The 72,089-nt window shown below is 45.7% G+C and overlaps 1 gene segment (V, D, J or C); it reads left to right on the forward strand.

Annotated features, from left to right (window-relative positions):
* The first annotated feature begins 16,469 nt into the window (after positions 1–16,469).
* Positions 16,470–42,657, forward strand: LOC144699736 (Ig kappa chain V-V region T1-like). The segment is given in 4 exon segments: positions 16,470–16,572; positions 22,834–23,172; positions 37,597–37,739; positions 38,894–42,657. Coding segments are annotated over 4 exon segments (651 nt in total).
* Positions 42,658–72,089: the final 29,432 nt, after the last annotated feature.

Here is a 72,089-nt window from a genome sequence, read left to right on the forward strand (position 1 = left end):
CCCCACCCCCCCCCACTTTGTCCCTTGATTATTTAGTATTTTTGGAATGCTATTAGTGTCTTCTACCATGAAGACTGAAGCAAAGTATATATTCAACTCCTCTGCCATTTCCTGGTTCCCCATTATTACTTCCCTGGCCTCATTCTCTAAGGGGCCTATGTTCACTTTGACCTCTCTCTTCCTTTTTAACTATTTAAAGAAGCTCTTACTGTCCATTTTTATATTACTTCTTAGTTTACCCTCAAAGTTTATTTTCTCCCTCTGTATTTCTTTTGGTCATCTTTTGTTGGTTTTTAAAACTTTCCCAATCCCCAGGCTTACCACTAATCTTTGCCACATTGTATGTTTTTTCTTTCAGTTTGATACTGTCCTTAACTTCCTTGGTTAACCATGGTTGGTTTATCCCCTTCACAGAATCTCAGAATCACACAGTGCAGAAGAGGCCCTTCAGCCCATCGAGTCTGCACCGACACATGAGAAACACCTGACCTACCTACCTAATCCCATTTACCAGCACTTGGCCCATAGCCTTGAATATTATGACGTGCCAAGTGCTCATCCAGATACTTTTTAAAGGATGTGAGGCAACCCGCCTCCACCACCCTCCCAGACAGTGCATTCCAGACAGTCACCACCCTCTGGGTAAAAATGTTTTTCCTCACATCCCCCCTAAACCTCCTGCCCCTCACCTTAAACTTATGCCTCCTTGTGACTGACCCTTCAACTAAGGGGAACAGCTGCTCCCTATCCACCCTGTCCATGCCCCTCATAATCTTGTACACCTCGATCAGGTCGCCCCTCAGTCTTCTCTGCTCCAACGAAAACAACCCAAGTCTATCCAACCTCCCTTCATAACTTAAATGTTTCATCCCAGGCAACATCCTGGTGAATCTCCTCTGCACCCCCTCCAGTGCAATCACATCCTTCCTATAATGTGACGACCAGAACTGCACACTGTACTCCAGCTGTGGCCTCACCAAGGTTCTATACAACTCCAACATGACCTCCCTACTATTGTAATCTATGCCTTGATTGATAAAGGCATGTGTCCCATATGACTTTTTCACTACCCCACTAACATGCCTCACGGCCTTCAGAGATCTTCCTTCTTAAATGTCTGCTATTGGTTGTCAACCATTTTTTCTGCTAAACTGCTTTCACAGTCCATCCAGCCAACTCTGCCTCTATTCCTTATTTAAGTTTAGCACAGTTGTTTCCGACCCAAGTTTCTTACTCTCAAACTGAGCAGGTGGGTGTGTGGATGAGCAGGTGGGGGTGAGTGGATGAGCGGCTGGGTGAATGAGTGTGTGAGAGTGGTAGGTAGTCCACTGGGGGGGTATAGTTGAGTTGGTGTGGTGTGATAGTCGGGGGTGGGGTAGAAAATGCGAAACAGACTGGTTAAAATATTTTTTAAAAAAACAAAAAGAAATCAGGTAAAATAAATGCTTAAATAATTAAGAACTAACACAAGTTAAAATGAGAAGTGCCTGAGAAGCATTCTGGAAGAAGTCAGCGCTGTCACTGCAACTCAGAAGGGGATCGAGGAGAAGGACCCCTGCCCTCAACAGGAGGAAGAGCAACCAACAGAGGGCGGTAGTGAGAAGTGCCTGAGAAGTATTCTGGGAGAAGTCAGCGTTGTCACCGCAACTCAGAAGGGGATCGAGGAGAAGGACCCCTGCCCTCAACAGGAGGAAGAGCATCCAACAGAGGGCGGTAGTGAGAAGCGACTGAGAAGCATTCTGGGAGAAGTCAGCGCTGTCACTGCAACTCAGAAGGGGATCAAGGAGGAGCCATTGTCAAAGAATGAAATAGCCCCAAACATTACATTGCTATAGTGTTTCCATCCCTCCCTCCCCCTCAAACCAAAAAAAAGAGAGAGAGAGGGAGAGGCAGTACCTTTAGGAGTGCACCAGACATGTGAGGGACACTCTTCTGAAAGTAGATTTTTAAAAAAGCAGCTGATTGGTGAGTAAATCCTGGTGAGTTTCTTTTTCAATCTATTAAAGTAATTCACTACTTAATACTGAGATAGGAGCTAAAAAAAAATTTTTTAAAGTTTAGAGTAGTGCTGTACAAGTATAATTAGTCAAGAAACAAGGTTCCTAGCTAACATAAATAAGGCCCCAATAGCGTATTTTTTTTAAGGGATTAACTAGCTTAATTGAGAGGGATGTCATGGCAGGAGAACTTAGACCCGTGACATGTCCTCCTGCAGGATGTGGGAAATGAGGGATGCTTCCAGCGTCCCTGGTGACCATGTGTGCAGAAGGTGTGTCCAAATGCAGCTTCTAGCTAACCGGATTTCGGAGCTGGAGCTGCAGGTGGACTCATTGTAGAGCATCCGTGATGCTGAGCAAGTCGTGGATAGCACGTTTAGCGAGGTGGTCACACCGCAGGTGAAGATTACACAGGCAGAAAGGGAATGGGTGACCATCAGGAACAGTAAAAGACTCAGGAAGGTAGTGCAGGGGTCCCCTGTGGTCATCCCTCTCTCTAACAGATATACCGCTTTGGATACTGTTGGGGGGGATGGCCTCTCAGGGGAAAGCAGCAAATGCCAAGTTCACGGCACCGTGGGTGGCTCTGCTGCTCAGAGGGGCGGGAGGAAAACAAGTGGCAGGGCTATAGCGATAGGGGATTCAATAGTTAGGGGCACAGACAGACGCTTCTGTGGCTGCAAACATGAATCAAGGATGGTATGTTGCCTCCCTGGTGCCAGGGTCCAGGATGTCACGGAGCGGCTGCAGGACATTCTGGGGAGGGAAGGTAAACAGCCAGTGGTCGTGGGACACATTGGTACCAACGACATAGGTAAACGAAGGGATGAGGACCTGCAAGCTCAGTACAGGAAGTTAGGAGATAAATTAAAATGCAGGACCTCAAATGTAGTAATCTCAGGATTACTCCCAGTTCCACGGGCTAGTGAGAGCAGGAATAAGAGGATAGACCAAATGAACACGTGGCTGGAGAGACGGTGTAGCCGGGAGAGATTCAGATTCTTGAGGCACTGGGACCGATTCTGGGGAAGATGGGAGCTGTACAAACCGGACGGGCTGCTGGGACCAGTGTCCTTGCGGGGGCTTTTGCTACTTCTGTTGTGGAGTATTTAAACTAGTGTGGCAGGGGGATGGGATCCCAGGAGTAGGATCAGATAGGTTAGATTCAGATCAGAAAAATGGAGGTAGAACATTAGCTAGGGACGTTGTGATAGACATGGAGTTACAGGAGAAGCAAAGTTTACAAAGTGTCCAGCAAGGGAAATTGACGGGGTTAAACTGTTTATACTTCAATGCAAGGAGTATTACAAACAAGGTAGATGAGTTAAGGGCACGGGTAGACACATGGCAGCAGGATGTCACTGCTACAATGGAGACCTGGCTAAAGGAGGGACAAAACTGGCAGCTTAATATCCCTGGTAATAGAGTCTTCAGATACGATAGAGTAGGAGATAAAAAAGGAGGTAGTGGGGTAGCACTAATGGTTAAAGAATCAATTCCAGTTGTGAGAAGGGATGATATACTGAATGGGTCAATGAAAATGGGGGGCTTGTCCTGACTCTCCTACATTCAATACACTTCCCTGGGGTACCTGCACTGTTCATTACTGCTTCAGCCAGGATCAGAAGATCTCAGAAATTTTGGAGATAACTTGCTGCTGGTGACTTATTGTTACTTGTCAGCTTAACCTCTGACCGGGGCTTCATCGTTAGCATTTCCAGGCTTCATTTCAGGACTCATTGGTGTCTTCCCGGCCCACTGAGGATTTGGACCATGTGGGCCCTTCCAGGTATGAGACAGCTTTCCCTTACCCTGGTAATGGGGGTTGTGGTCTCTGTTGGAGGCACCTCCTCTGAAGAGGAAGAGAGGGTCAGAAGGGAGAGGAGGCCACGTGTCCCAATGCAGCTTCCAGGGGAGCGACCTGCGGGAGGAGAGGCACAAGGGGCGCAAGGCCAACAGGTAGTCCAAGGTGGAAGGGGCCGCAGAATTAGCCACTATCCTGCTGCCAGGGTTTACAGGCGGCGATGCAGCTACCTCAATATGTCCGAGGTGCAATGCCAAAGGAGGCTCTGCCTCTTCAGGGAGACCGTGACCTACATTTGCCAGATGATTGGGCCTGAGGTCAGCTCCAACTGTGTGGGTGGACATCCCATGCCAGTGGCTCTGAAGGTCACAGTGGCCCTCAACTTCTATGCCTCCGGCTCTTTCCAGGGGTCAGTGGGGTGGCTGTGTGGAGTCTCCCAGTCAGCTGTCCACGGTCGTGTCAAGCTGGTGACAGAAGCTCCATTCAGGCGAGCATTGATCTTTATTCACTACTGTACAGACGAAGCCAGCCAGGCAGAGCAAGCCAGAGACTTTGCAGCGATTACTGGGTTCCCCCACGTCCAGGGTGCAATAGACTGCACACATGTGGCCATCAAGGTGCCAGTGGGTGAGCCCGGTGCCTTCGTCAACAGGAAGGGCTTCCACTCCATGAACGTGCAGATAGTGTGTGACCACAAGATGCAGATTTGCTGATTCTACAAGTCTGTGCAAGGTACCCTGGCAGTTCCCATGACACTTACATCCTGAGATATTCCCAGGTGCCGAGGCTCTTCAGTGCTCCAGCCCGGCTGGATGGATGGCTGCTGGGTGACAAGGACGATCCGTTGACAATGTGGCTGTTGACAGCTCTCTGCCACCCAAGAACAGAGGCTGAGCAGCGGTACAATAGAAGCCATGCCTCCACAAGTGCCGTGGTAGAGAGAACCATAAGTCTTCTCAAGATGCGTTTCCGATGCCTGGGCCGTTCAGGGGGTGCACTATAATACCCTCCAGATCGTGTGCCACTAATAGTTGTTGCATGCTGCACTCTCCACAATCTGGCACTGGCAAGGGGGTACCCACTGGAGGAAGAGGTTGTTGACGCAGCTGCACAGGCCACAGAGGATGAGTCCAGTAGTGAGTCAGAAGATGAGCACGGTGAGCAGAATGTTGAGGGCATGCAGCCAGACCCTGGTATCCTCCAGGGAGGCAGGGATACCAAGGATGCCTTGATCCTACGCTCCTTCAGCTAGGCTGCCAAATAAGCGCTACCACCTCATGCCAGGGCTGCCGCCTCCATCCTGGGTGTCAGAAATGACCCTTTCCTTGGCCCCCAAGGTACACTCAGTGCCTGTGCAATAAGGTTTTGAACCACCTATGTCCAGCATTACGTACTGACCCACCTTGCACCTACAAAACAAATGAAGCATACTCAGGCCACTAACAAAACGCAATGTAATTTAATGTTGGAACTCACATAGTATTGAACGGAACAATATCCAGCGTTGGTAGTCACGCCATTAAAAAAAAGAAAAACAAAATGGGGGAACAAAAGATCACCTGTGACTAGTCCCTCTTGTGCTTAAGGTGCTTTAATCTGATGTTTACGGGTGCTACAGCTGGGTGCTCCCCACTCGCTGGCACCAGCATTGGAGACAGCCTGCTGGCTCTGGTGTCCTCTTGGCCTTGATGACCTTGGCAGTTGTCCTCTGGCCCCGCCTGGGAGGGAGCAGCCAGTTGCATGGCTGGCATCACCCTAGTCACTGCAGCCTCATCAGATGCCACGGTCACTGGCAGACGGATGGAGGAGCCGCTGCCATCATCCAGAGCGCACTGAGAGGAGCCCATAAAGATGACAGGCAGCTCGTGCACCAACGATAGGTCGCTGTGGACCTCCCAGCTCGCCATTGATGGATATGCATCTAGCTGGGATACCGGGTGCCCCATCCATCTTCCACACTGACACTGATCACCTGAGGTCATTGCCTGTGTGAGGGCTTGCAGGTCCAAGCGCAAACCCAGGAACCCCTAATTCAGCTCCTGGAGGTACCTCTCCATGAGAGTCGCCAGTCTCTCCGTAGAGGAGGCATTGCACTCGGCCATGAGGGTCAATGCAGTGCTCACAATCCGCAGGGACTCCTTCATAACGGAGATCATGTCTCGCAGACCCTCATGGATCTCCGCCAGATCGTCCCGCACATTTTGCTGGACATCCAGCATCTGCCACCTAACGAACAACTCCAGACGCTCATCATCTGCCTTCAACTGAGCATCGTCCTGGTCTCCAGCAGTCCTCCGACTGCCGGTGCCCTGGGTACTCTCTGCACCTCAAGCGAATGTGGTGTGCCCTCACCAATGTTCACCGAGATACTAGCCACTGAACTATTGCCCACTGAGATGTTGGTATCTGCGCTGGTGCCTGCTTCAGAGAGCGGGTGTGACACAGTTGCTTGGGGGGCATGGTGGTCCTCGGGGGGTCAGGGGTAGCTCCTGGAGGTTATGCGCTTGGCTGCTTGGTGGCAGATCTAAGGGAGAACAACGACATGTTATTAGTTAAGTCATCATACTGTCACTGTGCATGCCAATGGGGATCTGCATCATGGTGCCATTGTCTTTCAATGATCAATGGGGAATCCAGTTTTAAGGCTCCCATCAATGATGAGGCTACACAGGAAACTCTCACCTCTGTGCACTGCACTCTTACCTTCACCTGATACCCCAGCCACAATGCGGCTGGTTGATTGAAGTACATGACGTCTCTCTCGCTCCAAGGTCTCCTGCTCATACTGGGAGAGGATGAGGAGGTGTAGGGGTCCTCCGCCAGTCAGCGACCTCTCAATATTGTTCTGAGATGTCTTCTCCTGAAAGGACAGAGGGGCATTGATTAGTTGACTCGCTACCTGCAGCGCCATTGTAGCCTGGCTAATCCCACCTGAGGAATACCTTGCAGGGCACATCTGAGTCGTGGCCCTTGAGCCACAAGGCACTCAGTCCAAGTAGCCAGGCCTCAGTCCCTTGGCCAGATCTGCATCACTGATGGTTGGCACACAGACTCAAACGCCCCTGAGCTCCACGGGAGGATGGCTGGCCCAAAACAATTCAACACACTGAACCATGCTAACACGGTACTCTCCCTTCCTGAGGGTGGCAGGTCATTGAAGCGCTTCCTGTACTGCACCCAGGCGCGCTGCACCACGTCATGGCTGCTCACCCGGGCTGCCACCTCCTCCCGTGCCTTTTTTGTGATGTGCAGTGGCCTCCTCCTCCCATCTCGGGGGACAAGGGTGTCCCTCCTGGCAGCCACCTCCTCCAAGAGGGAGGTGAGGCACTCGCCGGAAAAACAAGGGGCCGAGTGCCCAGCCGACCTCACATCCCGCCTGCTCTCTGCATCCTCATTTGCAGCCAAGTCACTGCTGAAACTCCGACGCATACAGCCTCCCTGGGGCTGCCTGCAACTTGTTTGAACTAGCCACTGTGTCACCATTGGAGGATCACCAGCCAGCGTTCATGCTAGGTGGGCCTTAATTGACCCGCCAGCATGAAATCGTGGTCCGGCCCTGATCATAGTTTGTGGTCAGCTTCCTGCCCGCTCCCACCGAGCTCGTCCGACAAGGGCAAAATTCTACCCCAGGAGTCTGGCTCCGAGGACCTGTCTGCAGTGCTGCAGAAAGCTCAATGACCTCACACAAGTGGTTAAGGTCAGTGAATGCATCTTCAAATACCCCATCTTACTCAGTGCAACACCAACCTTTCATGCTGCTCATCATTCCATCAATCACTCATCAGCTATCAACATTCATGCCTAACATTCAGATCCTTCACCTTGCCCTCACAGCAATACTGCCAGCCTGACACCCAGTTCGTGCAATGCCACATTCTTCCATCTATTCAGCTATGGCAGGCACATCAGCATTCACTGTCATTTTCCTTCTGCCTTGCAAAATAAGATCACATATAACCGCAGGAAGCTGCAGAGAACTGGTGGGGAACATGCTAGGCCACGGAGAGAAATCATGGGCCCTGGTGTTTTTCATGCTTCTGGTCTCCTTATCTGACCGCCCCCTCAACCACTATCCTTCCCTCTCACATCCTTCAGGTGCCCAGAATTTGGAACCATCGTCACAATGGGGTCAAACATTTTTGTGCAGGTTTGACAAAACCTCTTGGCTTTTGTACTCTATGCCTTTATTTATGAACCCTATTGAAAGCTAAGGCTTCAGTATGATACACTTTTCAACCATGGTTTTGTTAGACAATCACATAACTTAGCCATTCATATTATACAACCAGCTCCACCCCTTGGAACCTAACCCTTTGCAATATCTGGAGAGCAACATCCAAACCCCACAAGCAATCCCATGTACAAATGAGAACATAGTCGCTTGGTAGTACAGAACTTGGGTATTGCTAAATAAACAGACATGCTGCCAAAACTTGTTGCCTTGCTTTCGTCGGGGCAAATTCACAAAAATACCGAATAAGGGAACAACAATTTATACTGCATGAGAAGAAGGTGCTGATTGGTTGGCAAGTGGGCTCTGATTAGTAGGGGTGTTGCCATGGAGAATGCACAAGAAACAGTTAACTGCCAAGCTTTTTAAAAAATTCAAATCAGGCAGGTTGACTCTGATTGGTCAAGACATTACCATGGGGAATGAACCAGGGAAGAGCTATCTCCCAAGATTTTGTTTAGCTGAAAAAGGCATGGACATGTTCTTTCTGTTTGTAAGGACAGGGCCCTGTGTGTGAATATATGTAGCTTCTAGCATGTGTAAATGAGCCCCACTGTGAGCCCAACTGATAATGTTAAATTGGTCGTTAGCATAATTCTTCACACAATCAGGATTGTTTAGTAAGTGTAATCCAATTGCGAAATCACATCTCATGTTGGACACTATGTTCTGAGTTTTACATACACAGGCTGGTTGATAGTACTTTGCTTGTGAACAGTTGAAGGGATGTGTTGTTTGATACGATCTGCCAGTCGTTGGGACGTACGGCCTATACACCTGGCATCACACCGGCACTGAAATTCATTTCCCACATGATTCATTTGTGTGGTAGGTAGAACATCTTTTGTCTCGGCAGCAGCATCCTGTTCGTGGAGAATACCACTCGCATTGCTACTGCGTAGTAACAGTATGAAACGGCTAGCTTCACCTGTTACTCAAATTTCTGATGCCCTCCAAAAAGAAATCAGACTTGTGACTCTCTCATTCCCCTTCAGCAAGAAACCCAGAGCAGCTGTCTGAGATCTAGTTTTGGCACAATATTAAATATGAATTTCAAAAAAAAAAAATTAATGTATGAAGAAAGCATAAAACCTGCTGAGCAAAAGAAAAACTTAATGGACAGGATTTTCCTTTTTACATGCATGCCCCGCACATCCGTGTGTAAAATGATGCACAGTGACATCGGGCGAGCGTCCCGACGCCACCGCGCGCCATCACGATATTTCGCTGGGTGGGTGCGCGATGAAGTCCGACACGCGCCCGCCATTAATTAACGTGCCACTTAAGGCCCTTTAGTCTTCAACTGATGCTGATTTTTTGGCGCCCGTGCGATCTTCAGGTCGGCGCATGGGAGCAACAGGCAGGCGGGCAGGAGACATTTGTATTAACCTTATCCACAGGCAGGATAAGCGGGCTCAGTGGGGTCGCGAATCTGCTCTGTGAAGTATTTATTGTTGAAAGTTTTTCAAACTTGCCTGTGTGATCTGCAGTAGTTCAGAACGAATTCCAGCTGCTTTTTTTCAGACTCTTAACCTTCAGGTCAGCGCTCTGCAGTGAGGAGTCTTTTCCAGGCCTGCAGGTTCCTGGAAGCCTTCCCTTAGCCTGGGAATGGGAGCTGATCTGTCCACAGGAGGCAACTCCTCTGAGGAGGAAGGGAGGGATAGAAGGGGGAGGAGGCCAGGAGTGCACATCCAGCCTCCGAGGAAGCCACCTTTGGGAGGGCAGGCGCAGGCACAAGGTGTGCAAGGCCAAGAGGCTGTCCAAAGCAGAAGGGGCCGCAGAAGACGCCACTATCCTGCTGCCAGGGTTTACAGGTGGTGAAGCAGCTACCTCAATATGTCTGAGGTGCAGTGCCAAAGGAGGCTCTGTCTCTCAAGGGAGACAGTCAACTATATCTGTCAGATGATTGGCCCTGAGATCTCCCCAACTGTGTGGGTGGACACCCCATGGCAGTGGCTCTGAAACTCACAGTTGCCCTCCACTTCTATGCATCTGGCTCATTCTAGGGCTCGGTGGGTGATCTTTGCAGTGTCTCCCAATCAGTTGTCCACACTTGTGTCAAGCAGGTTACAGACGCTCTGTTGAGACGGTCATTGACCTTCATCCACTTCCGCTGGGACCAGGCAAGTCAGGTACAGCGAGCCAGAGGCTTCACAGCCATTGCTGGCTTCCCCCGCATCCAGGGTGCAATAGACTGTACACATGTGGCCATCAAGGCGCCAGCAGGTGAGCCCGGTGCCTTCATCAACAGGAAGGGCTCCCACTCCATGAATGTGCAGATAGTGTGTGATCACAGGATGCAGATTCTACAAGTCTGTGCAAGGTACCCAGGCAGCTCCCACAATGCCTACATCCTCAGACACTCCCAGGTGCCGGGGCTCTTCAGTGCTCCAGCCCGGCTTGATGGTTGGCTGCTGGGTGACAAGGGCTATCCCCTCAGAAGGTGGCTCATGACGCCTCTCCGCCAACCAAGAACAGAAGCTGAGCAGCGTTACAATAGGAGGCACGCCTCCACACAGGCAAGTTTGATAAACTTTCAACAATAAATGGAGAGAGTCTTTGGTCTTCTCAAGATACGCTTCCGATGCCTAGACCGTTCAGGGGGTGCACTCCAGTAGCCTCCCAGATCGTGTCTCAGTGACAGTGGTTGCTGCTGCGCTCTGCACAATCTTGCGCTGGAAAGGGGGGACGCAGTGGACGATGAAGACGCCGACGCAGTGTCTGCAGCTGCACACGATGAGTCCAGCAGTGAGTCTGAGGATGAGCACGCACAGGGAAATGCTGAGGGGGTAGACGCTGACCCGGGACTACTCCAGGGAGGCAGGGACACCTGGGAGGCTTTAATCCAACGAGCGTTCAGCTAACACAACACAGATGGACCTCCAGGGCAACCCCAAGCTCCCGCCTCTATACCCGTCACCTAATTGCAAAATCTGCCAGGTCAGCAGCACTAACTAAGGGCCTTGTAAATAAAGCTGAATGTCCAACAAATCACTCATTACACTTTTCTCAAACATGCACATGCAGAAGAAACGAGGGCCCCTCAGCCATGGTCACACATTTGCGTCTAATGTCTGAAGCAAAATAACGTCACAAAGGGAAAACAATAGTGTTAACAATCAAAAAGAACTAATAAGGACCTCATCTTGGGCCAACACAAAAGCACCAGTGAAAAGCCCGTGGTGTGCCTAAGGTGCCTTATGTTTTCATTTATGGGTGCTACGTCTTGGTGCCGCCCCATCGCTCAGAGTGGCACCTGAGCCAGCCTGCTCACTCTGCTGTCCTGTTGGCCTTGATGACCTTGGCGATCATCCTCTGGCCCGTGGAGCCTGTGCTGGGTCCGCCTGGGAGGGAGCTGCCTGTTCCGCAGCTGGCACCTCCTCAGTCGTTGCAGCCTCACCGGATGCAACGGTCACTGGGAGAGGGGCAGAGGAGCTGCTGCCCTCATCTGGAGCGCCCTGAGAGGAGCCTGCAAAGATGACAGACAGCTGCTGCGCTGATGTGAGGTCGCTTCAGACCTCCTTGCTCACTGTGGATGGATGGGCAATGAGCTGGGAAACTTGGTGCCCACACCATCTCCCACACTGGCAGTGACAAGCTGGGGTCAATGCGGATGTGAAGGCTTGCTGATCAAAGCGCATCCCCACAAAGCCCTGGCAGGTCTCCTGGAGTAGGCTCTCCACGAGAGTCGCCACTCTCTCCATGGAGGACGCTTGGCGCTTGGACATGTGGCTCATTGCCTCGGCAAGCACCCTCGTAGACTCCTCCACCATGGACACTAAGCCAAGCATAGCCTCATGTATCTCCCCCAGATGCTCCTGCACACGCAGCCGCATTTCCTGCAGCTGCTGCGTTGCGGACGACTCCACATCATCACGCACCAACTGAGCATGTGCCTGGTCCCCTGCATCCCTCCGACTGCTGGCGCCATTGGCACACTCTGTCTCTGCCAGCTCCTCCAGCGAGTGTGAAGTACCCTCACTGCTGTGCCCCGGGACACTAGCCGTTGTTCTAATACCCACCAAGGTGCTAGTATCTGTGCTGGTGCCTGCCTCATAGAAATTGTATGACTTCAGGCCCCTCAAGTGTGAAAGGGGGCATCTGCTGCTCCTCCTCCTGGCCCTGCTCTGATGATGTTGAAAGGAAGAACAAGGACAGTGCATCAGTTAGTGCGCAGACAAAGTTCACCCCTGTCCCCTCGTCTCATTATGCGCTCAACCTTCCATAGCCAATAGTCCAGCAATTTGCAATAATAACTAATTTAACAATCATCAGTGCTATGGCTGTTGGGAGGACAATGCTGACCTCACTGTTGGGCATAAATACCTGGCTGTGGCATCTCAGCCTCACTGACACCAGTAGACCTGGGTGCATGGTGCCTCTCCAGTTCAAGGGCCTTCTGCTCAAAATGGCTTAGTGTGGAGAGCTGTGCCTGGCCGCCTCCAGTCCTCACACACTCGGACGCATTCTGAGCATTCTTCTCCTGAAAAAGAGAGAAAACCATTCATTAGGGCAAATTCCACATGGACTCTATTCGCGCACAGAACACCCCAACCAGAGTGGGACATATCAGGCCTCCAGTGCCTCCTCACCCCGTTGCAGCCGATCACTCAGACAAAGATGCTAGGCCTGCTCCCCATCCCCCCACCGCTCCCTTGGACACATGATGCCTACATCACATTAGGAACCACATGGTATTTCCTCCTATAGCAAGGAGGCGCAAGCATGTGCAGCGTAGTGGGCAGCAGATGGTTTGTTGCCACGCCTAAAGAGTAAGGAAACATTTTAAGTAATCAAGGCAACACTAGCCGTTGTCAGAGCGGTGAGTGACTTGGAGAGGAACTTCCAGGTGGTAGTGTTCCCATCTATCTGCTGCCCTTGTCCTTCTAGATGGTAGTGGTCATGGATTTGGAAGGTGCTATCGAAGGAGCCTTGGTGAATTGCTGCAGTGCATCTTGTAGATGGTACACACTGCTGCTACTCTGCATCGATGATGGAGAGAGTGAATGTTTGTGGATGTGGTGCCAATCAAGCGGGCTGCTTTGTCTTGGATGGCGTCAAGCTTCTTGAGTGTTGTGGGAGCTGGACTCATTCAGACATGTGGGGACTATTCAATCACACTCCTGACTTGTGCCTTGTAGATGGTTGGCAGGCTTTGGGGAGTCAGGAGGTGAGTTACTAGTCACACGATTCCTAGCCTCTGACCTGCTCTTGCTCACCACAGTATTTATATGGCTAGTCCAGTTTAGTTTCTTGTCAATGGTAACCCCCAGGATGTTGATAGTGGGGCATTCAGTGATGGTAATGCCATTGAACATCAAGGGGCAATGGTTGGGTTCTCTCTTGTTGGAAATGGTCATTGCCTGACACTCGTGTGGCACAAATGTTACTTGCCACTTGTCAGCTCAAGCCTGGATATTGTCCAGGTCTTGCTGCATTTGGACATGGACTGCTTTAGTATCTGAGGAATCGTGAATGGTGCTGAACATTCTGCAATCATCAGCAAACACCTCCACTTCTGACCTTATGTTGGAAGGAAGGTCTGTGTGGGATCCCTGTGCGGAACCTTGCAAGACTCCAAGCACAAGTGTATCCAGGAGGTCACGGCCATCATCTTCGCAAAGGCACAGCACTTTGTGCATTTTGCCCGGGATCAGGAAAGACAGGAATCAAGAGCACTGGGATTTGCTCAGATCTCAGGTTTTGCACAGGTGCAGGGTGCCATCGACTGCACTCACATGGCACTCAGATCTCGTGGCAACAAGCAGTCAGCTAAGTCAAATTGCTGATCCTCCTCACTATGGGTGCCTGAGGGCCCCTGGCTGACTCCTTGAGGAGAAGGGGAAGCTGGAGTGAGATCGAGCTGCCCCGCAACGTCTCGCATTGACATTGTTGGAAGCCAACTATGGCGTCAGCGAGGAGTTCAGCCCACGCAGCAGTGCAGGACCGATGTCCTGGACCAAGGTCTCCATGGCAGCTACCATCATACCAATGCGTTGGCATGCCAGCGCTATCACCTCAGAGTGAAGGTGAACTGATTCCTCCATTGTGCCTTGCAATCTGCGGAGTGCAGCGGACATCCCTTCCTGATGTTCTCGAGCTTGTCTTTGCAGCTCCCCCAACTGTGACATGACAGAGTCCAGAGGCTCATCATCTGACTCGGACTCAGCAAATTTCTGGCCTCCAGCTGCCCTCCGAGTGCTGGGGAGCTGGGAAGTCCCTGCCTCCATCTGCTGTAGATCAGACAGTGCGATGTGCTCACCAGGTTGTGATCCTGAGGCTACTCTAGAACTAGGTCCCACCAAGGTTTATGTCTCTGCGCTGGTGGAGGGTGTGAGTGAGTGCTGTGAAGGGACTTCAATTAGCATGTCATCAGATTCTTCTAGGTGCTTTCAGGCCTTGAGTCGAGGATCTGGGTGATGGACCCCCTTGGCTGCTTCCCAGATGTGTCAGTGAAAGCAAGACGAAATAATTAGTGCATGACAGAGGGCTGTGGAACAGGGGAACTGACTCACAGCATGGTTGTCTGGTGGATGTTGCACTGCTGGATCCTCACTTGGTTGAGCATCGCCAACCTCACCATCAGCACAGGAACAGTCCAGATCATCGTTGACCAGCTGGGTGGCTCTGTTGTCAAAGTCTATGAGGATCTGGATGCCAGGCATCCCTCCACCGGTCTGCGACCTCTCCCTTTTGTTGTGTGCCACCTTGTCCTGCATGAAGACAGATGGAAAGAGTGTAAACAGGACGCCTGCCAGGCCAGATGAGAAGGATGCCTGGCATGTGTGGGTGGTGAGCGGTGCCGTAGACGGGATGAGGACATGATCTGCAGGGCAGATGAAGGTGTGTGTGAGAGAGTGAGTGGTGATGTCCCTTGAACTGGCAGTGAGTGAGATCTTTGTGGATGTGTGATGGGTTTATGAGTGTGTGAGTTGAGAGTGATGAGAAGAGTGATTTACCCTGGCAGAACAGAGGAGATCATTCACCCTCTATGGGCACTGGGTGGCTGTCCGCTTTTGCAGGGCTTTGGTGCTGACCACCGCTGCCACTGCCTCGCATGCTGGATTGGTGACCTTGCTTGCTGGTCTCACCCAGAGCGGGGGTAGAGAACTTCATGGCAGACCCCCACAGCATCTAATAGGCGCCTGAGGGAGGCGTCACCAAATTTGGGGGCAGCACATTTCCTCTCTTTGGCAGCCATGACTTTCCAGCAACTTCCAATGCCTTACAGGGAGCTCGCTCTTTGCAGGGGCACCCTTTAAATATGGCGCCCGGGTTACTGAAGACCAGAGGTGAAACCAGGGCCACCCCGTCAGCGATCTGGCGTGTTTCCCAGGAATGCATTATTAATGAGGCAGGCTGTGTCGGGAATCGGGTGATACAGTGTGAAAAGCCGCCACTGCGGCCAACGTGTAAAATGTCCTTTTTCCCGCCTGCTACTGCACTTTGTGCAAATCTGGGATGGCTCTGCCCTCTCACACACGCACTCTCACACTCGCACTCACTCACTCTCACGCATGCACACACCCTCTCTCCTATGCACCCTCTCTCCTACGCATCCTCTCTCACATGCCTCTCATGCACTCTTTCTCACATGCACACACTCACTCTCAAGCAAACACACTCTCACACATTGCCTCTAACCATCTCTTTCACATGCCCTCAATCACTCAGTCTCTCACTCACATACACTCACACACTCACTCTCACACACACTCACTCACATACACATTCACTCTCTCATATTCACTTACTCACTCTCTCTCACATTCACTCATTCTCTCTCACACACTCACTCTCTCGCACACTCACTTGCTCTCTCTCACACACTCACTCAGTTACTCTCTCTCACACACACACACTTACTTACTCTCTCGTATACTCACTCACTCTCACACACTCACTTACTTTCTCTCACATACTCACTCTCTCACACATTCACCCTCTCAGACACTCACTCTCCCACACACTCACTCACTCTTTCTCACACTCACTCACTCTCTCACGCACTCACTCAGTTATGCTCTCTCACACACTCACTTACTCTCTCATACACTCACCCTCTCTCACACACTCATCCACTCACTCTCTCACATACTCACTTACTTTCTCACACATACTCACTCACTCACTCTCTCACATACCCTCTCTCACACACTCACTCAGTTACTCTCTCACGCACACACTGACTCTCACACACTCACTCTCTTTCACACACTCACTCACTTGCTCACGCCTGTAGATTAGTACCAACTCACATAATTATGAACAAGCATTGTTACCAGCAGAATGTAAATAATTTGTATTACATTTGTTTTTATTGGATTCATTGCATTGTGTTTTTCAGCAAACATCTTAAAGAAATGTGCTGTGGTTTCTCCTATGTGGGCTGGACTGACACCTAAGCGGAAATTTAGACATATACCAGTGCTTTCCAAAATGTGTTGTCAGTAGTAAATTGTGAACATTGGCAATGGCTGCACAAAGAGTCTACCTGCTTCAGATTATTTTCTTTTTAATGGTTTCAGGAGAAGAGACGGGTAGGAAAAGGCTTTTCTGTGAAATCTTTCAAATAGTTAATAATTGCATATGTCAGTTCAAACGCTCATGTTTCTCTAGCACAAAGAAAATATTCAAGGTCCGTTTTACAAATTTATGAAACTAAAGTTATTTGACTCATTTAATCTGTCTTTGAAAGTCTCCTGCAAATCTTTCTGACTCCACTTCTCACTTTAGCTTTAAAACTCTCCTTAAAACTTATCTCTTTAACTTAACTTCTTGATCATGCCTCCTAATCTCTGCTCTTTGCCATGATATTGATTGTCCTTGTACCTCTGTGGCATACCCTGGGAACATGTTTCTACGTTCGAAGGAATTTATATTTCTATATTCTATATAAAATTCCTGCAAGCAATTGTTTTATTATGCGGCAATGCGATTACTTTAATGCCAATTTGATTAAAGATAAACGTATGAAATAAAAATAGTTTAGTGCTAAAATAATTGTAATTTACATACAAAAAGTAAAATATATAATCATATGTCCTTCCAGGACAGCATTGAATAAATGACAATGTGTGTGTCTAGGAAGCTTTAGCTTATTAAATATGAAAACTTCATGCAGCATGTGTAAAACAGCCAGCTTTCATTATCTAAATCATGAAACACTTGTTCTTCATTTCAAAACTGCAATGGATAATTAACAGAAATTATTTGCATCTCAACTGAAGTGCTGCAGCTGAAACTAAGCAGCGCTTTTAATAGTCAGACTCATTTGCCCTCAATCTGGTATTTGTTGACTAAAGGTGGTCAATAAAGTTCATTCACATTTATTTTGTTTTCAAAATTTAGTTTTAAAAATGTTTTCCAAATTGTTTTGATCTCAGCTATGATGATTTTTGGAAAGTACAAATGAACATCATCTGTGTCCTCCTATAGATTTATTGATGTGTCTCTTCAAAATAATTGTGATTAGCTTCACAAATTTCTTTGACTCAATGAATATCTTCTTAAATCCTAATGTACTTTATATATCTATGACTAAATGCCTGGCCATCATTTTAGACACAATAATGGGGCTTATGGACCACATAGCTTTCAGAATTTGTCAGTAAATTGACGAATAAATCAACATCTGAATGCATCAGAAAATTCAGGAAGTATATGCAAAACAACACAACAGTCTTGTCTGCAAAAAAATCGACACAATTTTTCAAACAAATGCTAAAACATACTTACGTCTTCCTCACCTAATATCAGATTAGAATTTCAGTCCAAACACCAATTGTAGATTATACTAAAAATAATGTATAATTTGAAAAACTATAAGGGCTTTTAGTGCATCTGTGCCTTCTTGGTATTTTTCAGGATTTTGTTAACATGCAATCCTAAAGGTGAGGGAACCTGTATTTGGAACCAAAAATATTGTATTTCTCTCTCTTCAATAACTGAAGCTCCATGCAAAAGTGTTTTTGAAAATCAAAACCATCATGAGTTAGACCAATACTATATTTGTTCATGTGGAACAGAGCTCTTAAAATAACTAACATCATGTTACATTTAAAATCAGCCTCAGCACAAGGTTTTATAACCTTTCCACATACTGCAATTTAGTAGAAACTTAAGAATATTTGTTGGCTGGCTTATTTTCAAATACGACAGCCGTAACTGCTTGAGGGGCTGTGCAGGGGCTGGGAAGTAAATTGAGAAGGTAGTCATGACGAGGTTGTACTTGCGCAACTCCTTGTGGCTGCCAAGGATTTTATCATTGGTAACTGTGTGTGACTGAATGCCTGCCCTGCCATTTTAGAATAAGGAGGTACATGGGGTGAGGGTGATCAGACAACGAAAAAAAAAAGGATTTTTCAAAGTAACTTTTGCAGGGAGGGTATCACTGACAATGTTGGCAATTATTGTCCATCTCTAAGTTCCCCAAGTCAGCCATTTTAAATGTGCAAATCATGTTCTGATGTTGTAATTGGGTCCCATTCTGCCTAGACGCCTGAGCAGGGGGTGAATAATGACTGACCCAACAGGCCAAATCTGTTGGAAGATACATTGTGGGCCAGAAAATGCCGGGCAAGTAAGCTTTTGAATGTTTGTATTTAATCCACATTCCATGTAAGGCCAGGAGAAGCAGGATTGGTCTCCCATCCCCATTTCCCCAGTTGCTAGGAATCATTCCTGTGTGTCCCTGGCATAGCCTCCTGCTGCCCAAATCTCCACTCCCTCCCCATGCCACGTTGGAACTGAACTCTTCCATGCCCCTTGATAATGAGAAGAGGCCCACTGGCAGGCCTGCCAATGCACCAGGAATCTCTGTGTGTGTGTGTGCCCTATCGTATGCTGTCACATTGAAATCTCAACTGAGTCAGCTGCAGCAGAACTTGTCTGTGATATCATCCTCTGGAGAACTGGCACACGTGATCCTTTCTGCCTGGCATGGCTCCAGACCACAGAGAATAGTGATAAATGGTTGTTTATCAGATTAGAGGAAGATTTGTAGCAGAGTTCCCCGCAAGTTAATGTTGGGACCCTTGCTTTTTCTGATATATATTAATGACCTAGACTGTGGTGCTCAGGGCATGATTTCAAAATTTGCAGATGATACGAAGATTGGAAACATTGTCATCTGTGATGAGGATAGTCTTGAATTTCAAAAGGACATAGACATGTTGATGGATTGGGCAGACAAGTGGCAGATGAAGTTCAATACAGTGAAGTGTGAGGCAATTCATTTTAGTAGGAAGAATATGGAGAGACAGTATAAAATAAAGGGAAAAACTCTGAAGGAGATGCAGAAAAAGAGGGACATTAGTGTATATGTACATACGTCATTGAAGATGGTAGGGCATGCTGAGAGAGCAGTTAATAAAGCATATAGCACCTTAGGCTTTATTTACAGGGGCATTAAGTACAAGAGTAAAGAGGCCATGTTGGACTTGTATGAGACATTAGTTAGGCCTCATCTGGAGTACTGCATCCAGTTCTGGGCGCCATACTTGAGGAAGGATGTGAAGGCATTGGAGAGAGTACAGAGGAGACTCACAAGACCAACTCCAGGGATGAAGAACTGTAGCTATGAGGATAGATTGCAGAGGTTGGGACTGTTTTCACTGGAGAAAAGAAGGCTGAGAGGAGACTTGATAGAGGTATTCAAGATCCTGAGAGGTATGGACAGGGTAAATAGTGACAAACTGTTTCCACTCAAGAGAGCATCAAGAACTAGAGGGCACAGAATCAAAATAATTGGCAAAAGGAGTAAAAATGATGCGAGGAAACATTTTTTCCCCCAGAGGGTGGTTGAAGTCTGGAATGAACTTCCTGAGAGGGTAGTGGAGGCAGGTTTGATTGAGGTATCCAAAAGGGAGTTAGATTGCTACCTGAGAAGTGTGACCAGGTAGAATGTTCTTTCAGAGAGCCAGTGCAGACTCAATGGGCTGAATGGCCTCCTTCTGCACTGTAATGATACTATGATTCTGTGATTCACTTTATCACTGGTAACTTACCACAAGCTGATTCCATCTCATTCTCTAACCTACGTGCAGTGCAAATCTCTGAGCAGGTGGCTGATGGTATCAGATCAAGTGATGATGCTTCTTCAGCAGACATTTGCTCTTGTCCGCAGCCTGCACTAGTAACTAGGCAGCAGTTATTTAGTATCTGAAAGTAAAAATGCAGAAAGGAAAAATTGGGTGAGGGTAGGGGGTGGGGTGGAATGCAAAGTCATGGTCACACCATTTATAGCTTGCACTTTGTACCAGATAGCAGGATAATGAAGTGGAATTTGAGAAAGTCATACGACAGGGACATACCATCATCCTGAATGTGCTCAGTGATGATTGATGCGACGACCTGGTCGCTGCCAGTTCCATAATATATAGCACCATCTCCTCCAAAGGACTCAGGAGATGCAGGCATCTGTTCCTCACTGGTTATCTACTGCTCTCTCCTCTTATGTTGTGCAAGAGAGAGAAAATAGCGTCAGTGAGTGTCTTGCAATGGGTTTAGGTAATGTACCTGTCATAGCTGAAAAGCTGGAGCTATGAACAAGCTGCAAGATATGGGTGTGGAGTTTGCAGCTGTGGTAAATGTGTGAGAGTTTGGTGGAGCAATAAGTCCCAATTTCTCATGTTGAATGCATGAGAAGTTAGTAATGTGAAGGGTAGGAGACGTCACTGGAAGATGCTTTACTGACTTTGGCCACTTTTGAGATCAATGAAATTTTTCTGGCACTTCAGCCTGACTCCTGGAATTCAGTATTCCTGGGTTCCTGGTCCCATTCCCTTTGCACAGTTTATATGCAGTGCCTCTTGACCTCCAACAGGAATTCTCTCCTTCTTTTGACCTTCTGGACTAAGGCCTCCAGAACTGGTTCAGCAAGCCGGGAGCCCCTCTCTCTGGACTGTTGTCCATTGATGGTCTTCCTTCCTTCAAAGTTTTCACAACCCCTGCAGCCAGAATGCATTTTCCCTTTAAGAGGAACAGGCTGCCTTTAATAGTTGCAGGCTAGCTGTAAGTCGTGCTGGTCACAGATGCACCTAGGCCCTTATTAATATACAACTATGCAGCAATGCATTTTGCTCTGATCTGCACACCACTATCATTGAGGTGAGCTGGCAACATGAAATTTGTGCTGCCTGCATTGCTTTGACCAGATGTGGGGTACATGGGCATCATGATCCCTCTGCCTGCTAACAGACCTGATCAAAAATTTATCCCTTAGGCTCTCAGCTGTTGCAAGGGAGCCATCTTTCTCCAGTAACATGAAATGTTAGAGATTACACATAATGATAGCTTCTTTCTACAACTCTATTCTTCTTTAATTAATGAAATATTGTTATTGTAAAAGCTGTTAACATTTTAAGAGAAATTCAAAATTCCTGTTATTTACTGAAAGAATTAAACCACAAGATTCCATGGTTTAAAAAAAATGATTGTACTCTGCAAGATTCAAACAAAGCAAATGCTAATTAAACAATATATTAGATTATCAATTATACTTAAAAAATGATAAACATGATCACTTATATTTTGAAACTGAAATCGTCAAAGGAACCTTTCCCTTTAGACTTCCCCAGGAACATCTCTGACTACTTATCAGGCTCTTCATTTTCTGGGACCAAACCAAAGTGCCACAGCTCTCAGTAATTCACTTTGATGTTTCTGCTATCCTCCAGGGTATGAGCTTCTTTGGTGTCCTTACACGAGCCTCCAAATAAACAATCCTCCACTGCTCCTTAAGCAATTCACAATTGTGGACACTCCAGCTCAAGTGTGGTCTTCACAACACTCTAGCTCAGAAATGCCCCTGATTTCTAATAGCCATTTTCTTTCTGGTCTACAGCTGCTTTCAATTCAAGGTAGCTTCTCTGTCTGTCTGTTCCTAGCTTAACTGCTTGTCTGTTCCTAGCTTAACTGCTTGTCTCTGTGAACCAAACACACAGAAAACCCCCACAGAAAAGGACAGTTCCCTGCAAGCTATCTCCAGGGCAATGTGGCATAGCTGGGATGTTCCAAACAGAAATTTAAATTAACTTTATTTTACCTTCAAAGGCACTCCCTTGTTTCTGTGACCCAAATTAATAATTTATATCTCTAATGGAGTTAACATCCCCTCTTCAGACTAGTTTGTCCTAACAAAGATCTCCTTTGTTTATAAGCTATATATTAGATTATCAATTATACTTAAAAAATGATAAACATGATCACTTATATTTTTAAACTGAAATCGTCAAAGGAACCTTTCCCTTTAGATTTCCGCAGGAACATCTCTGACTACTTATCGGGCTCTTCATTTTCTGGGACCAAACCAAAGTGCCACAGCTCTCAGTAATTCACTTTGATGTTTCTGCTATCCTCCAGGGTATGAGCTTCTTTGGTGTCCTTACACGAGCCTCAAAATAAACAATCCTCCACTGCTCCTTAAGCAACTCACAGTTGTGGACACTCCAGCTCAAGCTGTAGAAAACTAGCCTTAAATCTATGAGACAACAGGAAGTTTGGCCATTGAACTTGTCAGTCAACAGTTTAATGTGTGGGTATGAGGCATCTTAGCAACTGCCTTAGTCATGCCACTCATGAAGTAATGGGCTAGAGTGATACCTAGACTCTCAGCTGTTGAAAGGAGTCATCTTTCTCCAGTAACCTGAAATATTAGAAATTACACAGAATGATTACTTCTTTCTACATCTCTATTGTACTTCAAAGAAATATTTACATAAAGAGGTTTTGTTTGATAATTAATCCCATTCAGAGTTTTCTGACTGCACTGACTATATTTTCAATTGTGTATTTTACAGATGTTCACATTTCCCAGTCTCCTTTTGTTAAACAAGCGAAAGAGGGAGAATCAATTTCAATTAACTGTGAATTTTCATCCACAAAAGAGTCCCTTGTGGGCATCTATTTTAAAAAAAACCTCGCAAGTCCCATTGATCTGATGTACGTCCACAAAGATGGGAATACAATACATGATAAATATCCCAGTCGCTTTGAGTTTAAAGGAGATACAAAAAACTTCACCATAACCCTCAATAATCTCCAGAAAAATGACACAGATATTTACTATTGTGTCTTTGGAATACGAAGCAGTCCAATAACAAATAAATATGGACAAGGAACAATGTTGTTCGTGTCAGGTATGTTTTTGAATTTTCAAATATTCGTCTGACATAATTTGCTGAAAAAAAGCTACTACTTAACAACAATACTTATGTAGATAGAAATTGGATATGTGATGACATGCAACATTTGCTGTTTTTCATTCACTTTGTATGTACAGGATATCCAAACAACTAGAAACTCCATCCATTCTGATCGTTTGCCCCTGAACAGCTCCATCAGTTTGCGTATTCAATGTTTAATATAACCTTTCTTCCTGAGAAATCACTGAAATAGCGCTGGGAATGCAAGTTGCATAGAGGATGACCAAGGCAGAGAGGAAGGGTTAGCAGTGGCTGTGCAAAGATGAAGGGGGTAGTGCAAGCTGTCTGAGGTGGAATCATGCAGATTGTCCAGCTGCCCTTTAAACCAGGACCTTCGGCCACATGAAGTGACCATGGGGCGGTGACTCCCTGCATGACCCATAATGAGATTCGCCATGGTCCTTGCAGATACATATTTAATTAACTGAACAGTGCATGGCCAGCCGTCCCACCACCCCCCACTGCACCCACCCCGCTACCTCCCCCCACCCGCCCCCTGTGGAAATCACTCTCACTTCTGCCCCCACCACCAAACTTAGACTCCAGAATGGAAGATTCCGGGCTGTATCTTAAGGATCTTATTAAAGATCCCTTGAATCTTATTAAAATGACAATCTTTCCAGGTCACACTATAAATCCCAAAATGCTGCCGGCATCTCCTTGTTATTGATTGCACATTGTTTGGATTACGTTGGGAAGAGAAAAGGACATTATCCTTTCTTTCTCTCTTTATTCTGACAGGATCCTAATGAAATTATACAAGATTGAATAAATTGGACACTACATGTTAAGGAAACTGGGTAATGCAGTGAATTAAAACGATAGCCTATGCAAATCTAACCCAACTGAGGGTACTTCCTTTGAGTTTATTCCACATTGTTGCAGCTTATTGTCAGGGTGCTTGATACCAACACTTACCCTGACAGTTGAAATTGGAAAAAAAAAACCTCTTGTTTCTTATGAACTTTGGAGGTCTGCACAAACCTCCCCTCTCAGTGAGATGCAAAAGATCCCTTGGTATCAGTGGAAGAAGAGCAGGGGAGTTTTCATGGATTCCTGGCTAATATTTACCCCTGAACCATCAGGAAAGGAAACCCACAAATTATCTAACTGCGTATTTTATTGCTCTATGTGGAACTTTACTCTATGCAAATTGGCTGCCACATTTCTCTACATTACTATCATCACAATAGTTCAAAAGCACTTCATTGGCTGTAAAGTGCTTTGGCACATACATGATAGGGACCATGAGTTCTTGCTTGTTTCCTATATTGTTCCTGCACCTCCCAATGCCCTGTCAATTTTCGTTCTGTGATTCTGTGCTAAATAACCAATTTGTCTTTCTTAGTTTTTTTTATGCCAACTTTGATTTTCTATTCCACCGCTCCTGCTGATAATCTGTTCTAAAATTTTAATCACCTTCTTCGTGGAAAAAGTTGCTTACATTTCCTAATTTCTTTTGCAACTTTAACTTTAAATTGTATCTCTCAGTTCTTGAATCTTATGCCTGACAGAAGAATTCCTGAATCTAAGACTTCTTCAAGGATAATTTATCAACTCTCCGCCTCAGCCTCTTTCCCAATGAAGAGAAAAGTTCTAGGGTAGCCCACCTTTCCTTTTGGTGTCAAAATTCAGGAACTTGTTATCATTCTCAAAAGATGTGAGACCAAAACTAAACATGTTACCCAGATGTGAGTGCAAGATCACACACTATTTTAACATTTCCTTAATCACAAACCGTAACCTCGGCTATATGGCCTGAATTTTGTGTTCCTTGCCCGACCTGAACGTACGTAAAGTTGTGTGAAATGAAGTCAGCCGTGTGCCCCGATGTAATTGAGCATGTGTGCAATATTGAGATCGGCGGGCGCAAGCATGAGTTGGAGCTGCCTGCCCATTTTGCCTGTGCTACGAGCCCGACCAAATCCCTGCATAATTAAAAATAGCTTTATAAAAAGAGAACAATCGCACTTCATTTGCAGCCCCCAGCACACCCTCCCTCACTTTGCCCCGCACTGCGGCCATGAGCCCTAGCTGTGCCACCTCAGCAGGGCAATCCAGAGCTGCTGCAATAGCAGGTAGACCGGAGGCACTCTTGATGGCATGGGTGTCTACCACATTTGAGCATTCTGCTCACTGGAGTTTAGTGGGTTATGGGTTCAAGTCCCAATTCAGAGAGTTGAGCACATGGGCTTATGGTCCCAGCACAGTCCTGAGAGAGTGCTGCACTGTCTGTGGTGCCAGTGTTCAGGTGAGATGTTAATCTGAGACCACATCTACCCTCTCAGATGGATGTAAAAGATAAAACTTCGGTGTCAATGGGAGCTTGCTCTGTGCAAATTGGCTGGTCGGCACATTCTCCATATGATAGCAGTGACCACATTTCAAAAAGTGACGAGGCAACTTGGGACGTCCTGAAGTCATGAAAGTTGCTGGGGAAATGATTATTTATTATTTTTCCATTCTTCACTGATGTGAACCCTCTTCACAACTCTTTCCTCCCTCCCCCCACCCACAGTTCCTCACTGCTGCCACAAAGTTTAGTTGGGTCAGTGGCAAATGCTGGGCAGGACCTGTAGATTTTCAAAGCCTATTTCAGAGCAGGTATATACAAATCCACTGAGCCAGTGAAGGTTTTAGTCAGGATCACTTCATAGACGAAAAGCCGCAGTATTAGCACCAATTTCGTTTCTGTGCTGTAGGACCTATCTGTCTTTCCACTGAAAGTTTAACTGAAGTTAACAAAGTCCCACCTCTGCCCGTACTGTCAGGCCAACCGGAAGACACATTTTACGCTGGGCAAGCCTTAATTGGCCACCCAGTTGAAAACCCAGGAACGGATTCCACATCCACTTCTGGGCTTGTCAACTTTGTGCACACACCAAGCATGAAATTCAGGCCGATATCTTAATGTTTGAGTTGATTTGTTGACCCACTGGAAGCAGTGCCTAATGACTTTAACAATTTGCTTGACAAGATCTCAAAATCTCTTTCCTGTTATTTTACTTAGAGCACACCACCATTCAGAGTCTTATTTCTTCTGCCACATCTCATAACTATACATGTTGTCATACTGAATTTCATCTGGCACATTATTATCCATTGACCTAACCTGCTCAGATTTTGTTCAATTGTTGCCTGTTGGCCAGCATCATTGGCACAGCCCCAAATTGATGTCATGCACAAGCACTGATATCTTATAAATGGTTTATCACATTTAAAACACAGCAACCCCAATCCCAACCCCTGTGGGACTTTACAAATGACCAACTTTATCACCTCCCCATCCTTTGCTGTTTACTTCTAAGCCAAGAATAAAGTCAGCCTACTATGGGCACATATCTTATCAATCAGTTGGTTCTGTGCAACAGTTCCGGAAATTCAGATAGATTAAAAAATGCAACCATTATTCATAGAAACATAGAAACTGGGAGCAGGAGTAGGCCATTCGGCCCTTCAAGCCTCCTCCACCATTCATTATGATCATGGCTGATCATCCAACTCAATAGCCTGCTCCCGCTTTCTTCCCATGTACTTTGATCCCTTTCGCCCCAAGAGCTATATCTAACTCCTTCTTGAAAACATACAATGTTTTGGTCTCAACTACTTTCTGTGGTAATGAATTCCACAGGCTCACCACTCTCTGGGTGAAGAAATTTCTCCTCATCTCAGTCCTAAATGGTCTATCCTATATCCTCAGAATGTGACCCATGGATCTGGACTCCCCCACCACCGGGAACATCCTTCCTGCAGCTACCCTGTCCAGTCCTGTTAAAATTTTATAGGCTTCTATGAGATCCCCCCCTCATTCTTCTGAACTCCAGTGAATATAATCCTAATCGACTCAATCTCTCCTCATATGTCAGTCCCGCCATCCCAGGAATCAGTCGGGTAAACCTTTGCTGCACTCCCTCTATGGCAAGTACATCCTTCCTCAGATAAGGAGACCAAAACTGCACACAGTATTCCAGATGTGGTCTCACCAAGGCCCTGTACAATTGCAGCAAGACATCCCTGTTCCTGTACTCGAATCCTCTGGCTATGAAGGCCAACATAACATTTGCCTTCTTTACCGTCTGCTGCACCTGCATGCTTACCTTCAGCGACTGGTGTACAAGGACACCCACGTCTCGTTGCACATTCCTCTCTCTCAATTTATAGCCATTCAGATAATTCACCAGATAAAACTTTCTCAAACTATTCCAGAGAATTGGTCAGCAGTGATCTGTCTCTTTTAGGCCTATGCTGATTCTCTTTGACAAAATTATACTTCCAGATGATCCCTTATGCTGTCCCTCATCAACATCTCCAATATTTACTTCACAATAAGGATACGGCCCAAAGATCATTCATTTTTAGGATTTTACTCTTGACATTTTTCCGTAGAATAAAGTCACTTTTTGTATGTTTTGATGCATTGGGACATTGTCCAATGCCAATGAACATTGAAAAATATCAATGAGAGGTTTGGAAATTCCGTCTATAAGCATTCATGGATGGAACATATCCGAGCATTGTTGAATTTTGCCTTTTAAACCTATGTAGAATATCTTCCCTTGTAAAACTGTGTCAGTCTTTCTCCTTTATACGCTGCTTCAAACCTGGGTTTAGCTGTCTTCGAAAATAATCACAAAACAGTGATGTAGTTATTAAACAAAACAGGTTTGCAAGTTTTTCTGTGACAGTTCTATAAATGTGTATCAAATATCCAGCCCTACAAAGTCAAGTGCATTTGGTCTGTGCAAAAGCATCATTTCAGCCATTGACATCCCATCTTGTTTGAAGACCATGGGTGGAATCATCCCAGGATTGCACTAAGTGCAGTAATGGGCGTGAAAAATGAAGTTTTACCTACTGGCCACAAGGGTGGGTTTTCATGTCATATCTGCCACACTGTTACCTCACCATTTCCTCACTCCGGGTGCCATATCTAAACTGCAGCCGCGTACACAGTCCTCAATGCTTGCAGCACAGGACTGCTCCAGTGAAGACATGGCCCTGAAAGCTAAGAAGAGTGCAGCGACCTGTCACTGCCGTTTGGAGGCCCGCCGTGATGTCCTCTAATCCCGCTCTGGCCGCAGGAGGTCCAGCAACCTCACCAATCTGGCTTGAGAAGGGATGGCAGTGGTGGTCAGTGCCAAGGCTGCGCAGAAGAGGTTGGCCATCCAGTGCAGAAACAAGATGAATGATCTCATCCCTGCAGCCAGGGTAACTCTAAACTCACACACTCACAAACCCATCACACGTTCACTGGCATCTCGCTCACTGGCAGCTCAAGGGACATCACCACTCACTCTTTCACACCCCCTCACATCTTGATCTGGCCTGATCTCCTCTGGAGACTGCCTCCTCAGCCCTCATCACCCTTAGGCCATTTGCACAGATCAACATGTGGCCCCACACAAACCCTGGGGTACTCCCTTTCCCTAGTACAGCCCTCGTCCTGCAGACTCTTCCCTTGCCTGAGGCCACTTCTCCCCTTCCCCAAGCATCTCTAGCCCTGAAGCCGTTGAAAAGCCTTATGGCTGGTCTGGTAGGTGGAGACCTGCCCATGAGTTCCCCTGAAAGTGATGTGGTGCTGCCTGTGAAGCCTGGCGCTGATAACCGCGAGTGCTGCTCAAAGCAAGGTAGGCAAACAAACCTCGAAGTCCCAGCTCGTCAGGTACACATCGCTTACGTAGAGTTGTGAAACACGTTGGTGTACAATTATGCCAATGGGCCCGGATGGTCCAGCGTGTGGAGGATCATTCCGGTGAACAGGGCTTATAATGAGATGCTGAACTACTGAAATTAGGTTCCTGATGTGCGGCAGTGGGACCACATCCTGCTATTGAAAGGTGGAGCGGACGATCGCAAACTGGTTTCACAACGGCATAAAACTGATCTTTGGCCTTCTCACCATACTGTCCACTCATGCCCGCCATGACACCCGCTGCCCAAAGGGACCAGACGATTCCGCCCCATGAACTCATAAGTGTACACGAGTTAAAAACAGAATGCAATGTGGCGTAAGAATAAAGACAAATGTACCACCCTGTATCAGCCTAGGCACAGGAAATGACAAATTCATACCCAGCCCAGCTGACCCTGCAAAATCCTCTTCATTAACTACTGTGGACTTATGCAAAAATTTGGAGAGCTAACACAGACTAATCAAGTAATAAAAACAGAATTACCTGGAAAAACTCAGCAAGTCTGGCAGCATCGGCGGAGAAGAAATCAGTCAACGTTTCGAGCCCTCATGGCCCTTCAGCAGAACTGAAGCATAGTTTCAACAAGGGAGAAATATAAATTGGTTTAAGGTGGGTGGGGGGGAAGAGACACATTGAGGGTGTGGTGTGAGCAGATAATCAAAAGATGTCAGAGACAAAAGGGTCAAAGAGGTGTTGAAGGTGGTGGTCTTTGTCTGAGAAAAGTGCTAATTAAGAATGCAAGACAGGATATTCAAAGTACAGCTCTAGTGGGGGTGGGGTGGAAAGACTAAAGGTTTTAGTTTTAGATTTAAAAATAATGGAAATAGGTGGGGAAAGAAGAATCTATATAAATTATTGAAAAAAAAGGCGGGTGGGGGGGGGAAAAGAAACGGGGTGGGGATGGGGGGAGGGGGAGTTTAAGATCTAAAGTTGTTGAATTCAATATTCAGCCCAGAAGGCTGTAAAGTGCCTAGTCGGAAGATGAGGTGCTGTTCCTCCAGTTTGCGTTGGGCTTCACTGGAACAATGCAGCAAGCCAAGGACAGACATGTGGGCAAGAGAACAGGGTGGAGTGTTAAAATGGCAAGCGACAGGGAGGTTTGGGTCTTTCTTGCAGACAGACCGCAGGTGTTCCGCAAAACGGTCACCCAGTTTGCGTTTGGTCTCTCCAATGTAGAGGAGACCGCATTGGGAGCAACGAATGCAGTAGACTAAGTTAGGGGAAATGCAAGTGAAATGCTGCTTCACTTGAAAGGAGTGTTTGGGCCCTTGGACGGTGAGGAGAGAGGAAGTGAAGGGGCAGGTGTTGCATCTTCTGCGTGGGCATGGGGAGGTGCCATAAGTGGGGGTTGAGGAGTAGGGGGTGATGGAGGAGTGGACCAGGGTGTCCCGGAGGGAACGATCCCTACGGAATGCCGTCAAGGGGGGTGAAGGGAAGATGTGTTTGGTGGTGGCATCATGCTGGAGTTGGCGGAAATGGCAGAGGATGATCCTTTGAATGCGGAGGCTGGTGGGGTGATCAGTGAGGACAAGGGGAACCTATCATGTTTCTGGGAAGGAGGAGAAGGCGTGAGGGAGGATGCGCGGGATATGGGCCGGACACGGTTGAGGGCCCTGTCAACGACCGTGGATGGAAAACCTCCGTTAAGGAAGAAGGAGGACATGTCCGAGGAGCTGTTTTTGAAGGTAGCGTCATCAGAACAGATGCGACGGAGGCGAAGGAACTGAGAGAATGGGATGGAGTCTTTACAGGAAGCGGGGTGTGAGGAGCTGTAGTCGAGGTAGCTGTGGGAGTCGGTAGGCTTGTAATGGATATTGGTGGACAGTCTATCATCAGAAATTGAGACAGAGAGGTCAAGGAAGGGAAGAGAAGTGTCAGAGATGGACCATGTGAAGATGATGGAGGGGTGGAGATTGGAAGCAAAATTAATAAATAATGTCCCTCCGTCCTCACCCCATCTTCCAATCCCAGCCCCAGCCGCGTATTCACTATACCCCCTGACCTTCCCCTCTCCGATGCTGAACGTTCAGTGCTCAGCAAAGGACTTAGTTTCATACCCTTACGCCCTCATCTCAATGAATTTCGGGCTCGGCATGATGCTGAACTCTTCTTCCGCCGTCTTCGTCTCCGTGCTCACTTCTTTGGGCAGGAGTCCTCTCCCCGTTCAACGGATCCTTTTACCCACCTCCAATATTCTCCCTCCACTTGGACCCCTCCCTCTGGATTCTTACCTTCTCTTGATCTTTTCATTGAGAACTGTCGGCGTGACATTAGCCGTCTCAATTTCTCTGCTCCTCTCACCCATTCTAATCTGTCTCTCTCTGAACTCACTGCACTCCGTTCCCTCAGGTCCAACCCCAACATTGTCATCAAACCCACTGACAAGGGTGGTACTGTTGTTGTCTGGCGCATTGACCTCTACCTCGCGGAGGCTGAGCGTCAACTCGCAGACGTTTCCTCCTACCTCTCCCTGGACCATGACCCCACCACAGAACATCAAGCCATTGTTTCCAGGACTGTCACTGACCTCATCTCCTCTGGAGATCTTCCTCCCACAGCTTCCAACTTGATAGTCGCCCAACCTCGGACGGCCCGCTTCTACCTCCTACCCAAAATCCACAAACAGAACTGTCCTGGCAGACCGATCGTGTCAGCCTGTTCCTGCCCCACGGAACTCATTTCTCGTTATCTTGACTCCCTTCTCTCTCCCCTTGTCCAGTCCCTTCCCACCTACATCCGTGATTCCTCTGACACCTTACGTCACATCAACAATTTCCAGTTCCCTGGCCCCAACCGCTTCCTCTTCACCATGGATGTCCAATCCCTCTACACCTCCATCCCCCACCAGGATGGTCTGAGGGCCCTTAGCTTCTTCCTTGAACAGAGGCCCGAACAATCCCCATCCACCACTACTCTCCTCCGTCTGGCTGAACTTGTTCTCACACTGAACAATTTCTCCTTTAACTCCTCTCACTTCCTCCAAATAAAAGGTGTGGCTATGGGTACCTGCATGGGCCCCAGCTATGCCTGTCTCTTTATGGGGTATGTGGAACATTCCTTGTTCCAGTCCTACTCCGGCCCCCTCCCACAACTCTTTCTCCGGTACATCGATGATTACTTCGGTGCTGCTTCATGCTCTCGTCGCGACCTGGAAAAATTTATTAATTTTGCTTCCAATCTCCACCCCTCCATCATCTTCACATGGTCCATCTCTGACACTTCTCTTCCCTTCCTTGACCTCTCTGTCTCAATTTCTGATGATAGACTGTCCACCAATATCCATTACAAGCCTACCGACTCCCACAGCTACCTCGACTACAGCTCCTCACACCCCGCTTCCTGTAAAGACTCCATCCCATTCTCTCAGTTCCTTCGCCTCCGTCGCATCTGTTCTGATGACGCTACCTTCAAAAACAGCTCCTCGGACATGTCCTCCTTCTTCCTTAACGGAGGTTTTCCATCCACGGTCGTTGACAGGGCCCTCAACCGTGTCCGGCCCATATCCCGCGCATCCTCCCTCACGCCTTCTCCTCCTTCCCAGAAACATGATAGGGTCCCCCTTGTCCTCACTGATCACCCCACCAGCCTCCGCATTCAAAGGATCATCCTCCGCCATTTCCGCCAACTCCAGCATGATGCCACCACCAAACACATCTTCCCTTCACCCCACTTGACGGCATTCCGTAGGGATCGTTCCCTCCGGGACACCCTGGTCCACTCCTCCATCACCCCCTACTCCTCAACCCCCACTTATGGCACCTCCCCATGCCCACGCAGAAGTTGCAACACCTGCCCCTTCACTTCCTCTCTCCTCACCGTCCAAGGGCCCAAACACTCCTTTCAAGTGAAGCAGCATTTCACTTGCATTTCCCCTAACTTAGTCTACTGCATTCGTTGCTCCCAATGCGGTCTCCTCTACATTGGAGAGACCAAACGCAAACTGGGTGACCGTTTTGCGGAACACCTGCGGTCTGTCTGCAAGAAAGACCCAAACCTCCCTGTCGCTTGCCATTTTAACACTCCACCCTGTTCTCTTGCCCACATGTCTGTCCTTGGCTTGCTGCATTGTTCCAGTGAAGCCCAACGCAAACTGGAGGAACAGCACCTCATCTTCCGACTAGGCACTTTACAGCCTTCTGGGCTGAATATTGAATTCAACAACTTTAGATCTTAAACTCCCCCTCCCCCCATCCCCACCCCGTTTCTTTTCCCCCCCCCACCCGCCTTTTTTTTCAATAATTTATATAGATTCTTCTTTCCCCACCTATTTCCATTATTTTTAAATCTAAAACTAAAACCTTTAGTCTTTCCACCCCACCCCCACTAGAGCTGTACTTTGAATATCCTGTCTTGCATTCTTAATTAGCACTTTTCTCAGACAAAGACCACCACCTTCAACACCTCTTTGACCCTTTTGTCTCTGACATCTTTTGATTATCTGCTCACACCACACCCTCAATGTGTCTCTTCCTCCCCACCCACCTTAAACCAATTTATATTTCTCCCTTGTTGAAACTATGCTTCAGTTCTGCTGAAGGGCCATGAGGGCTCGAAACGTTGACTGATTTCTTCTCCGCCGATGCTGCCAGACTTGCTGAGTTTTTCCAGGTAATTCTGTTTTTATTTTGTTTTGGATTTGCAGCATCCGCAGTAGCTTTTAGCTTTTTGTTTTTATCTAATCAAGTAATAGTCTGACATAGACATTCGCTGAATCATGATTACAGTCAATGTCCAAGACGCCTCCATTATCACCCCTGGTAACGTCCACAGGCACAAAAAAATGTGAAGGCAAAGGGGTATACGGTCAGGAGGGAGTGGCCCTGTGAGTACTCAATATTGATCCCTTATCCCAGGAAGTTCCATGGTGTCAGGCCAAATATGGGCAAGGAAACGTCCTGTTGATTACCAGCTATCACCTCCAACCCTGCACCCCTCTCCCTCAGGACATGAATATCTATAGAAACTCTTACTACACATCTTTATATTACTAGCTAGCCTTCTCTCATACTCTAATTTTTCCCTCCTTATTAATCTTTTTGTCTTTCTTTGCTGTTCTTTATATTCTTTCCAATCTTCTGACCTGCCACCCATCTTTGCATAACTATATAGTTTTTCTTTAAGTTTGATACTTTCTTTAACTATTTTAGTTAACCATGGATGGTGGGCCCTCCCCTTGGGATTTTTCTTTCTCATTGGAATGTATCTATTCTGTGTATTCAGTAATAATCCTTTAATTGTCTGCCACTGAACCTCTATTGACCTATCCCTTAGCCTCATTTGCCAGTTCACTTTAGTTAGCTTTACTTTCATGGCCATATAATTGCCCTTATTTAAGTTTAAAATACTAGTCTTGGATGCACTCATTTCTCTCTCAAAATGAATGTAAAATTCAATCATTATGATTGCTGCTACCTAAGGTTGCCTTCACTAGAATGTTATCAATTAATCCTATCTCATTGCTCAATACCAGGTCTAGTATAGCGTGCTGTCTGGTTGGCTCGAGAACATGCTGTTCTAAGAAACTAGATGCATTCTAGACTAGAACTAGAAGAAACCAGAAGCATTCTATAACTCCTTATCTACGCTACCTTTGCCCATCTGATTTTTCCAGTCTATATGTAGATTAAAATTCCCCATGAATATTGCTGTACCTTTCTGGCAAGCTCCCATTATCTCTTCTTTTATACTCTGTCTTACTGTGTAGTTACAATTAGGTGGCCTGTACACCACTCCCACAAGTGACTTCTTGCCTTTATTATTCCTCATCTCAACCCAAACCACTTCTACATCTTGATTTCCTGAACTTAGATCATCCCTCTCTAATGTGCTAATACCATCATTAATTAACAGAGCCACCCCTCCAACTTTTCCTAACTTCCTGTCCTTCCTAAATGTCACGTGCCCTTCAATATTCAGGTCCCAATCTATGTCATACCACAGCCATGTCTCTGTAATGGCTATCAGATCATATTTATTTATTTCTATTTGCACTATCAGTTCATCTGTTTTGTTTAGAATGCTATGTGCTTTTAGATACAGAGCCTTTGGTGTTGTCCTTTTGTATTTTAGTAGTGTATAGCCTTATCTGCTGATCTGTCCCTTCCCACCACAGTCTGTTTATCATTTCCCATATTAATACCTTTCTCTCTTGCCTTGTCTGTACTCTTTGGTTTATCACATCTTCCCAAATTTGACCCCTTGCCCCCATTATTCAGTTTAAAACCTTCTCTACTTCCCTAGTTAGGCGGCTTGTGAGCACACTAGCCCCAGCACGGTTCAGGTGTAGACTGTCCCGATGGTTCAGATCCAACTTTCCCTAATACTGGTGCCAGTGCCCCACAAATTGGAACACACTTATCCAACACCAGTCTATGAGCCACGCATTCATTCCTATAATCTTATTTGTCCTATGCTAATTTGCACGTGGCTCAGGTAATAATCCAGTAATTATTACCTTTGAGGTCCTGCTTCTTAATTTGGTGCCTAGCTCATCATACTGACTATGCAGAGCCTCATTCCTCATCCTGCCTATGTTGTTGGTACCTACAAGGACCACAACCACTGGATCCTCCCTCTCCCACTGCAAGTTCCTCTCTAGCTCTAAGCAGATGTCCTGAACCCTGGCACCGGACAGGCAACAAAGCCACCTGGACTCTCGTTCCTTGCTACAGAGAACAGTGTCAATCCCCCTTACTATACTGTCTATGTACCACTATGTTCCTTTTTGCTCCCCCCACTTGGATGGCTTACATACATATGCACAAGGAGCCGGAGGAGGCCATTCAGCCCCTCGAGCCTGCTCCGCCATTTAATAAGATCATGGCTGATCTGATAGTAACCTCAAATCTGCATCACACCTACCCCTGATAACCTATCACCCCCTTGCTTACCAAGAATCCATGCACCTCTGCCTTAAAAATATTTAAAAACTCTGCTTCCGCCACCTCTTCAGGAAGAAAGTTCCAAAGACTCATGACTCTCTGAGAGAAGAAAATTCAGCTCATTTCTGTTTTAAATGGGCGACCCCTTATTTGTAAACAGTGACCCCTAGTTCTAGATTCTCCCACAAGAGGAAACACCCTCTCCACATCCACCCTGTGAAGACCACTCAGGATCTATATGTTTCAATCAAGTCACCTCTTACTCTTCTAAACTCCTGTACCATGGTGCCATAGTCAGTTTGCTCATCCACTCTGCAGCCCCCACTCTCATCCAAACAAGCTGAGAGAACCTCACACCTGCTGGACAATTGCAGAGGCTCACACTCCTGCACTCCTGACCTCTGGGTCCCCTTACCTGCTTCACTTGCAGTCACACCCTCTTGTCCGTTGCCACTGACCAAATCAGAAGACCCTATCCTAAGTGGCGTGTCTGCCTCCTGGGTATAAAGCATCCAGGAAACGTTCCCATGCCCTGAAGTGTCGCAGAGTCTGCAGCTCAGCCTCCAGCTCAATGACTTTTTGATGAGGCATGCTTTCGATTGCTTGATTGTGCTGCATGGGCATATTTTGCAGCATTTTTCTCGTTTCTTTTCTCCTGTGGAGGTCTGCAGCTCCCTGGGGCAGCTGTCTGCCTTCAGGGAGCTCACAAGAAGCTTTCACCCGCACCCTCAGTTAGGTCAGCGCTTGCCCTCTTCCCGCCCCCACCCCGGCACCACTGAGCATTTCGCAGCGCACATTAATCAGCCAACCAGTGTGAAATCACGATCAGGGGTCGATCGTGGCTGGAGGCCCATTTCCCATTTGCTTCCGGGCCCGCCCGACAAACAAGAGTTTCAGGCCCAAGGCTTCACTCAGTTTGTCAGCTACACTCCGTTTGCCAAGGCTGCACTAAAGAACCCTGAATTTATCGCAAACAGAACTGGGGCTACAGGAACCAGATTCAAATACGTAGCTAATTTAAGTGCTCAGCTCCTACAGCTGAGAGTGAGTTCACTCTGTCTAAACTGCAAGAAAGAAAGAACCTAGCCTGCTTACACAATACTTTCCCATTACTACTAATTACAGACTAGGTTAGATTTTAAGAGCAAAATTTAAGAAGAAAATTAACACTTAAAGCTCCCCTGTCACCAAACTTCAAGTCTTCACTCAGTTAGTCAGCTGCGCTCCGTTTGTCCTCCATTTACCACCAGTGTACAATGCTAGTAGCATGTGAGATCTACAAGCAAATCACCAAGCCTCCTTTAACAGCATTATCCAAACCCACGGCCTCTATCACCTAGAAGGACAAGTGCAGCATATGCATGGGAACACCATCAATTTCAAGTCCCCCTCACTCACTATCCTGACTTGGAATTATGTCACTGTTTCTTCATTGTTGCTGGGTCAAAAACCTGGAATTCCCTTCCGAACAGCACTGTAGGTGTACCTACCCCACATGAATTGCAGGAGTTCAAGAAGTTGGCTCACCATCACCTTTAGGGTGACTAGGAATGGGCAACAAATGCTGGCCTAGCCAGAACACCCACATCTCATGAAGAAATAATAACAAGATACGATGTGTTCTGATCAGCGGCATAACATATTTCTGTCTTCTGTATTTCACTTTTATTTTCTGTAAAGAATACAGGAGAATTATAGAAAATGAAAATAATTTTATGACAACATAGAGATATAAAATGTGGAATTCGTTTGTCAAAACAATGATATATTTTATATCTTTTCAGAGTCCAAAGAGGGACACTGTGCAGACGGTTGTTTAAGAGCAAGGGACTGCAGAGAAGTTTCATTTAAAGATCCAATAGTGATTGGTGTGATTGTTTCTGCACTAGTTTCCATTATTTGTGCATTAGTTCTGCTATTCTACCATGTAAGTTCCTAATTTCTTTATAACAAATATTTCTTATACTTCATAGATACTAAATAATAAAAGTGAAACAAATGAAATTAAATTAAATTCAAATAATTACAATTATCTAAATAATTATCCAGAATGTCAAGTTGGTAAAAGCAGACATGGTATGAAATTTACCATCTACTTGAAAATGGATATCAGTCAATGTTTTACAATCTACTTTACTTTATCCCTGCCTGAGACATGTGCACTCGAGGAGCCTGAAACATATGCATCAAAAAAGATTCTGGGTTGCCCCAATCTATGGTTGTCCTCGAACCTCCCTCCTCTTGAAACTAGAGATTTGTGATTGAAAAAAGAACCCAAGCCACTGTCTTCTTTTTCATAATTCCCTGAAATATGAGATTGATATAAAAAGAAATTTGGATTCACCAATCTTAGATAAGAATCTAAATGATTATATCAAGGCCTTGATGATTAGAGATGGGCAACAAATGCTGGCCTTGCCATGAGCTAACATCTCATGAAAGAATAAAAGAAACCTGTGGGGTGTAATTCTGTGCATGATGATATGTTCTGTTGAACCCCAGGACCGCATGTACTGTTAAATCTCGGTACTACATGTACTGCTGAATCCAGAGTCAGACTCACTGCTGAACTCCAATGCTGAAGGTCGAAGACTCCAGGGACATCCAATGAGGAATGAGCATTTGGTAGTTTGGGAACATAAGTGCAGCAATTCCCCTCCCCTCAGAGGCTTACTGGTTAGTCCATGCAGGGAAAGAGGTGAGAGTGTCCTCAATGACAATGCATGTCCTGCCTTCTGCAGCTCCCTGTGTCATTTATTTTCCATATAGCTGTCTAATTCTGTGTTTCTCAAACATTTCTGTCTTGGGGACGCCCTCCAAATATGGACAGATTTCTGGGGGCTCCCTGTAACTACAGAAAAGCAGTGGGAGGTGTCCAATGGTAAAGAATGCAGAGGCTGTCTTTTATTATAGAAAGTAGAATACACTAGCAGTTATAGTAATGTAGACAGCTAATGCCTAATGAACATTTCCAGGATCCTCCAAGCTTCCTTATAGTTCCGTAGGATCCAGGATTTTCAAATTGAAAATCTAAATAATAATTCAGAGGAACTTTTTTTAAAAATGTGCTTTATTTTTTAGATAAAGAAAACCTGCAATCGCAAAACGCCAAGACGTGGGAGAGCTCCGAATTCAGTGTATGAAGATATGAACCTGGTCCGAACTCAAAGTATGGGACGCTAATTTTCAGATGAATTATGTTAATTTCACTGCAATTCACATTAATTTGGAGCATGGGCAGTTTTGTGTTTTTGCAGTTAGACAAAGTGTATCTACGCAATCATAAAATTCTTAGTTTTTCACAACTCTTTTTGCAATGTAAGAGTTTGTTAAAGAAAAAACAATTTTTTTCTCTATTGAACAGTGGAGCGTGCTTAGTAGAAGCTGCTACTTGTATATGTATTACAGGTATATTATGTTGCAACAATACATCATTGTATGGTGGGTGGGTGGTGGGGGCGCAAATATGATTACTAAAATATCTCATCTCATTCAAAAATTCCTTTTCTCTCTCCTCCTCTCTGCTCTCACTGCCTTTAAATGTTTCCGTGCTGTTCTACAGGCAAGAGAGAAAACCCACATATTCCTGCTGTCAGGCATCTACCAATACCACAGTTGTAGTTAGAGTGTTACAAGAGGATATTCATACACATAGGGAACATCTGATCTTTAATCAATGCCTCTTGTTAATAGCACAAGGATCTTTAATCAATTTCTGGTAGAACAGTAGATGTAAATCTATATCCAATTATGTTACATCACCTTTCAAATGATATGTATGAGCCTTATACCTTAAATGGTAGACATCTTGCTCTGTTCCCAGATATTAGCTTTTTTGTTAGTATGCAGAGAAGCATAACTTAGTTTATAGTATAAATATCAAATATCTAAAGGATTTTTACTGACACTTTCATGAGTCACTCCGCGACAGAGCTAACAACTTTAAACAAAAACTTCCAAGTTTGCCTCCTTTAGTGCCCATATATCCTGATTATTGCAGTGGCTTTTATTAGGATATGGTTTCCTGGGCTCAAGTAACTCCTGTTATAATTCAACACCCTGAGTCTTCAAGTGTGAAACTAGATAGTGCCAGCCTACTATTTGATTTTTGGAGGCTGAGAAGGTTTCTTGTATGATGTAAAATGGTTATAGGGCACACACGGGGGAAATCTCTGGAAGGCGCAATGCAGCTAAGAATCATGATGTCCTGATGTGGCAGCTAAAGCTCTAATATTCCAGCAGAAGCTCGCTGCATTGCATTGGGGTAGAAGCAAGATTTACAGAAATGCTTTTCTTCCTTCCTTTCCCAAAGGCAGCTATAGAGTTGGCATTGATGTCCATGCTGCGAACAGCTAATCAGCATACATTCAAAACTGGCATCTTTTGGGGTTTGTGTGTCACATCCACATAGTGGAATTGTGTATTTTTACATGGTTCTTCATGCCCATGACTGTTGTTGCAGACACCATAAGGCAAGACAAAATTGCCCACAATTTGTCTGCCAGTTTTTAGTTGCATGTTTGTGCCTATTCTGTTGATGGTGGTTACCTAAGTGATATGCATCCTAAAACTCAGCACGCCCTCCAAACTAAAGTTCATGATTCTCGTCACCAGACATTGGCCCAAATTCTATTAGCAAGCTCACCAAAACCTTTTCAGATGAAATGTTTCAGGCTTCTTCCGTGTTTTCTGAAATGAACTCATGAACATTTTTCATCTTGGTTACCGGATTAATTCTTGTTCACATAAATCAATTGTGGAATTTAAATTCGAGTGTGTCAAACCTTTTTGTGACTCTGGCAATGGAAACCCTAATTAAATAAACTGCAGCTTACTCAAAAGTTCTCATTTTAAAACAGAAATTGTTGCACAACTTTAAACTTCAAAAATGATTTCAAACCTAACACCAGAAGAATGTTTATATCAATTATAACTTTATTGCTCTGATTGTTCTCATCTCCAATTTGTCCCTCTTCCTCTTGTTCCTGCTACGTTATTGCTCCTTTGAACTTATTTTTCCCCCAGTCTCCAGATGTTACAGCCAGCATCCTTGTTGAACTCCCTTCACCCTCCCTCATATTGACATAAGATTTATTGCAGCATCTTCTCTCATTCCTTTTCCACAATATCAAAATTGTGGCATTTCTTGACTCTCTTATTTTCTTTCTCTCCTTCTACAACCTAATGCCTCCTTAAAACCTAAGCTTGATATCTCCTTATATTGCTTCTTAGGTTCTTTTAAATCTTGCTGATTCCTTGCACAAGTGTCCTTCATGCTTTACTAAGTTTCTCCATTTAACTAAAAAGGCTAAGGGTGGAAGCATCCCAGGTTTGCACTAAGTGCGGTAGCAGGCGGGTCAAACCTCGTTTTACCCACCGGCTGTGATGGTGGGTTTTCACGCCGTATCGTCCTAAGCTCGCCACATTGCTTATGCATTCCTGGGAAACACACTGTTTCCATGGCGGCTGGGCTCTCATTTGCCCGCCATGCCATCACCTCGCCGCTTCATCACGCCGGGCGCCATATTTAAAGTCCAGATGCGCTCAGTGCTTCCAACCCATGACTGCAGCAAAGAAGACATGGCCCCGAAAGGCAAGAAGACTGCAGCCCTTGAGTGCCTTTAGACGTTGTAGAGGCACGCTGTGATGTCCTCTACCCCCTCTCTGGCCGCAGGAGGAGCAGCTACATTACCACTCTAGCTTGGTAGGCGATGGCAGTGGTGATCAGTGCCAATGCTGCACAGAAGAGGTTGGTCATCCAATGCAGATAGAGGGTGAATGATCCCATCCATGCAGCCAGGGTATGGCAACCATCCCATCACTCTAAACTCACACACTCAAGCCCATCACACATTCACTCGCATCACACTCACTGCGAACTCAAGGGACATCACCACCCATTCTCACACACACCCTCACTTCTGTATCTGGTCTCATCTCCTCTGGAGACTGCCTCATCAGCCCTCACCATCTTGAGACCACTTGCACAGATCAATATGTGCCCCCACACACACCAGGGATACCCCCCTTCCCCAGTACAACTCTCGTCCTGCAGCCTCTTCTCTTGCTTGAGGCCACTTCTCCCCCTTCCCCAAGCAAGGTCTTGTGCTGCAGCCTTTGAAAAGCCACCTACATATGGCTGATCTGGTAGGTAGAGACCTGCTGTGAGCCCTCCTAAAAGTGATGTGGTGCTGTGTCTGAAGCCTGGTGCTGATGACTGCGAGTGCTGATAAGGTAGGCAAACAAACCTTGAAGTCCCGAGCAAATTGCAGCCCGCCAGGTGCATGTCTCTTGTGTGCTGTTGTGAAACACGTTGGCGGGGAGGGATGAGTCCGGCGGTCTGGCCTTAAAATGAGATGCTGATGTATTAAAATTAGGTTCCTGACATCCGACGGCGGAGAACGCGGCCCACCATCGGTGGGCTGAGCGGACGATTGTAAACTGGCTTTAGACCGTCATGAAACTGATCGCACCATATTGTCCGCTCAAGACACAACACACCTGACCGAGTGCTGGAAAGCACGGAAAGTCCCAGCCTAAATCTCTGTGTGAGCATGATATTGAAACAAAACTCTGTGGCACTGCAGACAAACTGATCAACAAATGCCTTCTCACAGTTTTGCAGTGTTTTATAAGCCTGTTAGCACAATCTTTTGATCTTAATACTGATAATGAAATAATCATGAAACAAAGTCATGATCACCTTGATGGAAACTTAGTCATCTTCTGTTATATATGAAAGAATTGTGTGGAGTGCTACTGAAAAACAAGTTCAGGAAATGTGGACGTCAGTGACATCTCGGTGTTATGTTTTAAGGAACCACTAAATGTCAGCTGTACCACAATGCCTCTTTGGGTGTTTTTTTTAAATTTGGATTATAATTTCTTTTTATATCACATACAATGTTTTGAATATCAGTTTTGAATGTCAGTAACTGTACATTTATGTGAACATTTGTATGTGCTTTATCTCTTCATAGGCAGCATGTTTTATGTTTTAACATTAGTGTTCTAAATTATGTTCACTCTAATGTGTTAGATTTAGAAGAAATAATGAAATTTGAAATATTGTGATATTAAAAATATATGATTTTTGTTAAATGCTTTACTTTCAAAAGATTTTTTCCACCATCAATTCCACACACTATAACAAACATGGAAACTAGTATCTCTTTCTGGATCAGTGCCACTGCAGGACCCAGTCCGCAGAAAGAGTGCGAGTCTGATCTGGTTTGCCCCTTTCACCTCTAATTTTTCTCCCATTGTATGGGAAAGCACTTTTCAGTCACTCTGTGCCTCTCCTGGACAGTTCAACTAAGACTGAGCACCCACCTTTTGAATGGCAATAGCAAACTTGCACCCTCTCAGTCAAGAGCAGACCAGGCTGGCACATCAGTGCACTGTGACATTCCTGATGCCTTCACACTACACACAGTGAACTTAGATCAAACCAACCTAGAATTTGCTGAGGATTTGGAAGTTGTTTATGTTACTGTAATCTTCGATTCATGTGCAAAACTTCTTGTTTTACATGATAAGTAACAGTGATGATCAAAAACATCAGCTATCATCATGGATAATCCTTGTTCCAATATAAGGAGCAATTGGTTGTGTGCTTAGATACAGAATTTGCCCTTTTTATATTTGTTGTTTTTCTCATTCAGAGACCACCAAAGTAGCTAATAAAAATAGAAAATTCAGTGTTTTGTGGCAATCCTTTCTTGCAGAGAGGATATTCAAGTTATAACATCAAAATGGTAATCATGAGTTCTCATTAGCTCTGAGCCGGTTGTGGTTTCTGTTTTCTGTGAAATGTTATTAAAGTGACCTTTATAGCTGGCATTGGTGTTGCTGTCAATCATCACATCGTTCTAAATATAAATGTGTGTCAAGTACATTTGTAACAACATCTTGTACTACTATAATCCATTTAACATAATGACACATTTTTAGTTATTCACAAAGGTAAAATAAATTAAAATAATATCTTATTACAAGGGTTTTGATGAGGCTATTCCACTAGGGTTATGTAACTCTCTGCAGAAATGTGAGATATCACAAATGGTAAAGTCATTTTTGATTTAACACAAAGCAAATTGGATTACATAAGATTATTAATTTGCTTTATCATCACCACCTTGTGGTTAAAAGCAACTTAATTTAACTTTGACACAATCAGACTAACCCATGCTTATTTCTACTTTGTTGGGTTGAGAACAGTCACACCAAGTTTTGCTTTCGCATCCTACATGGAGGTTTAACCATTCTGCTATATTTACAATTTTTAACTGGACTGATGGACGCTTACAGCACAGAAGGAGGCCATTTGGCCCATCATGTCCATGCCAGTCAACAAAGATCTGATTACGCCAATCCCATTTTCCAGCGCTTGGCCCATAGCCTTAGAGGCTATGGCAACACAACTGAATATCTAAATGCTTCTTAACTGTTATGAGAGTTTCTGAATCAACCACCCTTTCAGGCAGTGAGTTCCAGACTCCCACCACCCTCTGGGTGAAAAGATTTCTCCTGCAGTGCCTCTTGCAAAATATCCCAAGGAACATGGTCGTTTGCCTTCTACAGGTCTACAAAACAGAGGCAGCAAACTCCCATGAACCCTCAAATATCTGTGAGAGAACAAAGAGCTGGTCCACTGTTCCATGGCCAGGGCGGCATCCGCATTGATCCATAAGACATAGGAGCAGAAATTAGGCCATTCAGCCCATCGAGTCTGCTCTGCCATTCAATCATGGCTGATAAGTTTCTCAACCCCATTCTCCCGCCTTCTCCCATAACCTTTGATCCCCTTACCAATCCAGAACCTATCTATCTTGGTCTTAAATACACTCAATGACCTGGCCTCCACAGCCTTCTGTGGCAATGAATTCCATAGATTCACCACTCTCTGGCTAAAGAAGTTTCTCCTCATCTCTGTTCTAAAAGGTCTTCCTTTTACTCTGAGGCTGTGCCCTCGCGTCCTAGTCTCTCCTACTAATGGAAACATCTTCCCCACATCCACTCTATCCAGGCCTTTCAATATTCTGTATCAGATCCCCCCTCATCCTTCTAAACTCCATCGAGTATAGACTCAGAGTCCTCAAATGTTCCTCATATGTTAAGCCTTTCATTCCTGGGATCATTCTCGTGAACCTCCCCTGGACCCTCTCCAGGGCCAGATCCTCCTGAATCTGAGGTTCAACTAACAGGCCTCTCTGGCACTCTGGCACAGGCTTTCATGGGGAGGCTGGGGAGTGTGATCCCTCAATAATCGGAGCACGCCCTATGGTCCCCTTTCTTAAAGATGGGGACCGCCACCCCATTTTGCTAATCCATCAGTACTGTCCCCACCTTCCACGCAACATTAAAGAGGCGCGTTAACTACGACACCCCGACGTTGTCCAGCACCTTCAGCATCTCCAGACGAATCTCCCCCACCCCTGCTGCCTTACCACTAAGGAGACCCTTGGCCACCACAGTGACCTCAGCAACAGCGATAGATCCGATCTCAATGGAAGGTTCTGCACTGCCTCCTGTAAGGAGGGCATGTCCACTGGCTTTAGGAGTTCCTCAAAGTGCTCCTCCCACCTCTCGGTGATCTCCCCAGTTGTGGTCAATGTATCCCCACCCTTTCTGAGAACAGCTTGGGTGACATCCCACCGACCCCTCGTAAGGCACCGAATGGTTTAACAGAACAACTTTGATGCCGACCAGAAGTCAGTCTCCATGGCCTCTCCAAACTCCTCCCAAGCCCGAGCTTTCACTTCAGTGACCACTGCTGCTGTAGCCCTCCTGGCCTGCCGGTACCTCTCAACCGAATCAGGAGACCTATCCATGAGCATTGCCCGGAAGGTTTCCTTCTTCAATTTGACAGCCTCACTCACCTCTGGTGCCCACCAACAATCATGGTTGCTGCCATGACAGGCATTGATCTCCTTCAAGCCACAGCTTTTCGCGGCCTTAGGTCTGATGGCACCACTATAAAGTCGCTCATCGACCTTCGACCCAAGTTGCTCTGTTACCAGGTACATTTATGAGCATCCTTATGTTCGAACATGGTGTTCATTATAGACAATCTATGACTAGCACAGAAGTCCAGTAACAACTCACCAGTCGGGTTCAGATAAGGGATGCCCAATCACCCCTCTCCAGATATCCCAGTCATTCCCGACGTGACCGTTGAAGTCCCCCAGTAAGAGAACAGAGTTGGTAGGTGGCACCCTATCGAGCACCAATCCCACTGTCTCTAGGAAGACTGAATAGTCCGAGCTGCTGTTTGGCGCATAAATGCAAACAACAGTCTCTGATGCCCGAAGCCCCACTGAGGCCACTATCTTGTCCACGGGGACAAACTCCAACTGTGTGACACCCAGCTGGGGGCTTGTGAGTATTCCTGCATCTGCCCGGGACCTCTCATTGTTGGAGGTGGTGGGGGGTGGGCAGCACCCCAGAGTAGGAGTGAGGCCATCTTCAATCAAGTAGTTTGGCTCCAGGGCCAATGCTATGTGTGGAGGTGAGACCAACTATATTTGGTCGGTACCTTTTCACCTCCTCCACCAGCTCTGGCTCCTTCCCCACCAGTAAGGTGATATTCCATGTCCCAAAAGCCAGTTTCCATTGCCAAGGTCTAGTACATCTTGATCTGTCCCGCTCTCGCTCACTGCCATACTGGCATCACACCCAACACCCACCATTCACCTTGCAAGAGTCGAGCCCACAAAGCAGCTCCACAAAGCCTTTTTGGGCTGAGCCCGACCGGGTTACGTGGGTGTACATCCCATTTGTTGAAAATTGTCCTTTTAGAAGCTTCACCTAAGAATGTAGGCATTTCTGATTAAAGTTGTTGACACATGTGGTTTCAATGAATTTGCATGTCAGATGGTGAGTAAAACCACCCCCACTTATTCCAGACATCGTCATCCATAGCAGTCAAAATTCTATCTGCCAGATTTTATCATGAAGAATAAGATTATTACACACCAACGCTCAGGAACTTCATGTCAGTGTTTTTAACATGTTTGATGTTAATCATCATTTTTGCTTCACATATCTGAGTTCTATCTGCCAATGGAATATGTATCATATTTTTAACATTTATTGCCCTTTGCCTGTTTATATCTTACACTGCTTTCTGACTCAGGAGTTTAATTCATCCCCATATAGGTGATTAATATTAAGCAATGCATTTTTAGACATGTAGCCATTTCTAAATTTCATCTGCAATAAAAATAACTTTTTTTATCAAAAGATATAAATTAATACATTTGTTGTAGGACCCTTTTGTGAAACTGCACTGTCCCAGGACTTGTTTAGCTATACGGGATTAACTCATTCAGCAAAGCATTGAAGGGTAAAATCACTTCCTCATTAGGTTAGTTGCTGTTTTGTTCACGAGGCTGCTGACTAATATCTCTGTATACTATTGTTCCAAGTTTTTCAACAAAATTCTGACTTTTGTGACTGTGTTTTTGCTGGGTTGCTTTGATCTGCTTTCGAAACAGCTTTATTGCAGTCATGGGTAATGCTCCCTTCTCAGCTGTGCAGCCAAGTAGCAGCCCAAAGATTCCCATGTGGGTCGTGCACAAGTTGGCCCCTTTATGTTGCTGCGTGTGCAGCTGTGCAAAAGAAGCTAAAGGACACTTAAACAAGTCAACCAAGTACTACAAAAGATATAGAAGGTATGTTGGTCAAGGATGGTCTGGATGGTCTGCTGCGAGGCTGAAAGAAGAGGGGGAGCAGTGGGTGCGAGGAGCAGCTGGGAGAAGTAGGCTACTGTGGGGAAGGCCATACACAGAGTCTTCAGAGAGCGTTTCCCCCACTTGAAGTTCACTGAGGAGCAATGTGAAGTGCCTTTGCTTCACCAAGGAGGTTATCATTGAGCTATATCAACTGCAACAGCCACAATGCAAGACTTAAAATAGCACAACAGCACTACTATATATACTATATATATATATATATGTATATATATATATACTACTATGTATATACCTATAGCACTGACTGTAACATTCAAGGTTACAGTACAGCTTAACTTCATGCAGTGGACTCCTTCCAGGCTAAGTGAGGGTGATGCCAGCGACTTCTCTAGTTTGCTGCACACCATTGTATCTGGGAGGTCACCAAGGTTCTCTGTGCCGAGGTGCACCTATATCACTTTCCCAATGGACAGATTGAGGTAAGATGATGGCACGCTAGACTTCACCTCTTCAAGTCCTTAGACTGTACCCTCGCCTGTGTCACCAGCACCATCCTGTAATTTTGTTGAATAGAAAGGAATTTTGCTGTACTCAATGGCCAGATTGTTTGTAACCTAAAGCAGTGCATCTCTCCAGGCCTGTGTCTGGTTTCTCAGCAGGAGACATGATTTATTCTTCCTGTGCCAATCCTCTGTGTTGCCTTAATTCCAATCAGGCTGTCAGATCATAGGCTGACTACTAGGCAAGAATGTTAATCCCCCCATACATTGCTCATGACTCATGACAGGGAGCCAGCCACTGCCCCCACCAGAAATATCAGTGACCAGACAATTGACAGACTGAAGCAATGCTTCTGCTGCCTCTGAAAGGGAGGGGCTTCTCTGCACAGCCCTGACAGTGCATTCAGATATAGGCAGCTAGAAATGGAGGAGGGTAAGAAGGGGGAGAAATAGCAGCATGGAGACAAAGAAATGCATTAGCATCAAATTGTCAGATATCCAACAGCGGTTCATATGAACCATCCTTTCCATCCCCAACGCACCAACCCGTTCAGTAATTCTTATCTCCATCGTCCTTTCCGCCCTGCCAGAGAAAATCCCCTTCCCCCTGCTGACAGCCTGGACCAGGGCCTCCAAAGCTGCAACCAAGAACCTGGATGCCCCCTCTGTAGCTCTACCAGCCATTTTATCCCTTTCCGAATATTTCCCTGTTGTCTGCAGCCAAAGTGCATTTGTTCTTAATGAGGAGCTGGCTGACCTTTAGTGGTGCCAATGTAGCCTGAGCGTCAGAGACATGAAGAAAAGTAGAGTATCTCTATCTGCACATCTTACTCCCATGAGCCGGCAGCACCAATTGTTTATGTACTTTATGTAGAGTACATGCCCTGCACCCTATACACACCTTTGCAGGCACAATCAGATCTCCATAGTCACCGTGTAAATAAATGTTCAAAGTAATCACCCCAACAATGTTTTCATTTTTAACTCCTCAATTGCTCACAAAATATTATTTTGATAAGTGCCTGGCGATAACTTCCTGATCAATTGAAAAATAAATGATGTTCGTTAAACACTCATTTACCCCCACCTCAGCATTTGAATCAAAAGAGAGCATCCATGCAATGTATTTTTATCCACTTTTACAGGTGGAAGCAAAAACTCACATCATTTGCTTTTTTAATCCCTACAATTCTTTATAGCAGTGGGATTAGACAGCAAAGGCTGATTTACTGACTACAGGTATCGGATCCTGCATCCAGGACGCTCAGCACTGGATGTGTTTGGATTTGGGGATTTTACGGATTTTGGGTCCCGTACCATGTACTTATAAAACATGAAAGAAGTATGAGAAACAAAAACTAAAAGGCTTTTATTTACTTTTATTGTTTTATTATTTTACTTTTTTATTTTCATAAATTACATCTCAACCAAAGAACAGCCAGCTTCAGAGGAATGTCTGGGGCAGTAGCTGGTGTTCAGATACAAGCTGAGGAAGTTGAAGGTTCAGGCTCCGCCATGTCCTGCAGCTCAGGTTGTTTCAAATATGTGGGCCTTTCTTTCAGGAACATCACTTGTATTTTGTAGAACTACATAACATGCTGCTCTGTAATGAGGCTCTTCTGCTCCATCCCACAGATCTATTCTTCTATAAATGCACCTGTCATAGACACTTTTTCCTGTTCATCCAACACACCATTTTCATTGTCATCATTATCACTCTCATTCTCTCTATTCGTATTCACGGCCATGTCGCATATTTCACTGTCTGGGAGTTGGAGGTGAACTGGAGCATCATTGTCAATATTCAGACAATCAATCCTCAACAGCTTCTTCGTCCAACAACTTGGCTTCAGCACATGACAAACATTTTGCATATGCTAATAAATCTTCAACAACTACTTTCTCCTCAGACACATGGAAACCACTAAAATTAGATTCAATTTCATCGTCACCACTTAGGAACATGGTAAATGGCCACAAGCTGTGCCTTCCATCCATCAATGCCTTGGCTTCAGGGACAAAATGGCTCTCATACCAATTGTGGAAAATTTATCTAGCCATGCCTGCTCGCTTATTGGCCTTATAAACAACAGGAAAAACCCTGATCTCCTTGAATGATCTAGGATTCTGACTTTTTCCAATGACGAGCAATTTACACCTGTGGGTATTTGCTGCATTTGAACATCCGAGTACATAAAGCCATTCCGTAGAGTCTTTGAATCCCATGGGTGCTGTCTCATCCATAGTCACATAGGTTTTCCTGGGAACACACCTCCAATATAATGCGGTCTCATCAGCACTGTAAACTTGCTCTGCTGTTACACTTTCTTCCGATATTATCATGGAAAATTCATCCAATTGTGCCTCTGCATCTTCATACTTTCAGCAGGTGTACACCATGGCATTTAAAAAATTTGGTACACCATCCTGAGGAGTATTCACATGGTGTTGTTAGACCTAGCTCTTTATGGAACACTTCCACTTGGGTCTTGATAATGAAGCAATCCAATGGATATTTCCCACTCGGGCACTACCTGATCCACCCTAGTAACAGTTGTCCACATGGACAGTCGTTGACTGATAGAATGCTTTCCTATTATCCATTAATTTGGGCACATCACCGTCAGTGTAAAATTTAAGTAACTTATCCTATTGCTTCTTCAAATCATATATGGTCAACGTACCAACATCATACACTTTGCTTAATCTTTTCACTGAGGGATCCTTCTCTAGATGCATTAGTAACTCCACTTTCTGCTTCATACTCAGTGACAAATGTTTCCTCTCAGCGTTCCTACCAGCCTTGGGAATTGCTGCTGGCCTTCTCGGCATGAAACCAGGGATAATAAAGACTAGAATTACAGAAAGATGCTTGTTCAGCATTCGAACTGAGTGCGCAGGTATTCGATGCGGGAATTGGTGACGCCAGAAAAAAATGTTTTTGTGTCCTTCGGTTTTTGGGAAGTCAGGAAAGAACGTTGATTGTTTAGGGAAAAGGTGCAAATCGTGCGCCAGAATTTTACACTCCCATGTCGGCGGGTTTTTAGGCAGCGGGGGGGCGGGTGGGGGTGGTGGGGAGTGTGGGAGCTTGAAATTGCAGATTCGGGATTCCCTCCGGGTTCTCGCCCTCCCCAACCAAGTAGCGATTTTACTCTGGGATGGGCAGGGTCTCGAGTGGGAAGCCCGCCCTTGCCCCAATTATTGGCCTCTTAAGGGCCGTATCCCACCCAGCCTCAATTTTTAATCTGGTGGGAGGATTGAAGCTCTGTGGGGGACACCCGAAAATAAAGAAAGTTCAACCTCGGGTGGGAATTCGGGGGGGGGCGGGCGGTTGGGGTGTGGGTGGGCGCCTCCATCAGCTAAAACCCCTTCTGACGGAGGGGCACCCTCCCCTTAAGGCCCGGTGACCTCTGGTCCTCCCTCCCCAACACCAACCCACCCCCAGCCTATCCCCGAGACTCCAATCATTCCCCAAGCATTCCCTACCCTCCCCACCCTGGGATTCCTGACACTTACCTGGGTCTCCGGTTCCCGGGCTTTAGTCTCAGGCAGCTCTTCTGCCTACTGCAGCACTGTTGCTGCAGGGATTGGAGAGTTGCCGTCCAATCAGATTGGCTGGCAGCGGCGGCACTTCCCCCCCCGAGTGAGGGGTTGAAGCCCCACCTTCTGCCAATCAACGCTCATTTGAGTGTAAAATGGCCACAGGGCAGCCAGAGTCAGCGAGGATGTATTCAGGCCATGCTAATTATGTTCACATATAACAACTGGAGTACACAACATGTGGTTTAACACTTAGTGTTGTCATTTTATCCTGCAAGAGAAAAGATCTAGCAGGTGAACCTTTTGCTTCTCATCAGAAGTCCACTTTTCACTTACTCCGCCCTTGCAGAAGCTAATGTGATCTGTGTCTAATGCAACTGGGTAAACCGAATACTAAAATTCCACCTATTTAAAATGAAGGAATCCAGCTCTCAGAGCAAGACTGCTATTGGCTATAGATGATTGTGTTTTTTATAAATATATATAAATAACTATTTAAACATTTATGATTTAGGCAGTATTATTAGAATAGGCAACTTTGCTAATATATACATAGCCTGGAATTGTCCTCTGAAAGCACATTTCACTCATATGTGTTCACCAAAACTCTAATGGCACAAACGATTAAATAAACTCTACTCAATCAATGTATCCAACAGAGGGCGCCGGTGAGAAGTGACTGAAGCATTCTGGGAGAAGTCATTGCAGCCACCGCGACTCAGGAGGGAATCGAGGAGAAGGACTCTTGCACTCAACAGGAGGAAGGGCATCCAACAGAGGGCGCTGGTGAGAAGTGACTGAAGCATTCTGAGAGAAGTGATGAGCTGATGGTGAGCTGGAGTCCAAGCTCCGGACACTGCAGCACACCCAGGAGGGGGAGAGTTACCTGGACACTTTGTTTCAGGAGGGGGTCACACCCGGTAGATTAAGTACCTCAGGTTCGGTCAGTGGTCAGGGTCAGCAGGGTGTGACTGCAAGTGAGGCAGGTAGAGGGATCCTGTGTTCAGGAACAGAGGAGCCTCAGCTCTTGACCTTGTCCAACAGGTACAAGGTACTTGCTCCCTGTGTGGATGAGGAACAGGGCTGTAGGGAGGATGAGCCAGCTGACCACGGCACCGTGGCACAGGAGGCCATTCAAGATGGGGGAGCAAAAAGACAAGTGGTAGTTGTAGGGGATTCTATAATTAGGGGAATTGATAGCATCCTTTGTAAGCAGGATTGAGAGTCCCGCATGGTATGTTGCCTGGCCGGTGCCAGGGTGAGGGACATCTCTGACCGGCTTGAAAGGATATTGGAGAAGGAGGGGGAGGATCCAGTTGTTGTGGTCCACTTCGGGACAAATAACATAGGTAAGACTAGGAAAGAGGACCTGTTTGGGGATTATCAGGAACTAGGAACTAAATTAAAGAACAGGTCCTCAAGGGTTATAATCTCCGGATTACTACCCGAGCCACGTGCAAATTGGCATAGGGACGCGAGAATAAGGGAAATAAACACATGGCTAAAGGAGTGGTGCGGGAAAGAGGGGTTCCATTTCGTGGGGCACTGGCATCAGTATTGGAACAGGAGGAATCTGTACCGTTGGGACAGTCTCCACCTGAACCGATCTGGGACCAATGTTCTAGCGAAAAGGGTAAATAGGGTGGTCAACACGACTTTAAACTAGAAAGTGGGGGTGGGAGGGAAGTATGACTAATAGGAAACAAAGCAGCAGGTTAACATGTGGGGGGGTGGATTCAACTTCATGGAAAATTATGAAAAAACTGAAAAGAAAGGAGAGCCCAGGAGAGGCTATTAAAGTCTCCAGAAAACAAAATAGGACAGAGTGTTTGGAAAGGGCTAGGAATCTAACTTCAAGCACATCAGATAAAGGGATGACAATGAAAAAGGTGACGGGAAATACAGGACTGAAGGTGTTGTATCTGAATGCACGCAGTATATGAAATAAGGTAAAGATTGAAATTGGCAGGTATGATGTGGTGGGCATCACAGAGACATGGCTGCAAGGGGATCAGGACTGGGAGCTAAATATCCAAGGATATACATCCGAACGAAAAAATAGGCAGGTTGGCAGAGGGGGTGGTGTTGCTTTGTTAGTAAGAAATGAAATTAAATCAATAGCAAGAAATGACGTAGGGTCAGATGATGTAGAATCTGTGTGGGTGGACTTGAGGAACTGCAAAGGTAAAAAAAACCATAGTGGGAGTTATGTACAGGCCTCCGAACAGTAGTAAGGATGTGGGGCACAAGATACACCAGGAGATAGAAAAGGCGTGTAAGAAAGGCAAGGTTACAGTGATCATGGGGGATTTCAATATGCAGGTAGACTGGGAAAATCAGGTTGGTAGTGGATCCCGTGAAAAGGAATTTGTGGAATGTCTACGAGATGGCTTTTTGAGCAGCTTGTGGTGGAGCCCACTAGGGAACAGGCAATTCTAGATTTAGTGATGTGTAATGAGGCAGATTTGATAAGGGAGCTTAAGGTGAAGGAACCCTTAGGAGGAAGTGACCATAATATGATAGAATTTACCCTGCAATTTGAGAGGAAAAAGCTGGAATCAGATGTAACGGTATTACAGTTGAATAAAGGCAACTACAGAGGCATGAGGGAGGAGCTGGCCAGAATTGACTGGGAGATGAGCCTAGCAGGAAAGACAGTGGAACAGCAATGGCAGGAGTTACTGGGAGTAATTTGGGAGACACAGCAAAAATTCATCCCTAGGAAGAAGAAGCATACTTAAGGGAGGACAAGGCAACCATGGCTGACAAGGGAAGACAGGGACAGCATAAAAGCTAAAGAGAAAGCATACAATGCGGCGAAGAGCAGTGGGAAACCAGGGGATTGGGAAGCCTACAAAGACCAACAGAGGACAACTAAAAAAGAAACAAGGAGGGAGAAGATTAAATATGAGGGTAAACTAGCCAGTAATATAAAAGAAGATTGCAACAGTTTGTTTAGATATATAAAGGGTAAGAGAGAGGCAAAAGTGGACATTGGGCCGCTGGAAATGATTCTGGAGAAGCAGTAGTGGGGAACAAAGAAATGGCGAAGGAACTGAATAGGCACTTTGCATCAGTCTTCACAGTGGAAGACATGAGTGACATCCCCAAAGTTCAAGAGAGTCGGGGGGCAGAGGTGAGTATGGTGGCCATTACCAAGGAGAAGGTGTTAGGAAAACTGAAAGGTCTGAAGATGGATAAATCACCTGGACCAGATGTATTACACTCCAGAGTTCTGAAGGAGATAGCTAAAGAGATAGTTGAGGCGTTAGTGGTGATCTTTCAGGAATCACTGGAGTCAGGGAGGGTCCCGGGACTGGAAAATCGCTAATGTAACCCCCCTGTTTAAGAAGGGAGTGAGGCAAAAGACGGGAAATTACAGGCCGATTAGCCTGACCTCGGTCGTTGGTAAGATTTTAGAGTACATTATTAAGGATGAGATTTCAGAATACTTGGAAGTGCATGGTAAAATAGGGCAAAGTCAGCATGGTTTCATCAAGGGGAGGTCATGCCTGATAAATCTGTTAGAATTCTTTGAGGAGGTAACGAGTAGGTTAGACAAAGGAGAGCCAATGGATGTTATCTACTTGGACTTCCAGAAGGCCTTTGACAAGGTGCCGCACAGGAGGCTGCTCAGTAAGATAAGAGCCCATGGTGTTAGAGGCAAGGTACTAGCATGGATAGAAGATTGGCTGTCTGGCAGGAGGCAGAGAGTGGGGATAAGGGTGTCCTTCTCAGGATGGCAGCCGGTGACTAGTGGAGTTCCGTAGGGGTCAGTGTTGGGACCACAACTTTTCACTTTATACATTAATGATTTAGATGAAGGAACTGAGGGTATCCTGGCTAAGTTTGCAGATGGTACAAAGATAGGTGGAGGGACAGGTAGTATTGAGGAGGCGGGGAGGCTGCAGAAGGATTTGGACCGGTTAGGAGAATGGGCAAAGAAGTGGCAGATGGAATACAACGTGGGCAAGTGTGAGGTCATGCACTTTGGTAGGAAGAATAGAGGCATAGACTATTTTCTAAATGGGGAGAGAATTCAGAAATCTGGAGTGCAAAGGGACTTGGGAGTCCTAGTCCAGGATTCTCTTAAGGTTAACTTGCAGGTTGACACGGTAGTTAGGAAGGCAAATGCAATGTTGGCATTTACTTCGAGAGGACTAGAATATAAAAGCTGGGATGTGCTGCTGAGGCTTTATAAGGCTCTGGTCAGACCACATTTAGAATATTGTGAGCAATTTTGGGCCCCGTATCCCTTGCCGCCGACGTACCGTCAGTTTAAGATACAGGATTATTTCTGATGAGCTCAGTTTGAGCATGAAATGAAGAAGGATGGAACAGTGGTGCATTAAAATCATTTTTGCCTTTTAAGTTAGGCTGTTAATTAACCTTAGTTAAGTTACATATCAGAGTAACAGTAATATTCTGACAAATGAAAACAGCAGAGACTATGGGTGGGATTTTTCGGCCCCACCCACCGCCGGGATCATCCAGTCTGGGCTGCCGAATCTCCGGGTCCCGCCACAAGGGGGCCAGAAAATCCCAGCCTATGCCAATAATTCTCTATAATTACATCATCTTATGAGAAATGCACCTTGTCTAATCAAAGGGCTCTAGATTTAGCTGACCCGCACAGATGTTTGCCACATTTCATTTTCAAGACGTAGCAAGTCTGTGACATCTTTAAAATTACAGTAATAAATGCATTGGACCCTTCATGTTTGTGAAATTTTAGATAAGAAACTCCATCATAGCTACTGTGAAAAGGTCTATCCAACTGTAGCTCAATATCTCAACCTCAACAGATCTTATCTTTAGTTATACGTGAACGAAGGAATCATTGTGGTTTCCCATAAGTTGACTGTTTTTTTAAATTGAGGAAGAGGGCAACATCCATTTTAATTTAAGCTGTGAGAATTTCTTTTCAAAATGTGCATAATGAGCCATCCCCTAAGATTTCTGGTGTTGCCACAGTGACTTTTTTTAGCAAGAATGCTGTCGCAAGGCTAAGCCCCTTTATTTTTGAAAGTATGACCTTGAAACTTTCAATTGACTGGAAGTTTTGTGATTTGATTAGCAAAATTCAAGCACATGGGATAGGAGGTAATATACTGGCATGGATTAAGGATTGGTTAGAGAGTAGGAATAAACAGGTCATTGGCAGGCTGTGACTAGTGAGGTACTGCAGGCCACGGCTGTTCACAATATGTATCAATGATTTGGACATGGGGACCAAATGTAATATTCCCAAGTTTGCAGATGACACAAAGCTAGGTGGGAATGTGTGTTGTGAGGAAGATGCAAAGCGGCTTCAAGAGGATTTGGACAGACTTAATGGCTGGAATCGGTCCAGATTTGCGCTAAGTGCAGTAGCAGGCAGGTCAAACGCCATTTGACCCACCGGCCGCGATGGTGGGTTTTCACACTGTAACATCCCAAACCCGCCACATTATTTATGCATTCCCAGGAAACGCACCATTTCGATGGCGGGCAGGCTCTCATTCGCCTGCCCACCATTACCTCGCCACTTCATCAAGCCAGGCGCCATATTTAAAGCCCAGCCGTGCGCACACGTCTCCTTGCTTCAGGCCCATGGCTACCACAGGGAAGATGTCCACGAAAGGGCAAAAACACTGCAGCCCCCAAGTTTAGTGACGCAGTACTGGAACGGCTTTGGATGCCATGGAGGCCCGCCAGGATGTCCTCTACCCCCACTCTGGATGCAGGATGGGCACTCTGGCCTCAACCAGGCTTGGTAGGCGATGGCAGTGGAGGTCAGTGCCAATGCTGCACAGGAGAGGTTGCCCGTCCAATGCAGATAGAGGATGAATGATCTCATCCGCGCAGCTAGGGTATGGAAACCATCTCATCACTCTAAACTCACACACTCAAACCCATCACACATTCACTGGCATCTCACTCACTGCCAGCTCAAGGGACATCACCACCCATTGTCACACACGTACCCTCACATGTCCATCTGACCTCATCTCCTCTGGAGACTGCCATCTTGAGGCCACTTGCACAGATCAACATGTACCCCCACACACACCCTGGGATACCCTCCTTCCCCAGTACAGCTCTCGTCCTGCAGCCTCTTACCTTGTCTGAGGCCATTTCTCCCTCTTCCCCAAGCAAGCCCTAGCCCTGCAGCCATTGAAAAGCCACCCACATATGGCTGATCTGGTAGGTAGAGACCTGCTGTGAGCCCCCCCAAAAGTGATGTGGTGCTGTCTGTGAAGCCTGGCGCTGACTGCGAGTGCTGACCGAAGCAAGATGGTCAAACAAACCTTGAAGTCCCGAACGAAGTGCAGCCCACAAATGCACACCTTATAAATGCTGTTGTGAAACATGTCGGCGTGTTTTCCTGTCAAGGCGGCTGGACGATCCAGTGGGGAGGAAGACAATTCCAGCGGGCAGGCTTAATAATGATATGCTGATGCATTGCAATGAGGTTCCCAACATCCGATGGCGTAGAACAGGGCCTGCCATCAGCGGGCTGAGCGGTCAATCGCGAACTGGTCTCATGCCATCGTGAAACCAATCGCACCATATTGTCCTCTCACACCACCAACGCTGGCGGGCATGGAAAATCCCAGCCAATGAGTGGACAAGAACATGGCAGATGGAAAATAATGTGAGGTTATCCATGTTGGTGGGAGGAACGCAGAGTATTTCTTAAATGGTAAGAGATTAGAACGTGTAGATGTACAAAGGGATTTGGGTGTCCTCGTCAATAAGCCGCTGAAAGCTAACATGCAGGTGCAGCAGGCCATTAGGAAGGTAAATGGTACATTAGCCTTTATTGCAAGAGGGATTGGGGAAACTGGGCCTGTATTCTCTATGGCTTTGAAGAATGAGAAGTGATCTCACTGAAACCTGTGGAAGTTCAGTTGTGGAGTATGTCTAAAGTAGAGATTGTCAGATTTCTAAATGTCAATGACACACAGGGAAATGGGGATAGTGGGAAAAAGGCATTGAAGTGGATGATCAGCCATGATCATAATGAATGGTGGAGCAGGCTCAATTGGGCTGAATGGCTTATTCCTACTCCTATGTTCCCATGTTTTACAGCTGATCGTATCCAAAAAACCAGCTAATCTAAATCAGCCACAACATTTAAAATCTATGCCTCAATCAAAGTCAAAGAATCTGAGAGGCTCTGTTGATAGATGTTAAATACCAGTAGTTTAAGGTAATAAGGTGAACGGGTGTCATGTACTGACTAGCCGGTTATACGCAGATGTGAATATAAAGAAGAGTCAGCCAGCACTGGGGAGATTCTGTTAGAGTGGAGAAGTAAGCTCCGTGGCAAGCAATAAGCAGTCTCTACCAAATCATCTTAGGATCAAATAGTCCCAGATTTGCGTGAAGTGCGGTAGTGGGTGTGAAAAAAGACATTTTACCCATCGGCCGCAATGGCGGGTATTCTTACTGTATCATCCCCTTTCCTCCTCATAAAATTATGCGGCCACAGGAAACATGCTGGATTGCTGACCGCTGGCCTCTGATTTTCCTGCCATGCTGTTACCTCGCCACTTCCTCATACTGGGCACCATATTTTAACTGCAGCCATGTGCACACTTCTCAATGCTTGCAGCCCAGGACTGCTAGAATGAAGATATGGCCCCAAAAGCCAAGAAGAATGCAGTTCCCCGATTCAGTGATGTACCCCTAGGACACCTTTGGATGCCATGGAGGCCCGCTACGATGTCCTCTACCCCTGCTCTGGCTGCAGGAAATCTATCAGTCTCACCACACTGGCTTGGGAGGTGGTGGCAGAGGTGGTCAGTACCAACACTGCAGAAAGGAGGTCGGCCATCCAGTGCAGAAAAAGGATGAATGATCTCATCCGTCTCTCCAGGGTAAGTCAATCATCCCATCATTCTCAACTCATGCACTCACAAGCTGATCACAGTCATTGGCATCTCATTCACTGCCAACTCAAGGGGCATCACCACTCTCTCTCTCCCACACACTCCCACATCACCATCTGGCCTCATCTCTCTGGAGATAGCCTCCCCATCCCGATCATGGCTCCACTCAGCACACACACACGCCTGGCATCCATCTCACTTGGCCTGGCATGCACCTTGCTCACACTCTCTCCATTTGTCCTTATGCAGGACAAGATCATGCACAACCAGTGGTAGAGGTCCCAGGCTGGGGATGGAGTTTCGGACATCAAGGTCCTCACTCTGTTCAAGAGTCGTGCATTGGTGCTGGCCGGTGAGGACATGGGCCGTTCCTGCGGTGACAGCGAAGAGAGTGACAAATGCCCATGTAAGGATCCTGCACCACATCATTCCTCTTTCAATGCTACTCTGAGTCCACTGTCCTGGGTTCTACGCAGCTGCCAAGCACTAATAATCTGTACTTTCTCTCTTGGGCGCATCTACCACATCGGCCTCAGGCAACCTTGACCCCAACCCCAGTGCCGAGGGCACCTCAGATGAGGACCCTGAGGGCAGCACCATTGAAGACCCGTCATGGTGCTCACCCACACCCTCTACCAGCACAGCAACATACACCTCGGTGGGTCCTAGATGTAGAGCAACCTCGGGATTACAATCTGTTGAGCACAGCAGGCGGTGGCAGGGGCATCCTTGGCCGCTAGCACGCAGAAGACTGCTGGAGGCAAGGAATCAGCTGAGTTCACCATCTACAATGTACAAGCCAGAAGTGTGATGGAATATCCCCACTTGCCTGGATGAGTACAGCTCCAACAACACTCAAGAAACTTGACACCATCCAGGACAAAGCAGCCTGATTGATTGGCATCACATCCACAAACATTCACTCCCTCCACCACTGATGCACAGTGGCAGCAGTGTGTACCATCTACAAGATGCACTGCGGGAACTCACCAAGGCTCCTTAGACAGCACCTTCCAAACTCACGACCACTACTATCTAGAAGGGCAAAGGCAGCAAACACATGGGAACACCACCACTGCAAGCTCCCCTCCAAACCACTCAGCAACTTGACTTGGAAATATATCGCTGTTCCTTCACTATTGCTGAGTCAAAATCCTGGAACTCCCTTCCTAACAGCATTGTGGGTGTACCTACACCACAGGGACTGCAGCAGTTCAAGAAGGCAGCTCACCACCACCTTCTCAAGGGCAACTAGGAATGGGCAATAAAAGCTGGCCCAGCCAGCAACGCTCACATCCCGTAAACGAATAATAAAAAATTTTAGAGATGCCTGTACCTATATGGTGCTTGTCATTGCTGCCAGAATGTTATGGGCAGATGTCAGATAGTTGGGTCATTCTCTCTCTGTGCCCTCAACACCTTTGAGGTGTGACTGGCCCCCATCTCATCAGCATCTGTGTCCGGTGATGCTGTGCTCCTGAAAAGTTCAGGTGCTGAAGGCGGACAAAGGATCAGGTGCTTTTTAGGTTTCATGGTTGTGTCTCCATGATGTGACCCTGATCACAGAGCACAAGCGAGCTGCCCTCAGCCAGACAGGAGTCAGACATCACAGAGGCTATGTGAAGACCAATGGAGTGTCCTCACTGCAAGTCATCATCATCCTCCTGGAATCTAGCGACTATTAGGGCCTCCACTGCATCTCCATGACATGAGCCTGAGCTCTGAGGGTATGTGAGCTGCCATCAGCCATTCAGGAATCAAATGTTCACAGATACAAGATGAGGATGTCAGGACTGTCCTCACTGCATCTCGTCATCGTCCTCCACAAATCCTGAGGCTGCGAGGGCCTCCCAAGCGCACCTGTCTCGTCTGGCCAGAGTGATGGCCTCATTGCTGGCATCCTCACCTTCAAGGACCTCAACACCCTCGTCCCCTTCAATGTCCTCCTCATCAGAGGAGGCTTGCAGCTCTTCCATCTCCTCCTCAGCCAAGTCCTCCCCCGTTGCAGCGCCAGGTTCCGGAGCGAGCAGCAAGCGATGATGATGCCACCCTCAGTGGGCTGTATTGCAGTGCTCCACCAGACCTGTCGAGGCACCGCAACCTCATTTTCAATTATCATTATCGTTTGCTCCACCAATTTCTGGGTCATGGCATAAGCTTCATTATACTGACACTCTGCTGCAGTCTGAGGCTGCTGCATGGGCATCATCAGCCACGTCCTCTGCGGGTAGCCCTTATCTCCAAAGAGCCAACCCTGCAGCCTCTGTGGACCCTGGAAGATGTCAGGGATCTGAGACCTGCTAAGGATGTAGGAGTTGCGGACACTCCCTGGGAATCATGCGCAGACCTGTAGGATGCATTTGTGGTGGTCGCAGACCAGCTGAACATTCAGAGAGTGACCTTGCGCTTGAAGTAGTTGACTGCCTGTTGCCATGGAGGTCAAAGCACCACTTGAGTGGTAGTCGATGGTACCCTGCACCTGTGGAAAACCAGATATCTGCAGAAAACCCAGCGCTCTTGTTTCCTGGCTTTCCTGACCCCGGAAGAAATACACAAAGTTGTATGCCTTTGTGAAGATGGCATCTGTGACCTCCTGGATATGCTTGTGTGTGGAGGCTTGCGAGATCCCGCACAGGTCACCTGTGGAGCCCTGGAAGGATACACTGTCCAAAATACTGAGCGCCGGTGTCACTTTCATGGCAGTGGATGCATTCCATATCCCCGAGGTACCAAATCCTGCAGCAGGTGGTAAATGTGACCAACCAGTTCCCTAGACATGCCCAGTCTTTAGCAACACTGGTTCTCAGTCATCTGCAGGAATGACAACTGCCATCTATAATCGCTGTGAATCTTCAGCTGTGTGTACAGCAGGCTGTGCCACACCTTCATCTTGAGGGAGATGCCCCTCCCTTTGCTGAGCCAGAGGTCCCCACTGCTCTCTTCTTCTTCCATGCTCTCTGTAAGCCAAGAGGCATACTGCCAAATCACCAGGCTCCATGATCCTGATGTTCTCCTCATGCAGGATCAAACAGAGAGACACGTGTGGATTAGCATACGTGTCCTAAGAACCTCTCTTGGTTAAGGCTGAAGGCCCCTCCACACATGCAGGAGTGTGCGGGCTACCACTTGGATGGTCAGAGTGTAGTGCGCTTCATGGCTGTCCAAAACCCCACCCACCTCCGCCCCATTCCACTTGACTGATTGGCGGAGGCTTTGCCCATTGGACTGCATGCTGTGCTCTTAGCTCAGGCTCAGGCATTCTCCTAACCTGCACTGCAGGGCTGCACTGCTTGAACCGTGATGGATACTGGTCCAAATCTTGATAAAGACATTGCAAGAGGCTGCGAGCACCTACACTAGTGACTGTACCATGACCACCTTTCACAAGGGGATTGTACAACTTGCTCAGTCGTCTAATTGTTCTGCTGCCCCCTAAAACACAGATTTATTTGCAGTCTGTGCCCGAGGGGTGAAAGGTTCTGCAGCATTTGGTAGCAGTCCGTGCTGCCTTGACCCTCACAGCCCCGGCATGTGCTTGAGCACTTTCTTCAGTCTGTGCTGCCTTGACCCTCACCCACCCCAGCCTGGCCCATCTGCAGCCCTCGCCCCAGCACTGCACTGAAAGCCAGCTGGGAAAAAGCGACTTGCCTGTGCCCGCCCCCACCCCAACGGCACTGGATGACACTGCCTCTAGTCTCAGTGTCTTCTTTAGGCCTGGGAATTCCATTGACACACTTAACCGGATATTCATTTAATTTTTTTTTATTGGACTGCAATTTCCCTTATTTCTGATGTGTGTGTGTGTGTGTATGTGAGTGTGTATGTGTGTTTGTGTGTGTGTGTGTATGTGTGTGTGTGTATGTGTGTTTGTGTGTGTGTGTGTGTAATTGTGTGTGTATGTGTGTTTGTGTGTGTGTATGGGTGTGTATGTGTGTGTGTTTGTGTGTGTGTGTGTATGTGTGTGTGTATGTGTGTTTGTGTATGTGTGTGTGTATGTATGTGTGTGTGTATGTGTGTGTGTATGTGTGTTTGTGTGTGTGTGTGTACGTGTGTGTGTATGTGTGTTTGTGTGTGTGTATGGGTGTGTATGTGTGTGTGTTTGTGTGTGTGTGTGTGTATGTGTATGTGTGTGTGTGTGATGTTGCATTTTAAAAAAAAATTTTCTCAGGTTTAGTGGTTAATAAATTTGCTCCTTCTTTAACTCAAGAAAACCTTGTTCATTGGTTCCTTGTTGCTCACAGCTTAAATAGTCAAATATATTCGGATTCAGAAAAGACATATCCTTGTGAAAAAGAAACTTAAACCTTTGTTTAAAACTTAACTTAAACTCAACTGAGGAGGTTGAATACAGGGGAGAAAGTTCACTCCTTCTCACCTGGTCATAACAATGCACAATTTTAGTGCACAGCCAAACCATAAATTATTTAATGAAATTCCTGAACAGGAAATAAAAGAGTTTCTTTCAAGACATTTCCTTGCTCAAATTAACCCCTTGAAGAGTTGTATTGACAAACAGTTCTGTCAAGTATTGACAGTTCCTACATAAAGGTCTACATGCATCTAGCAGCTGCAGAGGCAGTTCTGGTTATTTGGTCAACTTGGTTGTAATTTTTCACGACAAAGACTGACAATGCTGTAGGCTTGTGATTGCCCATGGTTTATCTGCTAAATACATGAAAGAGAAATATGTTTCACAAACCACACCAGCCTCACAGCAACATCCTCAGAGTTCCTGCAAAGTCAGGACCGGTCTCGAATCAACCACAAAGATGTTGGTGGACTTCACTCAGATTATGTAAGCAGCTACAAAACACCCAAAAAGACCCTTTCAATGCACCTGGGCCAGAGGTCAAATACTGAATCTATAGTTCACAACTTATATGCCTGCATCATATCTACATATCTGTGCCCTGAACAAGACATAATTACCCATGGAATGCCAAGTGATAAATATTTGTATCTGTCAAAGGTAATTTAAACCTATGATAAATGAACAGTGCTAAAACCCGGGAGATTACCATTAGACCAAAACAACGGAGGTAGGCCATTCAATCCCTCAATCCGTGTCCCGCCATTCAATTAAGACCATGGCTGATCTGTATTTTAACTCCATCAATCTGCCTTGGACCTGTAGCCCTTAAATGACCTAGCCTCACCAGCTTTTTGGGGAAGACTGTTCCAGATTTCCACTGCCTGTTATGTGAAGATGCGCTTTCTGAAATCATCCCAAAGTCCTCTTGTGAATCCCTGGTTTCCACCACTCTACAATTAGTAGCCATGCCTTCTGCTGCCTAGACCTTAAGTTCTGAAATTGCGTCCCTGCATTCCTCTGCCTCTCAACCTCTCTCTTGTGTTTTATAATGCTCCTTAAATCTATCCCTTTGACCAAGCTTTTGATCACATGTCCTAATAACTCATAACTCCTGTACAGTACTATGGGTAACTTTGTTACGTGGGACATTGGTAATCACACATTGTCACCAGGAAATACAATCAGGCTAATTACAAGCAATGTGATAGAAATGCAAGATTTTACGCAGCAAACCGCTTGGTTGTAACTCTGAGTTTAATGATGTCTTAAAAGCTTAGATCCGTCTCACTACCCCTGCCCATCCAGCAGAACCATGTTAATTTTGAAAGCTGAGCCCCAGTAAAGGATCACAAAGGACTCCAGGACAGGCAGCCACATGCAGGACCACAGCACTAAATATGAGTCTACTTTATCGATTAAAAGGGCTTTGAGTCAGGCAGAAAAATAAATGTTTAGTGGCACAAAAACAGAAAATGCTGGAAAAAAACTCAGCAAGTCTAACAGATTCTGTGGAGAGAGAACAGAGTTAACATTTCAAGTCCGTATAACTCTTCTTCCGAGCTCTCAATACGTTAACTCTGTTTCTCTCTCCACAAATGCTGTCAGACCTGCTGAGTTATTCCGGCATTTTCTGTTTTTGTTTCAGATTTCCAGCATCCGCAGTATTTTGCTTTTATCTAAATGTTCAGTGGCTTCATTTTGTAGTTTGATTTGCATGTTTTTGACAATCCTTTACTAAGTGGATGGTTTAGAATGACTGGAAATGACATTCTGAGGACCTAATCATAAAACCCACAAAGTGATCATCTCCTGTGGCACTGGTTTTCATGTCCTTGGTAGCATGCATTATCTCATGATCTGCAGCTCATGTTCACAAACTCAAACATGACAAGTCCATCTTGCACGAACCACAGCATCAACTGAGAGTGACACCAGAACTATTGTGGTAGAGACTAAAACATCATCTTTTCTGCAAGGTATGAGAAAGCTGTTTACACCATTGAGTAATACTTACACAGACTATTTTAAATAGTACATTATACACAACAGCGCCCTAATGACATTAAACTACTTGTTAACTAATGAGACATTAAATAGCCATTAATATACAAAAGTAATTGGGTGCATCTTAACTTTGTGTGATAGTATAAAATCAGTGATAGCGAGTCGACAGGCCAGTTTACATCTTTTCCAATTTTTATATCCTTTGACTGCATTGCTAACTTGCTGTTATACACTATCGCACAGGCTGCATGCAATTTTTTTCTGCTTAATGGCTGAGGTCTAAGAATTGTAATATGCCCCCGAGTTGCTGTATGTGTGCAAGCCTTATACTCAGCTAGCAGCTGTATGCTGCTTGAATGAAATTGTCACCAGTGCTGATAATGATTGTGTGCAGGAGCACACCTAGCTGTCATTTAAGAACACATATCACCAGTTCTCACGTGCCCACACCCATCAGTTCCTAGAAAACTGGGAGGAGAACATTGCCAGTTGGTTCAACAGCAATGACACAGCAGAGGTCCAAAGTATTGCATCAGAGAACTTTGCAGAAAATTTACACGATAATTAAAGTGGCCAAGTATATCACTGAACATAACATGTTTGACAAAAGGAATAATTTAGTTACCTGAACCTTTCCTCATAATTTCATGGTTTTTGCGTGTAAAATGGGTGGAATTGATTGTGTAATTGACTAGAGGTTAATTGACACTGGATTTCTGTTCAGTTCTCTTCCAGTTTAATTTTGCAACCAGATTTTTGATAGCTCCAGTGAAACACTGAAGCTTCATGACCAGAGCCATAATCCTGTACAAGAATCAAATGGAGCATCAGAATGTATAGCTATGAAGATTATGGACAAAATGAGAAATAAAACACAACTGATGGAATATAACGGCCCAAATCTTCCAAGGAGCGGTAGCTATCAGACTGCTACTCCTTTCCTACTATTCTGCGCTAAGCCAGAGCTCCACATTCTGGCGGGGACTTCTGATCCCAGCTTCTTCAGGAATATGGAGCGTACCTGAAATGAAGCTGCTTCTTCATAGAGCTGGATCGTCAGGGGAAGACAAGACACAACCACTTTTTAAGGCTCTAGCCACCATAGTCTGGTAAGTGTTCACTAACACTTAAACATTTAAACAGCTTTTCAGGGTGTTGGTTTATAAGTGAATGGGTGAATGGGTGAATGTGCACATGGGTAAGGGGCTAGTGTGGGTAAGGTATGTGGGTAGGTGGGCAAGATGGATGAAGAAAGTGGGTAAAGGGGAAGGGTGGCAGGTGGGTGAGCTGGTAGCTGGGTAGGTTGGTGGATGGGTAGGTGATAGGGTTGTAGGTGGGTGGGGTGGCAGATGGGTAGGGTGTTGAGTGGCTAATGTGATAAAGGGTACAGTGGCAACAGGGTAGGGTCTTGGGGTGGCAGGTGGGCAGAGTGTTGAGTGGTTAATGTGATAAAAGGTACATTGGCAGCTGGGTAGGGTAGTAGGTGGGTAGGGTAGTAAGGTGTTCAATTTTAGTGCCCCCACATAAGGGTCTGGAGAAGGCCCAGAGCAGGATTCTTAGATATCAAGAGAGGGTCAGTGAGAACCTTTTATACAGGAGAAAGACTGGGTGGAAAATAGAATTTGCTGTACTTTCCAAAAATGTTAAGTGGGTAAAATGCAGCACAATTTCAGAGACCAACATCCTGCGGCGCAAGAATGTCTGCAAAATATCTCACCCAAAATTAGACTCTATTGCCTTGTCTAACACTCACAGTAACCCACTATCCACTTACACTACTGGGATAGTGAGACAGAGCTTAGAAACACTGGCCAACATGACTGCAGTAAAATATCCCACAAGGAAAGGATTTTAGTTTCCCATCTGCAAGTCCTTCCCTCCCCACTTCTGCCACTCTGAGTCCCAGGCTGCAGGCTCCAGAAGTGATGTCACTGGATTTCTGTGCATGCGTGGACCAGTGTGCATGTGCCGGTGGGTAGCGGTGGCCATCTTGCATGGCCATATTGTGTTGGCAGGAGTCACAGTGAATACATTAACAGCTGAGCTCGATGGGTGAAATACCATTCAAATTGTCCCATTTTATTTTTCCAACCATGCCTTTATTTTGTGCATTTTTAAATTGAAGGAACATATTGTGTTCAATGCGAGTAATTTGCATTCTTTAGCTTCAAGCATACATCAACCTTGTTTTCAAATGTTGGTTAAATTCTAATCTTTTTTCACTTCATTGCTGCTGACGAAAATGCTCATCAAAAATATCATCAGGAAGTATTTTGAGTAACTGGACTGGTTTGTCTTTTTTTGTGAATAACTTTGTTACAGCAAATGGAGTCAACAATTTTAGCATTATTATGGAATTAGCTGTAAGATATATCAATAAAAGAAAATTGATTATAATTAGCTTGTGCTAATTTCTCTCCGATTGAAGCGTGGTATTTGAAGTGCAAAGAAATGTGACATTCACATGAAAAAAGAAAATGGGCTGGTTGTTGTGGTCAGCAGTGATGCAATGGCACTCACTGCAGACCTTGAAGAAAGACCTAGTGATCTCTGCGATGCAAATTTTTCTTTTCTTGATGGAAAGTTTAAGTCCGTTGCCAAGAAAAGGGGATCTCCAGGGTCCAGCAGTAACGATATCAGGAAGCATGGTGAGCAGCCAATCACATTGAATTATTCTCACAGGCAGCAAACCAGGAAGTTAATGGTGCCGAATTCGTTCATTTTTAATTTAAATTTTCAGATAGCAAAATTCATGATCATAATTGGATCTAGGAAGTCAAAAAACCATAAACAAACCTCAAAAATTTGTTATTTTTAAAATTTTTGTTTTTAAAATCATAATGGAGAAATTTGACATTCCACAAATAAATAGGATCAGCTTTTTAAGGCCAGTGAGGGTGTTTAGTGGTAATTGTGAACTTAATACATCACCAAAAGTTCCAGTTACACCTCATTAAAGAAGTGTAACTTTTCTCAACAGTATAGAAGTGTAGGTTTTCATCAATTCACTGATTTTTAAGGGAATGCACTCTGTGGAGCGCACCCACTGAAAAAGCTTAGAATCACAGACAGCAATTCTGGATTATGCAATATTTTGCGATGCAGACTCCCACAGTAGCTGTCAGTTTCAGTGGAGGAATTAAAGTGAACACTGACAGTTTTACCATTATTACCACCAAAATGTCTGGGCAAATATTTATGCAATTTAAATTTAAACAACTGAAACTGAACATTACATTTCTTCACAACAAAAACAGAAACAGGAATACCTAGAAAAACTCAGCAGGTCTGGCAGCATCGGCGGAGAAGAGTACAGTTGACGTTTCGAGTCCTCATGATCCTTCAACAGAATTACATTTCTTCATACCATTGAGCAACAACAGCTATTTGGCCTTCCCTTTCCCACTGCTTCTATGCAGCTAGGTTGAATTGGGCTTGCACTCCATCTCGTGTTCCTCAGTAAAGGAACAAGCAGTTGGGCTTTCTCCATTGTGAGAAAATAACTCCCTCTGCTGGAATTAAAATGCTATTTCGTATTTAATTTGAAAATTCTGCTCTTTAAACATGTTTAGAAAGGAGTTTATTTATACAGCACCTCATCACTACATTCTGGGTGTCTCCATGTGCATCACAACCAATTAATTACTTTTGCAAAACATCAATCATTGTCATAAAAACAAAAAGCTAAAAGCTACTGCGGATGCTGGAAATCCAAAACAAAAACAGAATTACCTGGAAAAACTCAGCAGATCTGGCAGCATCGGTGGAGAAGAAATCAGTTGACGTTTCGAGTCCTCACGACCCTTCGGCAGAACTGAGTATAGCTAGGAGAGAGGTGAAATATAAGCTGGTCTAAGGTGTAATAATATGGTCTAATAATTTATATAGATTCTTCTTTTCCCACCTTTTTCCATTATTTTTAAATCTAAAACTAAAACTTTGTTAGTCTTTCCACCCACCCCCCACCCCCACTAGAGCTGTACCTTGAGTATCCTGCCTTCCATTCTTAATTAGCAATTTTCTTAGATAATATCACCACCTTCAACACCTCTTTGATCCTTTTGTCTGTGACATCTTTTGATTATCTGCTCCTATCACTGCTTGCTTATCCCCACAATCACCCCACCCTCAACTTCTCTCTCCCCCCGCCCCCCACCTTAGACCAGCTTATATTTCACCTCTCTCCTAACTATACTCAGTTCTGCAGAAGGGTCGTGAGGACTCGAAACGTCAACTGATTTCTTCTCCACCGATGCTGCCAGACCTGCTGAGTTTTTCCAGGTAATTCTGTTTTTGTTATCAATCATTGTCACACTGTTATTGTGTTACTAATTATGCATAGTAAGTTCCCAGCTTTTACAGCAAGTCCAGCTTCACCTGTCCAACCCCCCCCCTTAAACAGCTTATATTTCACCACATTTCTATTTCTCTTTAGTTCTGATGAAGAATTGTACGGACTCGAAACATTAACTCTGTCTTCCTCTCCACAGATGCTGTCAGACCTGCTGAGATTTTCCAGCAATTTTTGTTTTTGTTTAAGTCAGATGAATGACTTGTTTTCAGTGGGAATTGTTGACGTCAGAGTATTGCCCAAGACACCAGGTGATCTCCATACTCTTCTCAGTTTTACCTTGCTGAGGGTTATTTCAAAACAAGGATTTACAACAAACCTGTAAAGTGGAAGCATCTTTATAATACTCACGACTGACCATTAACTTAATTATATATTAATCAACAAAGTATAAGATATATTATTTCATGTTAAGTTTGAGTGTTTCGGGCATGTATGAAACCAGGGTCTTAATTTGAAACAAAATCAATTATGGATGTATGAGAGATGAATTGTCTCAGGTATTTGGGAAATTAAATTTTTAAAAATTAGGGTAGATGAACAATGACAAATATTTAAAGAAATAATTTGTAACTCTCAACTCATATCCATTCATTCCCTTGAGGAATAAAAATCCCACAGGAAAAGTAGGTAAATTATGGTTAACTAGAGAAGTGAGGATAGTATTAGAAATGAAGGGCTTACAATGTTGCCAGAAGAGGAGTGAGGCAAAGGATTGGGAGATTTTTAAAAATCAGTAAATGATGACCAAGAAAGTGGTAAAGAGGAACAACATAGATTATGAGAGTAAACTAGCAAAAAACATTTAAACAGTTTGTAAGAGCTTTTACAAGTCTGCAAGAGGGAAAAGATTAACAGAAGTAAAGCAGTATAAATGGATTCCTTATGAGAAATTATATTGGGCAATAGGAAATGACAGAGATGTTAAACATTTTTTTCATGACTGTGTTCACCGTAAAAGACACAAAGAACACACAAGAAATTGCGAGCAAACAAGTGTCTAATGATGGTGAGGAACTTCAATAATATAATTAAAATCAGTAAAGAAAAAGTACTGGAGAAATGAATGGGACTAGACGCTGCCAAATCCTCTAGGATTGATGTCCTACACCCATAGGATTTTAAAAGAGGTGGCTGCAGGGATTGTGGAGGCATTGGTTTCGATGTTCCAGAATTCCTTCAATTCTAGAATGGTCCCTGTGGAACGGAAGGTAGCAAATGTAAACATGTTGTTCAAGAAAGGAGTGAGGGAGAAAACAGAAAACTAGGGGACAATTAGTCTGATATCAGTAGCTAAAATCTATTATTAAGGACTTTGTAGCTGAGGCCCCATGACTGATCCTTGTGGCATTCCACTAGTTGCACCCTGCCATCCCAAAAATTACCTTTTTCTCCCTAATCTGCTTTTCCTCTGTTAATTAATCCTCAATCCACGCAATATATTACCCCCATGCCATGACCCTAATCTTATGTGGCCAGCTATTGTGTGACATCTTATTGAGAATGCCTTTAAAAAATCCAAATGCACTACATCCACTGGTTCCTAATTATCAACACGCTCAAAACTCGAATAGAATTGTCAAACATGGGCCAGGGTTTTACTATTCGTGGACGGGTTGGGTGGGCTGGGTGGGAGCGGGCCGATTAAGGCCCATCCAGCGTGAATCACGGCTCCCGAGAACAGCGGGAAGGGGCGGGCGGCGGCAGGAGGCCAATGACCACCGAGTCCAATGGTGGCCTGGCGGCCTATTTAAAAATGGCGCTGGCAGCCGTCCAAAGGCTGCCACCGATGACAGGAGGACGTCAGGCAGCGCTCTCGGAGAGCAGGCCAGGCGGGAAGGCAGGTTAGTGGGGCAGTGTTCCCTGAGATTTTTCCGATGAGTGCCTTGCTGCCCGCCACGACATCATTGTGCCAAGGGACGGGAGGAGGACCACCCATAACAAAACCTGCCTGGGAGGAGGCGGCAGAAAGGATCAGCTCCCATAGTGTGGTGAGA

This window comes from Cetorhinus maximus, chromosome 24 (genome assembly GCF_964194155.1).
Source record: "Cetorhinus maximus chromosome 24, sCetMax3.hap1.1, whole genome shotgun sequence".
NCBI lineage: Eukaryota > Metazoa > Chordata > Chondrichthyes > Lamniformes > Cetorhinidae > Cetorhinus > Cetorhinus maximus.